The 72089-nt window shown below is 31.9% G+C and overlaps 6 protein-coding genes and 1 long non-coding RNA gene across 22 annotated transcripts in view; 4 read left to right on the forward strand and 3 right to left on the reverse strand.

The window, feature by feature from the left end:
* LOC101210172 (putative 4-hydroxy-4-methyl-2-oxoglutarate aldolase 2) overlaps positions 1-1424 on the forward strand; it is a 3082-nt gene extending 1658 nt beyond the window's left edge. Inside the window, exon 2 of the mRNA XM_004139055.3 lies at positions 633-1424. Coding sequence (XP_004139103.1) covers positions 646-1146 — 501 coding nt within the window. The 5' untranslated portion in view covers positions 633-645 and the 3' untranslated portion in view covers positions 1147-1424. The remainder of the gene's footprint in view (positions 1-632) is intronic.
* A 1679-nt stretch (positions 1425-3103) lies between these two features.
* Positions 3104-4871, forward strand: LOC101206366 (seipin-1). The gene is made up of 2 exons (XM_004139119.3): positions 3104-3875; positions 3998-4871. The coding sequence occupies exons 1-2, from the start codon at positions 3312-3314 to the stop codon at positions 4703-4705; spliced, it is 1272 nt and encodes a 423-aa protein (XP_004139167.1). The 5' UTR covers positions 3104-3311; the 3' UTR covers positions 4706-4871.
* Positions 4872-7610: 2739 nt separating this feature from the next.
* Positions 7611-20563, forward strand: LOC101206605 (WRKY transcription factor SUSIBA2). 8 transcript variants are annotated; one of them, XR_004217514.1, is made up of 9 exons: positions 7763-8163; positions 9962-10144; positions 12149-13032; positions 17705-17863; positions 18186-18934; positions 19332-19439; positions 19587-19620; positions 20198-20259; positions 20374-20563. XR_004217514.1 is itself a non-coding variant. In XM_031887546.1 (6 exons), exons 1-6 carry the CDS (start codon positions 7948-7950, stop codon positions 18768-18770), a joined length of 1908 nt encoding a protein of 635 aa, XP_031743406.1. In that variant the 5' UTR covers positions 7763-7947; the 3' UTR covers positions 18771-18905. The 8 variants fall into 8 exon arrangements, 1 of the variants encoding a protein (XP_031743406.1); XR_004217510.1 differs by adding an exon at positions 7611-7753 and having other exon boundaries at positions 7945-8163; positions 19587-20552; XR_004217513.1 differs by having other exon boundaries at positions 20198-20563.
* Positions 20564-24724: 4161 nt separating this feature from the next.
* On the reverse strand, positions 24725-29206 carry LOC105436352. Of its 5 annotated transcripts, none has more exons than XR_004214167.1 (5): positions 28943-29206; positions 28478-28588; positions 27440-28212; positions 26448-27341; positions 24725-25284 (listed from the first exon to the last, which is right to left on the reverse strand). It is a non-coding gene; the product is annotated as an uncharacterized LOC105436352 (long non-coding RNA). The 5 variants fall into 5 exon arrangements; XR_970229.2 differs by having other exon boundaries at positions 24725-25184; positions 28478-28585; positions 28943-29205; XR_004214168.1 differs by having other exon boundaries at positions 24725-25260; positions 28478-28585; positions 28943-29205.
* Positions 29207-37513: 8307 nt separating this feature from the next.
* LOC101210666 (protein METHYLENE BLUE SENSITIVITY 1) lies at positions 37514-38337 on the forward strand. The gene has a single exon (XM_011661923.2). It carries the CDS (start codon positions 37690-37692, stop codon positions 38005-38007), a length of 318 nt encoding a protein of 105 aa, XP_011660225.1. The 5' UTR covers positions 37514-37689; the 3' UTR covers positions 38008-38337.
* Positions 38338-43487: 5150 nt separating this feature from the next.
* LOC101211082 (tyrosine-protein phosphatase DSP3) lies at positions 43488-45507 on the reverse strand. 2 transcript variants are annotated; one of them, XM_031881068.1, is made up of 6 exons: positions 45158-45507; positions 44790-44883; positions 44621-44678; positions 44459-44502; positions 43934-44123; positions 43488-43886 (listed from the first exon to the last, which is right to left on the reverse strand). In XM_031881068.1, the coding sequence occupies exons 1-6, from the start codon at positions 45304-45306 to the stop codon at positions 43756-43758; spliced, it is 666 nt and encodes a 221-aa protein (XP_031736928.1). In that variant the 5' UTR covers positions 45307-45507; the 3' UTR covers positions 43488-43755. The 2 variants fall into 2 exon arrangements, with proteins under 2 accessions (XP_031736928.1, XP_004139105.1); XM_004139057.3 differs by having other exon boundaries at positions 43488-44123; positions 45158-45505.
* Positions 45508-58017: 12510 nt separating this feature from the next.
* Positions 58018-60382, reverse strand: LOC101211330 (CRIB domain-containing protein RIC4). 4 transcript variants are annotated; one of them, XM_031881879.1, is made up of 3 exons: positions 60014-60382; positions 59586-59744; positions 58018-58491 (listed from the first exon to the last, which is right to left on the reverse strand). In XM_031881879.1, exons 1-3 carry the CDS (start codon positions 60246-60248, stop codon positions 58268-58270), a joined length of 618 nt encoding a protein of 205 aa, XP_031737739.1. In that variant the 5' UTR covers positions 60249-60382; the 3' UTR covers positions 58018-58267. The 4 variants fall into 4 exon arrangements, with proteins under 4 accessions (XP_031737739.1, XP_031737734.1, XP_004139106.1 ...); XM_031881874.1 differs by having other exon boundaries at positions 59586-59747; XM_004139058.3 differs by having other exon boundaries at positions 60116-60374.
* Between the last annotated feature and the right edge of the window lie 11707 nt (positions 60383-72089).

Genomic DNA, 72089 nt, shown 5'->3' on the forward strand with positions numbered 1-72089 from the left:
TCAAATTTTGAATGCTTATCTGGAACTCAAGGAAGTGGATCATCTCCGTTTTGTAAGATTTGAACAACAATTAAAAGAATGACATAGATCGAACCCTTAATCTTGTCAATGACCTTTGTGATCAAGAGCCTTCAAATAATTGAAGTTTTACTCTGAAGTGTCTGAGAAATAAACTACAATCAATATTCATTACCGGCAATGAGATTACTGAACTAAAGCAAAATAATAAACAGAGACGAGGTAGTTTGAGGTAGAAAAAACAACAATTGAGGCACTCTAGGACTTGTTTTCTGCTATTTTCTTCTTGCCTTTCATAGGGATCATACAGATTAGTAATTGAATTTGCTATCTTAACTAAGAGGATATATTTTTCATTATTCGAAGTTGGTTTTGTAGTTGTGCTTGAATGTATTTACTGTTAACTCATTGTATATGGATTTTGAATGCCCTTCAAGATTCACCTGTGTAGAGCTGAAAATTCATTTAAAAAACATCAAAGCTGTTGAGTTTGCTACATGCTTGTGATTGTGTTTTATCTGTAAATTCCCTATGCCTTTTTGTGTATTTTTTTTTTTTTAAATAACCAATTGAGACCAATTTTTATTTTAACTGAAGTCGATATTTTTCTTAAGGTTCTTGGAACAGATGGCCTTGGTTACCACTGCAGAAGTTTGTGATGCTAATCCACAACTCATTGTAAGTGGTGAACTTCGGGCCCTTGAACCAATTTTCCAGATATATGGTCGACGCCAAGTTTTTTCAGGACCAGTGGTCACACTGAAGGTGTTTGAAGACAATGTGTTGATTCGTGAGTTCCTCGAGGAGAAGGGTAACGGCAGAGTTCTTGTGGTGGACGGGGGCGGTAGTAAGAGGTGTGCAATATTGGGTGGCAATCCTGTTGTTCAAGCTCAAAACAATGGTTGGTCTGGTATAGTTGTGAATGGATGTGTTAGAGATGTGGATGAAATAAATGGTTGCGATATTGGGGTAAGGGCTCTTGCGTCACATCCAATGAAAGCCTACAAAAAGCGGGTAGGAGAGAAGCACGTGCCGATAACTGTAGCTGGGACAAGGATCATGGATGGAGAATGGCTGTATGCAGATACTGATGGGATTCTAGTTTCACGAACAGAGTTGTCTGTTTAGAGAAGTGTTGATTAATTCTCTTTCAAAGATTTTGATGGCAGGATAATATTGTTATACGAGGGCAAGAGCATGTCAGTAATGGTGTTGATGTCTTACTTGTGGACCCTAAAATCCAAGTCCTTGTTATATTTATCAGTAAAGTTGTGTTATGCTTGAGCTTAATATGATGGCGTTTTCTGTTGTAAGATGAATTGATGCATTAATCTCTTAATACTGTCAAGTGGCTTTTACTGTTGTGGCCAACATATTGTCTTATCAATAAAAATTACTTCATAGAAGTCTCTATTGTCTCTTCCAACTAACTTTTAGGTATGTGGACAAATCTTACTGTAAACAAAATATTAGGGAACAATTATGAGGTTTTTTCAAAAAAAAAAAGAATAAAGCCCAAAAATATTTATTCAAGCACAAGTCCACAATATGAAATAACTAAAATACCTTTTGAATGCACCAACACCAACATGAAAAAATGATTTGTACTTGGGGTAAACAATCTTGTTAAAAATGTTTTACACTATTTATAAGTTGAGTTAGGTTGAAAATTTTGGTTTATTCCATTTAGATTGAGTCTCGAGTTGGGGTTGAAAAATTATGTTCAACCAAACCCTAACTCGAATTAAATATATATATTATTTAATAAAAGTAAAGTAACGAGTATTTTGTTAAATGATTATGTAGGTAGTTAAATGATCGTATGGAAAGGTAGTGGATCGAGTAAGAAGTAAATGATTGTTTGAGGTAGAAAGTTAATTAAACGATTGTGTAACAGAGTAAACGATGACTTTCAGCAATGATACTAATCATTTCCCTAAAGTTTGACCTTTTTTTATATATGTAAAACCCCTGATAATGAATTATGCGCATATTGGTACGTCGACTTTTCTTTCTTTTGCACATGTAAGTATCGGGTGAAGGCCTCTTATTTTGATTACTGTTTGGTTATTGTTTGATTACCTTTAATAGTCATTTCATTACTTTTCTTTTATCATTCTAATTTTTTATATTGTTTGATTGCCTTTTAATTTTCATTTGATTAATCATTTTCATTCTTCCACGTCGTCTAATTGCTATTTGATCATGTTGATTGTTATCTAATTGACTATCATATTTATATAAGTATCAAAGTTTCATGTTTGCTTATTAGAAAATAAAATGGTTCCATTGTACCTTACTTTTAGTATAATATATAGTCGTTTGATTTTCATCTAATTATTATATGAATTTTTTTTTATTAATTAGTTAGTCATTTGATTGACTTATAATTATCATTACCTTATGTTCTCTTCACATAAATTGTCGTGTTGATCATGACAAACGATCGTGCTGATCATGGAACACGATCCTGTTGATTATGAGGAGTGATCGTGTGTAAATAATTGATAAAAACTTTAGATTTAACGATAGTGTTAGACCATGTTAAACGATCATATTGATTAAGGAAAGCGATCGTTTAGATCATGATACACGCATGTAATTCTTTTTAAATGATGGAAAAAAAGTTTTAAATTTAAACATCATCGTAAACGGTCATGTTGACCATGACAAACAATCGTGTTGATTATGGTAAGCGATCATGTAATTCAATGTAAATGATTGTTGAAACTTCAAATCTAATGATCATGTTAACCATGCCAAATGATCGTGCTCGTGATAAACGATCGTTTAAATTATGATACACGATTGTGTAGTTCTTTTCAAGCGATGAAAAAAGACTTCAAATTTAAATGATCGTGTTGACTATGGTAAGTGATCGTATTGATCATTTAAAATGATATTGGAGTGATCTCAAATCAAATAGATATAAGTTGTGTAAAACTATGAAATTTAATGATGAAATAATTTAAAAATTTAAACAAAACTGAAGTATTAAGATTGGAGTGATCTCAAATCAAATCCTAATGTTAATCGGAGTAAGCAGTAACATTTTTAAACATAAACACCATATAAAAATTAAATTCACATAATTAAGTCAAGTAATTTACCTTAAGCAAACTATGCATGCAGCAACAACAGCACTCCTTATGCCAAATGGTAAATTAGTAATTACACTCTGCCACGTACATTCTCCTATCACATGCACCGTTTACACGTGTTAAACCCCTCCCATTTCATCTCATCAAAGTTCCATTCCCTCTCTCTGTTTCTCCAACTTCCCCCACTCCGCCATGGACTCCGACTACGAACTCGAAGAACCCAACCGCCAAATCCAAATCCGAAAACCCACCGATTTCTTCAACAAACTCGTATTCCTCCAAGCCGATTTGATCTACAACGCCATGGAGTTTGTGATCGCTCCAGCCTACACTCTCCTCTCCTTGTTCGCAGAGTCATTTCAGCGCGCAGAAGAGACGAAACACACAGTGGAGTCGGCCGTCAGAAAATCCCCGTCCGTGGTGGCGCAGCGGGTGAAGGTGGCGGCGAGAAGGATGAGCTACGGGGCTGTGGCGGCGGGGATGATGTGTATGGTGATGGTGTTGCTTCTAGTAGTGGCGATGGGGGTGAGTGGGTTGGGGATTAGGTACTGGATAGAAGAGCCAGTGGATGTTAAGGAGAAATTGAAGTTTGATTATACTGAAGCTCGGCCTAGGGCTTTGTTTGGAACGGGAAATGGAAACACAATGAAAATGAAGAAGAAGAATTTGGGGATTCCGGTTGGGCATACGTTTTATGTATGTGTGGTTCTTTTGATGCCTGAATCTCAATTCAATCGGGAGTTTGGGGTTTTTCAGGTATTTCATTTCATTTCATTTATTTTCAAAATATATATATCAATGGGGTTGTGGGCTTGTCTAAAACCCCGAAAATCAGCATTTGGGGGAATAATATCTAAACTCACCATTTACTCATTCAGTTGAGTGCAGAATTGATATCAACAAATGGAAACGTAATAACAAGTTCAAGTCAACCATGCATGCTCCGGTTCAGAAGCGCGCCGGTTCGGTTGGCTCGGACTATTATTACTAGCTTTCCCGTACTCGTAGGAATCTCAAGCGAAGCTCAAAGGCTAAGTTTCCCCATATTAGAGCACAAGGAAGAAAAGCAGGAACGAAGCGCAGCCATCCAGGTTACTATTAGTCCTCGAATTGGAACTTCAGCCCTCCCCGAGCTTTACGAAGCTGATATTCTAATAAACTCGAAACCACCGAAGATGAAAGAGTTGTTGCGCCGCTGGCAATGGACTTGCTTCGTATGGACGTCTATGTATCTATACCTGATGTTTGTAGTGATGTTTATGTTCTTTTGGAAGCCGGTTATGTTTCGTGCAATGACATTGAGGCCGCATCAGTTGATCAGAGATTTGGATCAAGATCCGAGGAGGAGAGAGGTGGAAGGGGATGAGTCGTCGTTGGATGAGATGGCAGAGATAACGGTGGAGTTGTTGAGGAAATGGCAGGAGATGAGGAGGAAGAGAAAGGCTGCCATGTTTGGGTATGGATCAGGAGAAGAAGACGTAGGTTCCACATCTGCGTCGAGCATTAGTTGTAGTAGAGACTATACAGCTGCTGTTTTCGAGGAAGATGTTGGGGATTCCGAGTCGGTGATTCTAGAAGCTTCCTAGCTGGATTTAACTAATTAATTAGCAAGATCATATTAATTGTATAATTGTATTGTTTCATTTAATTGTTTGTTAACAGATTATATTAGATTATTAACTTTTTAATTGGAAAACTAATCCTATTTTAATGGAGTACCAAAATTCATTAAAAAAGATTCACTTTATTGAAATTTTATTTACTAGGGTAATTTTTTTTAAATGGTAAATATTTTATTTACCTCTGTACCAAATTCTATTAATCAGTATATGAAGACTATATAGCAATTCTATTCTTCTATTCTTCTATACTGATAGAAGACTATATAGCAATTCTATTAATCTATTCTGTATAGATAGAGGACTATATATTATATTATGATAGAAGACTAATAGGAACTATATTTTTATAATATAGTGATAGACTATATATTCTGATAGAACTATAATAGAAGACTAGAATATTATAGGAATATATAGAACTATATTATGATAGAAGATTAGAATATTATAGTATAGTAATAGTCGTGTAGAATATTATAGTATAGTAATAGAAAGACTATACTACTATACTGATAGAACTATATTATGGTAGATGGAACTATATTACTATATAATGATAGAACTATATTAGGGTAGAAACTATATTATATGGTAGAAGACTATAGTTCTACTATACTGAGTATAGTCTTGTGATAGAAGACTACACTGATAGAGCTATATTCTTATAGTAAATATAATAGAAGACTATATTAAATATAATAGAAGACTATATTGATAGAACTATATTTTTATAGTAAAACTATCATAATATTTTTATAGTAAAACTATATTATGATAGGAGACTATACTTCTACTATATTCTACTATATTAGATTATATTTTTAAACTACTACTATATTCTACTATATTAGATTATATTTTTAAACTATATTATAATAGTAAACTATATTATAATAGAAAATTATACTAGAACAATATTTTTATAGTTGAACTATATTATGATAGAAGACTATACTTCTACTACATTCTCCTACTATACTTTTAAATTATATCATATTCTACTATATTAGACTATACTTTTAAACTAATATTATAATAAAAGACCAATATAGTACTATATTCTTATAGTAGAACTATATTATGAGAGAAGACTATACTAGAACTATATTATGATAGAAGACTATAGCAATTCTATTCTTCTATACCGGTAGTCAGACTGTTAGTTTTACTAGACTATTAGTAACATAGATAACAAAGTTAGGAAGTTTGAGGTGAAAGTAGTATTTGTAGGGTTAATTTTTAAAATTAAAAAATGGTGTACCAAACAAAACCTAATTGTTTTTGTTTTTAGAATTTGATTATGATTACAAATGCAACTTTTCTACTTAATTTTCATACAAATCGTTGTCAGTGGATTTTGGAATTAAGGATAAAATGGTCAGCAAACAACCAACAAAGAGGAGAAGGACAAGGTTGAAAGGAAGACGGGCTTGGTCGACCTCAGGGAGCCTACAAAAAATGACTGGCAATTGATAAGCCCAACATAAGCTTAGCAAAAAGGGATAGTTGCAAATTTAGCTATTAGATTCAAAATAATTAAGTATATAGCAACATTTTAAAAAATTTGCAAATATAACAAAATTTGTCAAATTCTATCAATGATATAAGTCTATCACCGATAGACCATGTCGCAAATATTGGTCTATCACTAATAGACCATACAAAGTCTATCAACGATATAAGTCTATCAATGATAGTTTTGTTATATTTGCAGTTTTTTTAAAATGTTGCTATATCCTTAATTATTATTTCTAAAATGGTCATCAATTGCAATTTTCCTAGCAAAAAGGGATGAAACTGTAGACCCTGATCACCTTCAACGCTACACGTTAAGACTGTATGCGATAAGAGTTGTCAAGTGTTCCTCATAATTTGGCGCGTTGGTGCGTTTCAAACAAGCGTTGAGGAAGTTTCTATGCATTCTAGTTAGTTGGTGGCAAAGATATATTCCTTAACAAACAAGTATTTGATGTCATTCTTACGTCTAAAGAGCAATGCTTATTTGGACGAAGAGGTACTACCATAAGAAGTATTTGGACGAAGAGGGCTACGTGGTAGTACGCGGTTTGTTGAAGCTCATCGCTAGACATAGGTAATCATTCCGACATGAAAATTCTCACAGAAATGAAAATTCGAGCAAGTTTTGAAACTTAATTTGAACTTTGAACTAAGTAAGAGCTAAAGGAACTTTAAGGCGTTAAGGAGGTTTCCTCATATTAGTATGGAGTTTGACCAAGTGCTTAGGCCAAAAGGAAACCTTATCTTGACTATAAATGATTTTAAAACGTTTTAAAACCCAAAATGATATTCAATTCATTTTGAAGACTTGAGTATTGATGTTTATTTAATATTGTCATCCGATTTGTAAATGGGTATGTTTTGAAAATGGATTATGATTTAAATATTTTGGTACCCTATGCGTGGAACGACACATATGTGATCTAGTATGAGGAAAGCTTGTGTAATATTATCTTATACATGGTTTGTGTGATATGGTAGGAAGGGAAATGAGGGTAAGGAAAATAAAAAGAAAATAGAGATATTTTTGAAGGAAAGAAAAAAAAGAAGAGTTGAAAGGGTGTGTTTTGGATTTAGGTAAAAGGGAAATTGTTTTGAGTGTGGAAATTAAATTAGGTTGAGAAATAATAGTAAAATGATTAGTGATGGAAAAGTTGAAGGACCAAAGCCTAAAAAGAATGAATCCATATTAGATGGGAAGGAAAGAGATTTGTGTATCACTCGATGGATGAGTGAGATGTGGGTCCCCACGTGGTGTACTTTTAAAAAAGAAAAAGAAAAAGAAGAAGAAGAAAAAGAGAAGAGAAGAAGAAGATCTTGAGAGAACTATTTTAAGAAAAAATAAGAAATTGCAACCTAACAGAATTTACGCTTATTTCTATCTTCCTCCCAATTTCCTTTTTCTCATATTTTTTTTGTACTTTCTTTCTCTTTCCATTTCTAACTTTAATCTTCCTTCAATGTCATTCAAATTATCACATCTTCCACTTCAAGGTACACACACACACCGTACACACACACACACACACACACCTCCATTCTTCTCACTTCAACTCAACCTCCATTCACATTCTTTTCTTTTTCTTCTTCTTCTTCTTCCTCTTCTTCTTCTTCTTCTTCCTCTTCTTTCCTTTTTAATTATTATGTCTTAACTCTCTCTGATAATCAATATTTGGCGTTGTTAGTTTATGGACCACTTTGGCCACCTCACAGATGATGGTGTTCTCGTTGATGCCAATGCTGGAAGCTTTGCCCAATCACGACCTTCCAAGAGACGGAGAAATGGGTGGATCCCTACAAAGGATTCCCATTCCCCCATTCTTTCTTCTCCCTCCCTCACCATTCCTCCTGGAATCAACCCAACTCTGTTGCTTGATTCCCCTGTTATGCTTCTCAATACACAGGTGCCATTACCTATTCTCTTTCTTTCTTGCTTTCTCTAATGCCTCATCTTACTTTTCATATATTTTCTCTTCTCTCTTCTTTTATCATTCCTGTGTATAGGGAGTCAATGTCCTTTTTCAGCTCTTGATCTTTTCATTACCTTCCTTTCCACCTTTTCAATGCTAACTCTGCTAATTTAAAACTTAAAAGGGAATTGATAGTTAACCTTGGAGCAATCCAGGCCTATGTATCGGTGTGTAGGTACAGTCTTCACTCTTCCAAGGTGACGTGGGCCCGATGCATGGATTCACGGGAACAACCTCTCACTCCCTTTACCAAATCTGAATTCCGAATCTTAGGTCTAAGATGGTACATAATTGATTTAGTTCTTTTTTTCCTGTTCTAGCTTGGATTGTCGTGTGATTGTTATCATTGCTACTGATTTTCTGTTCTCCACAGCTTTTCTGGTTTTCCAAATCAATTTTTTTAATTTATTACCTATTAGTTTTTCTCAAATCAAATCATCATGAACCCTTCATTTGTTTTTCTTCTTCTTCTTCTCTTTTTCTCTCTTCTTTCTTATGCCTCCATGGAATAAAATCTCTCTCATTGTTACTGTCGTATTTACATCTTATCTCACCTTTGGATGTCGTAGGATATGCAAGTACGGTTAGAAGTGATAGTTCCACCTTTCTTTTTTATGGCCAAATCTTAAGAACTTCAACGTTAATTCTGCTTGGCTTGGAGCAATTTTATATTGGATAATATCACAGTAAGGTGATTTGGCCAGGCCATAGGAGATTTAAGGAAATGTCTGCCATTTCTATCAGTATCATGCATCTTAGGATAACTTCGATTTTACATAAGGGAATCTTGCATCCAATCTCGTTATTGTGAAAACTCAAGATCTTGGTTTCCAAAATACTTCGTGAGATTTTCCAGTAACTCTTTTGTTTTGGGTACTTCCTTTTCTCTTTTTTAGGGAGCTCCTCGATTTTCCTTGCTTTTGGAAGGTTAAAATTCCTAAAAAAGGGGAAAATTTTGTCTGACAAGTTTTGCATGGGAGAGTAATGCTCAAGAATGCAACTAGAGGCTTTCCACCATGGTATTGTGGCCTTATTGGTGTGTTCTTTGTAGGAGACAAAAAGAAGATCATGACCATTTACGTTAGGATTGTGATTTTTTTGCTTCTTTGTGGAACAGGTTCTTTTGGGCCTTTGGGATTGTACTAGCTCATAACAGAGAATGTTGAGCTCTTGAGTTCTCCTTTTCGTAAAAAAGGAAGGGTTCTGTGGCAGTTTTTTTTTTCTGCTTTGTTATGGGTGTATCTGACTTGAGAAGAATAGTATAATTTTTTGTGGGTTGGAGAGGTCTGCGGTAGGTCTTTTGGGGTAGGATTGGGTTTAATTCCTCCTTGTGGACATTTGTTAATACAACGTTTAATAGTTATCTGCTTAGCTTTATTCTCTCGTGTAACACCCCTTTCTGTAATTGGGCGTGAGTGCTTTGTTGGATTTAGGATTGCTCTTTTGTATACCCTTGTGTGTCCTATTTCATCTATCCCAATGAAAGCTTCGTTTCTTCCTATTTTCAATTTGTTTCCTTTTAATTGTTTTTGATAAAACCAATTTCCATATTTTAGAACGTTAAGGAGGAATTTGTCAATAAAACCGTATATGACAATGGAAATGTATTCGGTTCGTTTCACGTGTGACATTACACATTATCACATGGAACATTTAGGTTGTTGTGAATTTTATCAGTTTTTCTTTGTTTCTTCTGCCTTCTTATTTAAGACGAATGGATGGTTTATGTTAGGATTTGCCATCTCCAACCACTGGTACATTTCCTCCCATACATCAAATAAAGGATGAACAATCATTGTTGAATCCTGTAATGCCAGAAGATGGAATTAGCCACGGTAGTGAGGATTCCTTCTTCAGGTTCGCACCTCAGGGGGAGCTTTGCACTCTTCAAAGTCTTCTGAGGATTGAAAATCAGGTAATTTATGCTATTTCTTTTCTCGTTTGCGTATTTAGTAGTAACTTTGCCCATAATCTTAGTGAATTTATGAGGGAGAATGGATGCTTACTCTTACGTGGCAATAGTACTGTGATTTCCCAGAAATTGGAAAAGAAAAGCTTATTATTATTCGAGTACTGTGATTGCTTTTCTCCTTTTCAGTGTTGTTAATAGTTAGGAACTACAAGCTCATTCAGTCAAATCTTATTTAACTCTAATCTTGAGTATCCTTATTGTATTCAACTGTATCATATGAATTTCAAGTTGTGAAAACACCTAGATCCAGATCAAATGCTGATTCATCAATCTTATTGAACATTCTACTTTGAAAATCAGTAGACCAAATTTTCCTATCACAATCCTTATGAAATGATTAAACGCATTTCTACAATTTGGTGTTATAACTCTATTAGTTTAAATACTAGATAAGGCACTTTATTGGTTAAAACATTTAATTAATCATGTAGAAGATCTGGATTTTCAATTTAGTTGTCATCTAGAGCTAAATGGGTTTGAATAGGGTGGATTTTAGGTTTGTCACTTAATGAGTTTAACCTGCTATCATTAAACATCAAAGATAATTGAGAACAACAAATCAGAAAGTTCCAAACCTAAGATGATAGTGGTACAGTAGAAAAGATAACAATAGTTGTTTTTTCTACCAAAAAGGTAAAAAAAAAAACAGTAGGAAAGATAACAATAGTTGGTGAAAGGGGAAAGGCAATGACACAAGCATTAGTGCACATGTAAACACCATTTTGATTCCTTATAGTTCGTTAAGGTGAGCAAAAAACAAGAATGTGAGATATGGTTTGGCAGCATGGTGAAATTCCATATTGTTGGCAAAAAAGCATAGTTGCTAGTTGGCTTTTTGGTAGACTCCAGTGAACAGGCCATATGGACAGGTGGATCAAATCATTCTTGCATTAGTGATGGTTTTGAGACACACAATGTAGTGTTTATGGGGACCCATGGTAACCTCATTGTGGCAGATAGTTTTCAGTTTGATTCTTTCTTTTTTCTTGATAAACATTTAGCTTTGCCCTTAGCTTAAACCAGGAGACTATATCAGTGCTGAGAAACTGAGAAGGAATAAATTTGGAGAAGTGGGAAGGAAAGAGTGAAGGAAACAAAATATAGAGACTGATACCAGAGGCTCTTAAGTTCATTGATTTCAAATTCTTTTTTCTTTCAGAATTTATTACGTTTCATAATGGTGTGTCAAGATCTATATGACAAAAGAATCCCTAAATGTAGAGTAATCTTGTTAAATTCCCGATGGATCTGATATGCTGAATTCAGATCTGCTGTTTTTCTGCAACAAACATGCTTCTTATAACTCTGTAGCTCCCTCTATCAGAACCCCAAACCTTTTCCTGATCTCTCTGCAGCAAGAAAATTAGGACCCCTTTTGGGTCTTCTCCTTTTCTTTACTTTTTTTCCCCTTCTTGTTCGCCACAATTAGGATTGTGATCAGAAAAGTGACAGTTTTCTAGACAAGTTTATTGGGTTTTCTGTGTTTTGGACATAATATCTCACACCCTCTATCACTTGTCATAATATGGCGGCTCCAGAAAGCCCCAACTGTATTGGCATTTGAAGCAATCCTCTGAAAGTCATCATTAACTTTAACATCGTTCATATTTGATTTGGAACACAGCGTTACAATCTCATACTAATGTCAATTTTTCTGGTGGTAAGTGGGTATTAAGGTGTTAAGAATGTTGATTTGTGACTATGGAGTGCAGAAAAGTAAATATGGAATCTTAACTTGAGGTAACAGGTGAGCGTTAGGTAGGGCCATATCTTGGAAAATATATTTTCATCTGTGACTTTTATCTAGGCGTTGGTTAGTTTAGAGTGTTGCAGATTGGGTAGATTTATCTTGCATATTCTTCACGACTAATTGTTGTAGACATTAAACTGTTTAATGCTTAAAAAAATGGTTCTTATCATTTTGATTTTATTGTAATTGTTACCCAGGAAGCTGAAATTGATCATCAAGCCCTTGAATCGGAGAAAACGCTGATGGATTTTGAATTCGTACCTGATATTCCAAAAGAGGCTGCTGTATTGAAATATGAAATTGCACCATCCACTGACAATAGTTATTTTGATGGCAAGATTGTTAATGGCAACTGTGAGAATATGGAAAGTTGTCTTTCTTCTATAACTACTAATCAACCATGTATACATGAAGAATCAACACAAGGAGATGACATTGACACGCAGCATCCTTTAGAAGATGAACAAAAAGGGTCTTACATTCCTATGGGAATGTTAAGGACATCAGAAGATGGATACAACTGGAGGAAATATGGACAGAAACAGGTCAAAGGTAGCGAATATCCAAGAAGCTACTATAAATGTACGCATCCAAATTGTCTAGTAAAGAAAAAGGTGGAGCGATCTCTTGATGGTCAAATAACTGAAATCATCTATAAGGGTGCTCATAATCATGCAAAACCTGATCCCAATCGTCGAGCCATGGCTGGATCTGTGCCAATTTCAGGGGATAATCCAGAAATTGGTGAAGGTGGTGGAAACCATTCCAAACTTGAAGCTGGGCTGACGTGGAGAAACTCTCAATATGGGGTGAAGGATATCAAACCTATCTCAAATTGTAGTGTTGATGGTCTAGAGAGGACGCCCTCCGTGTCAGTTTTGAGTGAACTTTCTGATCCATTGTTAAATCCCCAAGAGAAAACTGTTGGGGTTCTTGAACCGGTAGGAACACCTGAGCTTTCATCCACACTTGCCAGTCATGATGATGATAATGGTGGTGGTGGTGACGATGATCTTACAACTCAGGGAAGCATTTCAGTTTGCACAGAAGCTGATGATGCCGAACCTGAATTGAAAAGAAGGTGATGATCCTACTATTCATAGGATATTATAATAAAAGAAATAACCAAAAATATGTTCGTTATGGACTACAAATTGGTTAGAATAACTCTATGTATCTACGAGGGGAGGGGATTTGATAAAAGATTGACTGTAAATGCATGGAACTGATGAAGTGTTATCTACAGCATTATTTTCATGTTCTTTTCTGGTGAGCAGTATCTACAGTTTTTGACGCCATAATGTGGATGAATTTCATAACTTCCTGGTTCCTACCACTTAAGAGAGCGCATGTTTGTGGATCTACTTAGGTTTAAACATATTATGAATTACAGAGCTTATATTTCTCAAAAGGTATTGGTAAGTTAACGACCTAACCCTTCTTAATTTGATTATTTTCATCATTTTAATTGATGTTCTTTCTCTATCGGATTTACCTCAAGTTGTTCATGTTTGTTAAAAACTGCTGACAAAATTCATGATGAGTTGAAAAGTGTTAGGACTCCTCCACCTGCCACTCAGAAAATCCCAACAAGCCTAGAGAAACAGAGACAGTTCTCTGTAACAATATATTGAAATGGAAATAAAGCTAGTCTTCACAGTGCTTATTCAAGAACAGAGAAAATAAGAACAGTGAACAAATAGCAAAGAAAAGCAAAGAAAAAGATCCCTAGCAAATTCGAGAAGGCTGGTTCTTCTCCAAAAAGCATTCAACAGTTTTTCCCCCAAAATGTAACCTAACTTTTAGCAATCCCAAAACATTCCTTAAGTACTCCAATTTCCCCTGGTGGGTCCCTCAACGGTTATTCTCCTCACTTATCACCACTGGCTATGTTGTCACCTGACGATACCCCTTTTTACCCCGCGTTTGTAAGTATGAATAATAGGGGGCCTACAATACGGCCGGGCTCGAAGCTCACCTTGTCGTCAAGGTGGAATGAAGGATATTGCTGGTTAATGGAGTAGACAGATTACCACATTGCTTCCCTGTCATGTAGCCCTTTCCATTTCACCAATCATTCATTAGCCCTATCTCACTGTTCCAACGGATCCCGAAAACTATCTCGGGTTCAACTTGCAATTCAAATTCCTCAGTCAAATCTGGTGGCAAGCGCTGTACCTGTTGAGTTTGCCCCAACTTTAGTTTCAGTTGGGAGATATGGAACACGTTATGAATCATTACTTCGGGAGGGAGGTCCAACCGGTAAGCTACTTCCCCAATCTCTTGTATCATGCGGTATGGGCCATAGAATTTTAGGGCTAGCTTCTCACTCCACTTTCTGGCTAATGACCTTTGTTTGTAGGGCTTGAATTTTAAATATAATTCATCTCCAGTTTTGAATTTTAGCTCCCAGCGGTGTAAATCAGTTTGCTGCTTCATCCGATTCTGAGCCACTACTAAATACTCCTTCAAAGCACCAATCACCAGATCTCTCTCCTTGACCAACTGCTCTGAACTGTTATGGGTCGTTTTCCTGTCTCCATATGAAACCAGCAGGGGTGGGGGTCTTCCATAGACCACTTGGAATGAGTCATCCTCGCAGATAAGTGGAAAGTGGTGTAATATACCATAACTCAGCCCACAATATACACTTGTGCCACTTGGTTGGCTGCTCGTTGCAAAAGCATCGCAGATAGGTCTCAAGACAAAAATTCACCCTCTCGGTCTGGCCATTCGTTTGGGGATGGGAACGCAGTACTTCTCTTTAGTGATGTTGTTAGGATACTAACAATAATTTAGACTGAAAGGACTGTATAAATGGCTTAAACAGAGGCGGTACTCTGGTTTACTTTATTTATATATAAAGCCAAATGATCCAGATTCACAAGATGAAAAGAAATAACAAGAAACAACAAGGAAAAATGCAGAAAAGATCATACCAGCCTCTTGGTTTTAAGAGACCCTGGTGGCTGCTGTAGCCCTACCTCCTAAAAGTTAAAAATACCCTAGCTACTCCAACCTAATAATCCTATTTATAGACTCACATATTCCTCAGCCCAGTGGGCCCTACCACTCAGAACGTCCTTCCAATCATTTCTCCATAATAATTCCCTGTGCAGTTACTTTTCTACCCTTCCTCCTATAAGTATGGATAATTGGGGGTCTTACAGATGTCTCCATAGCTGAAAACAGTTCTCTCCAGAAATGACTCAAAAAAATCTTATCACGGTCTGTGATAATCGACTTCGGGATTTCATGCTTGCTAATGACTTCTTCAATGAATTTTTACGCAACCTGTTTAGCTGTGAATGGGTGCTTAAGGGTGATAAAATGAGCCATCTTACTTAGGCAGTCTACCACCACCATAATGGCATCAAATCCCCCTGCCTTTGGTAGCCCTTCTATGAAATTCATTTTCCAATATTTGAGGATTAAGTTTGGTAGAGGTAAGGGTTGTAGAAGTCCCACCGGCGAGAGAGCATTCGTTTTGTTCCTTTGACAAACTTCATACTGCTCAACATATTGCTTCACATCATTTTTCATGCCCACCCAATGTATCTCTCCATTCATTCTTTTGTAGATTCTGCGAAATCTCGAATGTCCTCCTAAAATCGAGTCATGGAAGGTATGGAGTAAGGCTAGAATTGAGGATGAAGTTTTAGATTGTTCCCCTTCTATAGCAACCTGCCTGGCACCAATTGATAGTTTGTTTTTCACTCAGGATCCTGTGTCAAAATACTGATTATTTTTTGGAGCTCGTCATCATTTTCCATTTCTCTCATAACCATGTCCACATCTACTATCCCTGGGGATGTCAATGTATTTAATTCCACCGTGTGGTTCATTCGGATAGGGTGTCTGACTTTGTTTTGAAAACTGGTTGGTATAAAATCTCAAAGTCACAGCCCAGCAACTTGGTCAACCATCTCTGAAATTGGGGTTGTACTTCCCTTTGTTCGATCAAAAACTTCAATGCCTTTTGGTCTGAGAGTACTGTAAATCTTCTTCCCAACAAATAGTGTCTCCATTTTCTGCATTGCCATCACCACTTCCATTAGTTCTCTCTCGTATATTGGCCTGTGCACGAGGAGATAGTTTCTGACTAAAATAGGCAATGGGTCGTGCGTTTTGAGACAAGACTGCTCCCAGCCCAACCCCCAACGTGTCTGTTTCAATAGTGAAGGGTAAAGAAAAATCCGGAAGATCTAAAACGGGGATTGATATCATTGCTTGCTCTAACGGTTCGAATACTTCAGCGGGACCCTTCGTCCTATTTAAACCCATTCTTCTGCAACAACTTGGTAAGAGGCGGGGCAATATTCCCAGAACCTTTTACAATTCTTCTATAGTAGTTTGTAAGGCCCAAAAATCTCCTCAATTCAGATATGTCTCTTGGTTGTGGTCAATTTACCATCGTTTTCACTTTTTTGCCGTTATCCTCTACTCCTTTACTAGAGATCCAATGTCCCAAATATTGAATTTAGGAATGCCCAATGACACATTTCTTCTCATTTGCAAACAATTTGTTGTCTCTCAAAATACTAAACACCACTCCCAAATGTTTTTCATGTTCAGTGATGTCAGTGCTGTAGACTAGGATGTTGTCAATAAACACTAGCACAAAATGCCTCAGGAAGGGTATGAAAACTTGATTCATTAGTGACTAAAAGGGTTGATGGTGCATTGGTCAATCCAAAGGGCATAACATTGAACTCATGTCCTTTGTGGGTGCAAAAAGTTGTCTTCTCAATGTCCTCCCTCATCCGAATTTGGTGATACCCTGAACGCAATTTCAACTTAGAAAAAACTGCCTCACCATGTAGTTCATCAAGAAGTTCTTCAATCACAGGAATGGAAAATTTGTCCGCAATATCACCTGATTTAATTTACGGTAGTCCACACAAAAACACCACCCTCCATCTCTTTTTTTCACGAGCAATACGGGGCTTGAATAGGGTCTGATGATTCCCGTTTGCAACATTTCAGAAACTAATCTTTCAATCTCTTCCTTTTGGATGTACCCATACTTGTAAGGCCTAACGTTGATGGGTTTCTATCCATCCACTGTCAGCATTCGATGATCTACTGCTCTTCTAGGAGGTAACTTCTTTGGCATCCCAAACACCTCCTTATATCTCTTTAACAAATTCCGAATCATGGGCAAGTGAGACTCCTCCCCTGTTTCTTCACTATCACATTCATCCCTGTTGCCTTCCTCAATTTCCACATTATGAAATTCCAGCAGGAACCCTTGATCTTCTACCTCCCAGGTCTTGGATAGTCTTCAATAAGCATTCAGCCTTCTTGTTTGGACTCCTCCACTTGCCACTCAGAAAATCTCAACAAGGCTAGAGAAACAGAGACGGTACTCTGACAATACATTGAAATGGAAATGAAGCTAGTCTTCACAGTGTTTACACAAGAACAGAGAAAATAAGAACAGTAAACAAATAGCAAAGGAAAGCAAAGGAAAGCAAAGAAAAAGATCACCCCAGCAAATTCAAGAAGGCTGGTTCTTCTCCCAAAAGAATTCAACAGCTTTTCCCCAAAATGTAACCTAACCTTCGGCAGTCCCAAAACATTCCTTTAGTACTCCAATTCCCTCTGGTCGGTCCCTCCACGGTTATTCTCCTCACTTATCATCACTGACTGTGCTGTCACCTAACCATTCCCCTTCTTATCCCTGTGTTTGTAATTATGAATAATAGGGGCCTAACACAAAGATTGCTAATCTTCGGAATGAATTGTTGCAGGCGGAAAGAGGATAGTTCAATTGAGACAAACTTGGCTTCAAGATCTGTACGTGAACCAAGAGTAGTTGTCCAAATTGAAACTGAAGTTGACATACTTGAAGATGGGTATCGGTGGCGGAAATATGGTCAAAAAGTTGTCAAAGGAAATCCAAATCCAAGGTACCAGCATTAAAGTTTATGCTAGTGTGTTTATGAATATGGATTTTTGTTGCATTCTATGTGTTTTCTGATAACTGAAGGGACAAGGAATACGTTTAGTCGTTTACTGTAAAATTGATGGATTTTACTCCCAGATTCTTATTTTTGCTCACATAAAATTCTCAGAGTTGAAATAGTATTTGTTCCTAGACTTTTGATATGATCATGATTTTTGAATTTGAAAATCAAAAAGATGCGTAAGCATCGACATGGATTACTGTTTGAGGATTACTCAAATTGATTATGTCTCCTATCGTTTGAGGATTACTGTTTCTGTGTACAGGAGCTACTACAAATGCACGAGTGCAGGCTGCTTAGTAAGGAAACATGTTGAGAGAGCATCACATGATCTGAAATGTGTCATTACAACATACGAAGGGAAACACAATCATGAAGTGCCAGCAGCAAGAAACAGCAGTCAAGTAAACTCGGGTAATGGCAATGCCCAACCGCCTGCTTCTCATGTGCAACCAAACATGGGTTTGTCCAGAAACTCAAACGTCCCAAAGTCCGAAACAGAAATTCAAGATCTTGCCACCCATTTTTATCCAAAACCGGAATTTAACAATGACTATCAAAGGTCTGGTTTTGACACTTTTACAAACGATATGAAACTTGGAGCTCCTCCATTCTGTCAAATGAAGTTCCCTCCACTCCGGAACACCTTGCCATACAGTACCTTTGGATTAAGTTCAAAGCATACTGCAACAGGTATCTCTGGGTCTTTGGCATCTGTGGTCTCGGACTTTCCGATTTCTTTGCCATTGAACCAAAAACTCTCGGCCGCTGGTTACGATTATACCAATGGAAGACCAATACTACCATTTCAGGTTTTCTTGGCTGGTCAGCAGCTGAGGGAGACAGATAGATTCCTCACACCCAAACAGGAGCACGACGACGATAACATCTGTGCTTCATTCCAACCAGTTGTCGATAGTTCGAGTGGATCTTCATCGTCATCGATCTCATCAGTTTATCAACAAATCATGGGAAATTTTACATAGCTTTTTCATTCTTGACACAACAGTATAGGTGTAGTAATGAAGCTTTTTTTCTTGCCTTAATTCATTGTAATTACTCATTTATTCATAATTCAATTCCTACAAATCCATATAGTTTCCACAGTAACTCTGCCTCAATGCTCTTCAAGGTAATTCCAAAGTGGCAAAAAATGCTTAAGTACAAGTAGTTATGTTAAGTTAACTGAGAACAGCAGTATCCCAGACTGATGCTTGATCAACTCCTGTGTAGGCTCCTAAATAAGTTTCTCATAGGCATCTTACGATCAACCATGACCCTCACTCAGTAGAGCTCAATGTTCATTTTTGTTTTTACTGCATATTACTCATGTTAAAAACCTTGTTTTTTTTTTTTCAAAAAAATACTATTGTAGATTACTCACTTGTAATCACTTTCTGCATTCTTTCAGTTACTGATGACCATTACAGAACAGAAAATTCAGGTGGTGAAGAATGCCCATAGGAGATCATATCACTTCTCAGTTGGCTATTTTGCTCAATACTGCCTTCCACATCAGGTTAGATTCTTGAACTGACTAATTAAAGAAAACATCAGCGGTGTCTTGACTCAACTAAAACTGCCTTAACTAAATACTAACAGGCTATCTAAAATTGGATGAGGATCTTTATCTAATGAACAACTGTATCTAATTTAAATGTTGCAGGTGAACAAATAAGGCCCAAGATCCCTCATTTCCAGTGAGTTAGTTGTCAAGCTCAGGGGTCGTTTTATAGCATTCTTATTTTTTTTGTTTGGTTCTTCTTGTTTCCAATTTCTTGAGAAACGTAAGCGTTTGGTAATTGTTCCTATTCCTTGTTTCTCATTTTTCATAAACGTTTTCAAAATTTTGTTGGAATTTTGGCAACAATCTCAGGTGAACTAAACGTTTTACTTATAAATATATTATACCAAAAATATCTACAAATGAATTATAACGCTAGTTTTAAAATGGTTAGTTTTCATAAATATAACAAAACACCTGAATATTTACAACCCGTGTAACAAAATAAAAAAACTCATGATATTTTCATAAATTCCAAGTTTGCGCTTGAATAAGAAATTCCAGGATTTTGGAAAAGAAAAAAAAAAGAAATAAGAAATGATTTTCAAACATGATTTTGTTATGTTTTCAAAAAGAGAAAAAGTAAAAAGGAGGGAGAAACAATTACCAAACTTAAAATGATCGTATGTAATTTGATCTTCGTTTTGATTAAACTATGAACTCCTACAGTGTTTTTTATTAACATCAGTCTCTTTAATGTTTGGTGCATATAGATAGATAAGAAGTATAAGCATAATATGATAGATGAAGTTGAGCCATTTCTACATTTTGAAAGGTAAATGAGTAATTGCTTATTCAACTTGCTGTGATGCACTAAATCATGAATATATTGAAGAGTAAATGGCAGTTGAAAGGATGAATGACCTCTTGACTGATCTCAACCATTTAGGGCTTATATTGAAGAGTATGGATAAAACGTCAACACCTGGATCCAACATAAGCAGAATTTAGGGCTTACTAGCATGCACATTTTTTTCTCAAATGTATTGGAACAATTTAATAAACAGCTAAAACTAGTGGTATAGCTACATTGTGGTTGCAACATTTTTAATATGTCTTTTGCAACAATTCTTGTCAAATACTTTTCCCTCATGCTTTTAAATATATAATTGTTTTGTTTCAATCGTTCTTTAGGCATTACTATTTAGATAGATACATAAGAAATTAGAGTATACACAATTGATTCTAAATTGAATTTAGAGCACAATAGGGGTAAACTTTTAAAAAATTGAACAACTAATAATAATGATAAACATTCAACTAAAAAGTATTCAAAAGCAAAATAATATTTCTGCATGATGCTTCATAACAAAAAAAAAAACAAAAAATTATGAAGAAAAAGTGCATAACATAAACTAAATGGAACTGACTTGTCACTTAATTGAGATACTATAAGTATCATGTGAAATAAATAATTGTCAATTTGACATCTAGAATTTGGCTTATTTTGTCCAATCTAAAATTTAACTCTAACGATATCCATTCCATTGAAGCACTTTGGTCTGTAGTCACCTATTTTTATACTATCAATAATTTTCTTTAAAAATAATGTTAGTAGTAATGGCTAAACTTTTATTTATTTATTTTTGAAAAAAAGGTAAAAAAATTAGTAATAACATAATATCAATATTTTAATATCACCTTTATCTTATTTGTATTAGGAAAAAATAAATGAATTTGTTTTAAATAAAATATTCTAATATCAACTTCAACTTATTTTATATCATTTTAGGAAAAAAAATCAATTTCAAACAAATATATATATATATATATATATATATATATATATATATATATATATATATATATATATATATATATATATAATTTATTTTATTTTATTTATTTTAGGAAAATAAAATTATCTTATTAATATAATATCAAATTTTGATTATCTTTTTTCCTAATTTGTGGTACACATTCTTATTTTTTTCCTAAGTCATTTGGAAAAAGGGAGAAAGTTTTTTTAAACAAAGAATTCTTTGAAGGAGAATTTCTTAAACAAAGAATTCTTCGGGGGAGAAAAATCTATTGCGAAAAAGAAAAACTCTTTAGAGGAAATTTGTTAGAGAAAAGTTTTTTTTAGAAAATCTCTTCGAATTGGAAGAGAAGTTTCGGTAAAAGGTAGGTCTCTTTCTTTCAAACCCATTACATCTACGTGCAAAACCACGTTTATCTTATATTATGTATCAAACAACTAATTATTCATGATGCACAAACAATGTATGGTTGTGTGAATGCTTCTACAGATCCTTGTTTATTGCAAAAGATATATATGTAATGTTATGTATGTTGTGAGTCTCAAATACTTGTTGAGGTCAGTTAGATAATGTGTGAGCAATTTAGCAATAAATAATTTAATTAGGAGAATGTTTAGTGTGATGAACTTTGATATGCATTTTAAACGACCCTGTTATTTTTAAACATACTTATGTAATGTAATGTTACCAACTTTTATATGCATTTTTCATTTGTTTTCCATTTGTAGCTCAATAAATAAATAATTTATTTAGTTTAAGACCGTGTTATTTTCTTTTCAAATCATTATTTGGTTTTTTAAAATGGCGTGCCACATATAAATAATCGTAAAAAAAACCGTTGAGATTTAAACGATCACCTACCAAAAAATCTTGAATAAAATCGTTTAGATTTGACTACCCAAATTTAAACGATCATGTGCTAAATCTAGATGATTGCGTACGTGAAAAAATCTACCAAAATCTAAACGACCAAACAAGAATAGTCAAATCTAGACAATCGCTATCCAAATATATTACACGTGTGAATGTTAATTAATCACGGGCTGTTTTTTGTATTTTCCGTTGTGGGCTTGTAGGCTTTTTAGATTTTCAAAATTATTTTATACCATGTAAATATTTTGTAGCTTTCTTATATTTTTTAAAAGATTTCAATAAATTATGTATTTTTTACAAACGTGTAATAGAGATTTTATTATGAAGATATAAAAAAATTGATTTTTCTTTAGATTATGTTATTTTGAGGGGCATTTTCAAATAAGTAAATTTTCATAAATATAACAAAACACCAAAATATATGTTTACGACTCGTGTAACAAAATTAAAAAATTCAGAAAGTCGACCATATTTTTAAAAAACATTTCAGATTTGTCCCTTCCTTTCCATTTTCTTTCTTCTCTTCTTCTTCTGCAATTTTTTTTTATATTTTTTTGAAATCATGATTTTTGTTTTCAATCAATCATAAATCTTGTCTTATTTTTTTCAGAGTGTTATTTAGTTCAAGATCGTGTATCAAATATAAAAGATCTTGGTACACAATCTTAAACAATAGATTTTACTATGAAGGGACAAAGAATATGTGCAAAACAAAAAATGTATTGATAAGGTCACTTATGCAATAATATGCTCCCAATAATACAAGAAAATGAATGAAAGTTGCTATTGAAATAAAGGTAGAATGTTTGCCAATTTTTACCTTGTCAAAAGTAATTTGTAAAACTATTACTTACTAATATGGTAGTGTATCGACAAGTCGGGGTATCAAACTCAAGGGAATGGAATGGAATGGAATGGAAGAATCAATCTTGAAAGAAATTGTTAAAATCATTCAACAAACCATTAAAAAAATTAAAGAGATGTAAGAGATTAGAAATTTAGGGATTTCTTTATCATATGGAAAAGTAAATGAAAATTGCAAAGCAAAGACTGATCAAGATTCAAGCAAGGATTGAGATAACTTAATTGCTGTTGATCTATTTAATTTTGAGAATTAAATTGCTTAATCAACAAAATTAAATTAATCAAGATTTATGCCACTTTGGAAATGAATGGAGAAATTGCTTTAATTACGCATTACATCAAAAAGTGAGTATTTGGTTAAATAAATTTTGAAACTCAAATATACAAATTAGACAAAAGTGAGGTTAATCTCTCGAATATAAGAGATTTTACTACTAGACCTTCAAAAATAAAATTAAGAGCATGCATGTATTTTCATTATGTATTTGTGTAGCTAAGATGCATAATGTGACTGATATGATATGAGTGATATGTTATGATTGATATGTATTATGATGCATGAAATAGTAATCACATGATAAGGACGTTGTGATTAATATTCATGCTAGATTATGATGTTTATGATATGTTACATGCTATGGATGAGAGTTTTGTGTTTTGTTTATTAGGGTCGTACCCATATGGGTGTTCCTCGTGATCACTACCTTTTTATGACTAATGTGAGTTCGATGAGACCACTAGCCTGTCATGTTATTTTTCTTTTTATGGCTGGTGTGAGTTCGACGGGACCACTAACCTGTCATGTTATATTTCTTTTTATTACTTATGTGAGTTAGACAGGATCACTAGTCAGTCATGTTATATTTCTTTTTATGACTGAGTGAGTTCGAAGATACTACTAATTTGTCATGTGTTATGTTTTATGATTGGTCCGACGAGATCACTTACAGCTCAATTCTCTTAGGTGTTTCTGTCGAGTTTACGAAGAGCCCAATTGTACATGATTACTAAATAGCGTGCATTCAAGAGCAAGATAATTTTGGGGTACTTTCGTATGAAACCCTAATGGAAAGTTAACAGACACCTAGCATAACTAGTAGTGGGTCCCTTACTATGTATACTTTGATACTCATCCTTTTCTATTTTTAATATTTTAGGCAAAAGTAAGAGTAGAGGAAAGTTGAGACTCAGTTTTGCTTTTGCTTTTCATTGCTCGTTTTTAGTGTTTTGATCTTAAATATTTTTATTTATTTATTTAAATTTTGTAAAATCAACTACAACATGTTTTTATGGTATTTTAATGAAAATTTAGTTTTCCTATTTTCAACAAATTGTCAAAATTGTTGCTTATTTTTAAGGTAATGACCTCAGCTCAGTATAAAGAGTTGGGTCGTTACAGTACTGGTATTGAGAGTTGTGACTAGATTCCATGTTCTATCAAATAGTCTTGGAATCGTAAGTTCATATACTCTCCACTTTGATCTTATTGAAGTATCTTTATTATTTTATCTAAATCATTCTCAACTTCAGTCTTATATTCTTTAAATTTTTCAAGAGAATCATACTTGTGATGCATTAGGTAAACATGATCATATCTCAAATAATCATCAATGAAACTAACGTCAGCCAAGTAATGCAAATAGCTCAGCTAACGCGATAAGATTTAAGCAACTCTTCTTATCAAGAACTTATCATCTACCTAAGCTATGAATAACACGCTGACTAATGGAAAGAAAATGAATATTGAATTGAAAAGTTGTATACGCGTCACAAATACAAATAATATAGGTCGTAGGCCAATGCATACTATATACAATACAAACTACAAAGAATAATGTAGGTCATAGGTCAATGCACACTATATACAATACAAACTACAAAGAATACAAAATTGGAAGACAAGACAATGAAAGAGTGTTACAAGTTATGGGATGGAAGGGAATAGCCTTATTCTCCACTCTAGCTACATGCTCTCTTTATCATCTATTTAGACCTCTTGTGGCCCATTCAGGCACTTTTTGGTCCATTCAAGCCTCTTTCTTTTTGTTTGGGAATGGAGTGCTTTTATAGGCAGCTTTTCGACGATAAACTTCTATTCTTTTGAGATTGTTAATGCTGACACCAATCCTATGAAGTCACGTCACTCCAACTATCATTCTTGTCTTCTAATGTGCATTCCTCGCGTGATGACGTGGTTCCTCTCCTGGAGATGTTTAACCATCCAATGAGTTCTCATCGCGTGGCTCTAGGGTTGCATGTAGTTCAGGCACTACGATTCACTAGTTCATTTTTTATTCGTTATCCTGTGTTTAGACATGATACTTGCGTAAAACAAGCATGATACCTATGTAATCTATATTTCTAAATATTTATGAATTTACAATGTAAGTCACAAGCTTTGATCATATTTTTATACGTTTTGACCTCATTATTCTAATAAAAGAGGTTATAATAACCGATATTTATACACATTATCACTTGGCCTATTAGTACCCATCCCGATCTCAGTCAAAACCATTTATCAACCAAACAAGTTGATAAGATCGATAAAATGGCTTTTCTTGATAAAATGACTTTTATTGAAGGCTGGTTATCAATAACTCAAATTAATAGGAGCAGTGAATGATATGTGTGAGTGCATATAATCTTGAAAATTATTTTAAAGTACTAGTGGGTCTCATCCAATTTGAATTGAGCACCCTTACATCTACAAACACAGATTGTGTTTTACAATTAATTAAGATTTGGTATAAAATTTAAAAAGATTATATATATTGATAAATAAAAAAACTAGTAGAATGTCATATGTTAATACTACCCAAGATTTGATCAACAAAGCCAAAAACAATTGATAACATTGAAAAAGTTGAGTTTTTGAGATAATATCAGTGGTTGGCTTGGAGCAAGAAGCACCGAGAAAAACTAGTTTGACGACTTTTCAAGAAAAGCCTTATTTTGATAATGTGAACTTTGAGAGAGTAGTTTGGGGAATTTGCCTTCATGTTAGATAACTTGGGTATGTTTAGGTAGATAAATTAATGTTAGAATTAAATTCAGCATTGATGAATAAAGGGCCAAAATAGCTTTTTTATTATAGGCGAAGCATATGAATGCTTTGCAAACGACTTTCTATTTTAATTCACGCATCAGCATGTCAGCTCGTCTCCTAGGGGGAAATACAAGAAATGTCCAATCACAATGTTGTTCTAATAGACCACACACCATACACAAAATGATATCATTAAACAATCATCTGCCTATAACATGCAAATAAATAAATAAATAGTTCTCCAACCACTTCACTTCACTTCTTTCGAGCTTTTCTAACAATGTTTACTTATATCCAATTGAATTCTCTTATGGGCAGCCAAAATGGAAAAGACAGAAGACATACAATGAAGCCAAAGTCCATATCTTCGCAAATCTAAAAGTACGTACTGTGAGCATAAATGTAGGATGAACCAACCTGCAACAGACGATCTGAAACGCTGTGGGTTGTAGATCTCTGATCAAATTCATCACCAGACTGCCTTCAATACCTTACTGATAAACTGGGCTGTTCGTCAAAACACTAAATGCAATACAAAAGTTAGAACTAATAGAATATCAGTAATAAGGTTGAGTTCTAGTACTGAGTGTAATTGCCTAAAATGTTTGTTAAGTTGCTAGATTAATCTTTCATACCACTCCATAACGAACATGAGTAAGTTTTTGAAGTGAAATCATTATGCATCAATAAGCCCTCCAAAGCTTATACTACTTTTCATCTCACTAGGAAGAGACCGGAAACAAGTTTGGCTTATTCAATGATATTGCCTCACTAACCAGTTTATAATGCCTAAACTCTACGATCTTTTTTTTTAGTATATCATTTTTTTAATTTTCCGCATAAGATTTTGAATGGCCAACTCCAATTGCAATCGAAAAGAAGAGGTAAAGATCAACTGATGCAACACCAAAATGTGCAAACCAAAGCAAACAAGGAGTACAGAAAGAAACAACCGTATAACATGGTAATTTCATAACCATAACTAACAGTTTGTTGCACCCTCCATAAAATGTTATTTGTGAATCATTTTTCTGACGACTTCATTAATCTGTCTTTGTAATTAATCTAGAATTATAAGACAACCCCAGAACAGAAAAAGTGGATCTAAAATTCGCATCTTTTGTACGATGATGATGTAAATCAAATAAATGCAAGTGCAACATTAAGTTAGTAGCAAATCTCTCAGAAACATATATGAAAGAATAGAGATTGAGACAAGATTCAATGTATAAGAAAATGGATATAAACTTCAAGGATAATATGGAGGATACAGGTGAGGATAAAATTTCTGAAGCCAGATAAAACTTCATTCTGCAAGGTTGTGTGGATAAGAAATGTTAAAGAAAAAACCGTAATAGAAGAACGCACAGCTAAAGATTCTTGGGATGTAGTATAAAAGAAAAACTTACCACAAGGTAGAAATTTGTTAGGTTAAAAAGTATGGCACGGCATGCAGCACACCTTCTCATCGTTCAATGATCATAAAATTAAAGTTCATCTGGACTTGGATAATCTGCTGACAGTGAAGTACTCATCTTCCAATTCGCCACGACAATCAGATGGGGTATACCTATCATTAAATGAATTAAACACCAAATGCTCTGAACTGTGATTATCACCCGTGTGACTGGCTATCACTGGCTCTCAATTTATGGCTATCTTTCCTTGCACTTGAACCACCCCCAGATCTTGAGGATGAAGATGATCTTCCATGGGAGCTGCTAGAAGCCAGCTTTTTAGTTTCATGATGCCTGGTTTCTGCTGTCACCTCATCATCTCGATCATTAGGATATCTCTTCCATATGTGTGACTGGCTAGGCTAACTGCTTTGATCTAAGAACCTATGATCGTGATCTCGATCATATTTGTACTTACTGGAAATTTTCCTTTAATCTTCCGGAGAGCCATAGTACCCATAATGACTTTTTTGTGGCTTCTCAGAAGCCAAGTATCTACTATCATAATTAGACTGCTTCTTGGAGTGACCTGAGCTATGTCTGGCATCTCCATATGAGCCGTTGCTTCCTCTTGTGTGCACGTCAGCAATAATATTTCTTGTAAGGTTATGATCACTTGGTTGTTCAGATTTTATTCCTCTCTCTTCAGGTCCCTTCACAAAAGCGTCCAATTCCTCCAGCTTTCATAATCTCCTCCACGTATTCCTCAATATATCTCTTGTAACCTTCCACGGAAAGTAAAATTAGCAAAAACTTGAGTGAGGATATCACCTAACATAAAAACTTCTGGTGGCAAAAGTTGATGCAGGAGCTAGAAAACATATATAATTTTACATCTTTCCATAAAAGATCATAAGAAAAGGAATTGTCATGCCATAGTTAGACCCTATGCCGATAACTATTACAGAATAGAGAGATAACAAAAGCTATGTTGGAAGCAGCATATGAATAAGAATCATCCTACAAGAGATAAATCTAACAAGCTGATACCTGTAAAGTTGATCGCTTTGCCTTCTTTCCACGGTATGACATTCTTCGACGTTTATAATCCCTTTCTTCAGCCAACAATTCCTCCCTTGTTTTCGTCTTGTTTGCATCCTGCTTTTTATAAACAAACAGACAGGAAACATCATGGGCCACTGAACATTAAGCAGTCTACCAGCTGCTGCTGCTTCATCATTTATTGCTACAGGAGGTTTATTCTTTTTTATATAAAATAATATGCAAGGACTAAGGAGGTGCACAAAATGCAGGAAAAGAATGACAAAACAGCCATCTCATAAGCTCCTATTGGAATTAGAGAATCTACAAATTTTTATGTTCTATTCCAATGGTATCCCAATTTCAGAGCAGTCAATCGGAAGAATTCATGAGATTTAAAATCATTAATAAATGAACAGAAAAAATTAACAGCTGCTAGATTAATAACAAGAATAGTAAAGAGCTCAGAACTACCTCATTATGAGACTGCTTCTTTGGGAGTCCATCATGCTCAATTATAGGTCTATAGTTGCAACATCTCTTGCGCTCTTCACAAGCTCTTTGAGAGATATAATTATACTCCGAAACCCTAAAATAGTTAAGAATGGATTAGTCTGATTCCAAAAGTTGCCTACCTGAATAGTGAGATCCTCATTTCTTTTTACAGAAATCCTTTTGATAAAATCAAAGGCATGGAGTAAATAACTGAGACTCTACAAATTCAGGTAAACTACTCTAATCTTTATTAATTTGATTGAAGTTAAATTCAATACCTCAATCAATAGTTTTGTTTACTTTGTTTTCTTTTTTTTTTTTTTTCTTTTGTTTTTATTGGATAGAAAAGGCTTAGTTTAATAACTAAGAAAGTCGAGACAAACTTCCATGCATTTCACAGGAACCCTTGTCAAAATTTTACTATCGTAGGTAGGAGACAACAATGGACTTAGACCCTTACCTTTGAAGTCTTCTAACAACTATTTTTCTTCCCAAAATAGAAAACAAGCATAAATTTGTTGTACACATGATATCAGAATGAGTGAATTTTCTTTTAAAATATTTCTCAATTTTTATTTCAAATTAAATCTACAATAACATATTACAATGGAAATAAATCAAAAAGTTATTGACATATAACAAAAATATAACTTAAACAACCTAACAAGAATTAATAAAATAAGTATAAAACAAATAAATTAAGACAAAAAAAAAAGAATGATTTGAAATATGAAAAGCAAACGCATATAAAAATAATGAAATTGAATCGCTTTGATTTAGACGCGGAGGTGGGGAAGAGTGTATAATTATCATTTCTTAGTCAAATCCAGGGAGTGGAATTTGAACTCGAGTTGGAAAGGGGCCAACAAACGAGTAAACACTAAGTAAAACATCAATCAAAACTAGTACCTACATGAAAAACAGGACTAGTAATTGTAGAAGTAACATACCGCTCATATTTAGTTTGCAGATGAGCTTTTTCTTCAAGTAGGAGACGCTCATGCAACGCTGCAGCAACTTGGGACACAAGAATCACCCTACAATTGACCGTTTGATCTTCTCCAGTAACATGGCCATTATTCACAACTTTCTGATCCAATTCGTTCATCTTCACACTTTGTGTGTCACTACAACTAATTTCCGGATCATGACAACCCTCTCCTAAACTCAGACTCTCCGTAGATTTTTGTTCGGATTGTAAAAGCAACAACCTCAATGCAACATTGTATACATTATCTAACCATGTTAACAGCAAAGAAGTTCCCGTTTGTTTCCCCGTACAACATGGAAAGCTGCGATGCGAGCCACATCAATACTTTGAATCAAAATCGGACACTTAAAACAGCTATTCCCTGATCCACCCTCATTTCCGTTACCTTTTATGCTTTTCTGGCATTCACACCCACTTTATGCTTTCACTTGTATTTTATTTCTACATTGTATTTGAAATTTGAACCTTGTGGTCGAAAGGCCTAGAATTTTATTTATAAATGCAAATTTCCATTACTTTCGTTCTCCCATTTCTTTCTCTTGATAATGTTAGTTCTTTTGTAAAAATGATAAGAAATAAGGTGTAATTAGTTCTAGACAATCTAGATATTTGTATTATTATATTTGGTTCGGTAAGTGTTTCAATCAAAACATCATTTTGTTTGAGAGAAAGAATGAAGTATTGAAAGTTTTCACTTAAAAGAGTGATGACAAAAACATGCTTGTTGGTTTCTTTGCATGCTGATTTGTTATTGTTTTATTATGTTATACAAAATTCATTCATAAATATATCATGTTGGGTTTTAATTATGCGACGACTAACAATAGGCGTGTAGGCTAGAAATATGTAATAAAAGATGCATTTTCTACCTATGTGTTACTTCATGCATGGTTAACGTTTAATACAAGTTTTCCTAACGCTTGCCCAAGTGTAAGCGAACTGAGAGCTTTCCTAGGTAAGCTCAGTGAAACGACCCAATGTTTTATACTAAGCTAAGGTACCTTAAAAATAAATAACAATTTTGACAATTTCTTGAAAACAGAAAAACTAAATTTTCATTAAAAAAATCCATAAAAACATGTTACAATTGATTTTACAGATTTTTAAGATAATAAAAATAAATAAATAAAATGTTTAAGATCAAAATACTAAAAACGAACAATGAAAAGTGGAAGCAAAACTGAGTTCCCATATGGCATATCACGAATCCTTCATGTCGCTCCCCAGCTTTCCTCTACCTTTACCTTTACTTGAAATATTAAACATAGAAAATGAGAAAATGATGAGTATAAGCATATACTCAGTAAGGGACCCATTACTAGTCTCCCTAGATGTATGTTAACTTTCTATTAGAGTTCGCAAGGAACTACCTCAAAACTATCGTGCTTCTGACTATTTAGTAATCACGTAGGGACATAAATGGACTCTCGATGAACCCGAAGGAAACACCTAAGAGAATCGGGTTGTAAGTGACCTTGTCGAACTAGTCCCGTCGAACTCACTTAGTCATAAGAAGTAACGTAACATGACAGGTTAGTGGTCTCGTCGAACTCACATAGGACTCACATTAATCATAAGGTGGTGATCCCAACGGACACCCACATGGGTACGACCCTAATAGACAAAGTTAACATTCATAGCACGTAGCATATCATAAATATCATAAATCTAACATGAATATAAATCATATCATGTGATTAATATTTCATGCATCATAACATAGTAATATCGACCATAACATATCGGCGACCATAACATATGACGGCCATAACATATATCTTAGCTATATTCGGTCACATTATATATCTTAGCTACATCAATGCATAATGAAAAATACATGCAAACTCTTAATTTTATTTTCAAATGTATAGTAGTAGAATCTTTTACCTCCAGATTAGCTAACAAATATTTTCTTACAATCACATTCAAAGTTTTTCCAACGAATTGGTTCCAAAGTTGAGATTGAAACCAACCTTGGTTAATTACAAAATTTAATTGTTCCATAAATTACCCTTGACTAGGATGACCTCCATGATAAAACTCCAAATTAATTAATTTTAGCACCAACAATTACCACTTGATGGGTGTACCAAAAACCTGAATTAAAAGCTCACAAAAACTATCAAACTTGCTCAAATAAGATAGCGGAAGGCTTAGGCGGCTCAGCTAGAAGAAGATTTGGCTCAAACGGCTGATTAGAAAACAACTCAGTTTTGGGGAAGCTCGGTTGTGAAGGGGAACTACACAGCTAGTGAACAAACGGAGAAGAACTTGGTCGGACTTCACGTGGAAGACTGAACGCGACCCGAATCTTCAACGACGATGGTTCATGGGAGAGCTTCGCAAACAAAATAAACAGAGTAGACCCGAAACAAAGAACGAAAAATGACCGAAGATGATGGAAGGGCGACGGCGACACTAGAATTTTCTAAGGTTTTTTTGTGTGAAGATAGAAGATGGAGTGCCCACATATCGAGGAGGACCTATTTAAATTAATAATAATAATAACTATATTATTATTTTTCTTTTTTCCTTTTCCTTTTCCAAAACAAATTAAATAAATTTTGTTCTCTCTCATCGTTAAATTTTTCCATTACATCATCTCTTTTATCTTCCCAAAATTCATAATATAATATTCTTAATAATTCTATTGTCTTTAATATAAAGTCGGTCAAAGTTTGACTTTTTAAAGTCAAAAGTCAACATCTTGACTTTTCACAACTTTGACCATTGTCATCAATTTTGAGCTTCCGAATATAATTCATATTTATATTTTTAATATTTAAATCACATTTAAAGATGAAGCTCTATCTTAAGCTTGTATCCGATGACTATATCAAATATATTCATCAGTTTTTCTCTTTTTACCTAATTTGAACAATTCGAATTATTCCATCATAATGTTCTAAGTTGACTCCTTGTGAGCTAACAGGGGAACCTAATTAACCTATAGATCATGGACTCCAACGATCCGAGATTAACTGGCTAAACTCTTTTAGACCAAGTTAATCAACCTTCATTAACTAATGGGTCATTCCACTAAAATTTCGTAGTTGCACTCCCCTCACTATAGATATGTTTGTGTTCATGTGATATAACCATGATAAGTAAGTTGATCATTCACATATTGTTCTTAATCTCTGGTGGATCAAAGTACCGTTTTACCCCGATACTAACTCTTTGCTCCTTAAGTCCCACTGATCTATTATTGAACAATTGGTTTAAGGTCCAACCTTTAAACAGAATCCCTCTAGGGCCAATGAGAGGGTGGGGCCTCTTGTTCAAGACTTGGATTTAGTCCTCGAGGAAAAACCTATCTACTATCCCTAGAGCGGGTAGAAGTGAATTTCGTCTTGCACCCTATGTCCCTAGCTATCCACTCAGTCTTACCCCGAAATGGAAGGCTTATTAGGCTAGCGCCATTGAGCTGCCCTCACCTATGCAGATCTAAGAATAATTCTGTGTGAACAGAAATTCATAATTAGCTCAAGATTAAGATTGAGTTACACTAGATATCTATAAACGAAATAGTCGGTTTTATTAAAGTCAACAGTGTTATAACCTAAAAGCGACTATTTCTATGGTTTCAATCTTATGTAAACTCTATACACAGGATGGCCCCACTTCCATGTTTTTACATAAACGATTCAGGATCACATCGTTTATACTAACTATGAAGCAGACCGCATCTATAGTGTCTCCACAATAAGGTGTCCAATCGTATTGATATACTATAGACTATTTAGGCTATATACTTGAACTTGATTCACGTTTATGTATCTACATAAAGTTCAAGTTTACTAAATAATAGTCTCGGGACCTTTGTTTATTGGCTTTAAGATTATAGTATCAATAACAACTTTATTGAATAGAATATGATTACAAACCACAAGTTTTAGGACATAAATTCCAACAAACTCTCATTTGGACTAAAACTCCTAGTGTGAGAAAACAATGTTAAATTGAATCATGAAAGTTCATATGAATACAATAAACATATGAATACAGTAAACTGGAGTATACACCTAGATTTTCTCCCATTTATGTCCTAGTGCACAAACTTAAACTCTTTTAGGTGGCCTTCATAAACATTAGCCGTGAAGGACTTTGTCAACTAAAACAGTCATACTTTGCTCAACAAGTATCAAGGTTACTACAACATCACTATGATGCACAATCACCCAAATAAGGTAGTACAATTTTAATTTACGATTCTTAACACTACTACTCTTCCACTTAGAGTGAATGTTGATTATGATGTAGACTTTCTAGCATTTTTATAAATTAGGTTGATGAACAAACGTCTCACTACTTTGAGGCACTCTCAACTCTTGAGAAGGATGTAACTAACCAAGTTTCTTAGTTTTATCAACTACTCTAGTGGATGAACCAGGTTTATCTGTAACATCTTTGGAAATCCTATTCAATACTAATTTACTACATGGGGTTTGATGATTCTTGATGATGTTTTCCTTAAGAATGTGATATTTGTCGATACAAATTCTTTATTCCTTGAAGATCATAGAGTGAAGCTCATCATAAAGCGAATCATGTCGAACAAGGCTCAGTTTCTTCTTTCTGATACACCACTCTGATATAAACTAATTTAAAATGCATATCTCAATCAAATCTTTAAAAAATACAAATTATATTTAAAAATAAGATGTAGGATTTGTAATTCTATATATTATAGATTTTTGTATCGACTCAAATTTTTTTCATTTTTATGAAAGAAATAAGTATAAACAACCCATGAACAAAATCAAATGTTTAGAGAAATAAATTAAAGATAAAATTACCAAAGAAACAATTTATTTAGGCCCTAAGTAAAACATACAAGAAATCATGGGTTTAAAATAAAACTATCTATCAATAGGCATATCGTTTTAAAACATCAAAAAATGATAGGTAGTCAACATTGTCAAAATAGTTCCAATGGCACGGTCAAGAGTCCTTGTTACTCGCTGACATTCATTTGTCTTTGCCCTTGCCTGAAAATTAAACATAAAAATGGTGAGTAATAAAATACTTAGTAACAAACCCACTAGATGAAGTGTTAATGTACCGTAAGAGTCTAGTGATCTTGTAGAATCGTATATTAGTTATAAAAGTGAACTTAAGAGTACATTTATTAGTCAATTCAGTCTAAATCTTAACGTGGTGATCTCAAAAGAACATCCTACTTATACTAGCCTAATAGGCAAAGTTAACTTATACCATTGATTTAAAGCATACCATTTCAATCAGTCTCAGTCCAATTCAATCATAAGCAAAAACTTACAAAATTAATTCAATATTCTCAATCAAATCTATCATGGTTCAAGAATTTTTGTAATGAACCCGAATTTAGAATAGTCATACTATCAATGCACATTAAATCACTGAAAACATAGTCACATAATCAATTTTAATCTTACTCACGTTGAGGTTGAGGATCTAGTAGCAAACCCTTTGCCTCAAGATCATAGTTAAATCCTTAGCTTGAAATTTACTTCTCAAATCAGCTCTAAGTATAACACATTTGATTAGTAGTTTTATCCATTAAAATCATATTTAAAATTCATCTGTAATCTTCTAATACTTACCAAATTATCGTCAGAATTCCGATCTCCACTTGTTGAGAAAATCCACGAATTAATTCCAAATAAACCCTCAAATTTACTTTTAATAGGTATCCAAAACTCATAATAAAACACCCAAAACTTACCCACTTAACTAAGTCCAATCACCGGCCACGAAGCGATGGCCTAACATTGACTAGTGACATAAATCTAGAGTGACGTCATGTAACGATCAAACTTTTCAAACTAAGTTGAGATCATTACTTTAATAAATAACAAATTTTCATTTTCTTGAAAAGAGAAAATAAATTCTTTATTAGATAACTATCAACTTCAAAATAAATGCTAATAGTCAAATCTTGAAAACATGTGACGAGCGTAAGAAAAGTTGTATAGTCCTCATATGACATGTCACGGACCCTTCCTGTCACTTGACAGATTTCCATTTCCTCTACTTTTTTTTGAAATATTAAATATAGAAAATGATGAGTATAAGAATATATCGGACCTACTACTGGTTCTGCTAGGTGAACTGTTAACTTTCCATTAGGCAATACTCTCTATCTCGTGATCTCGAAGGAACACACATGGTCTAGTGATTCCATAGGAGTATACATCAGGCTAGGCAGTTTAGTGATCTCGTCGAACCACATATGAATCATGACATACTAGTGGTCCCGCTGAACGCACACAGTTTTTTCTCTTCCCCAAATAATTATATTTCAACAAATATAATTATTTTTATTTTTTTTTCTATTAATTATTTCCATATATACATATAATTAACAACATTTCTACCAAAATTTCAATTAAATTAAATATACACTCAAATTTATGGATGTCACATGACATGACAAAGGCATAGAGTAGATCAACGAGCGATAGTCGAATAGAGCATTTGTGGCTTACAGTAACACATCACACAATAGGAAATGACTCCAAGGATGCAACTCGACTTATAGGACGTCAGTGACGTGCTCGGCTCATCAGACAGAGGCGTAAGGATGGCTGGCCGAGGAAGGAAACAAGAGAAGGGGCGTACAGACATAAAGAAGAAGATGAGAAACTTTTCTTCTTTTTTACTTTACTTTCACGTTTTTCCATAACCCTAATATATATAAATAAAAAATATTATTACTACTTTCCTTTAAAAAAAACCAAAAAACGCATATAATTATGGGGACTTTTCTAAAAGGATAATTGTAATGGATGATCATTTGAGAAATAATAATTAAGGATATAGCAACATTTTAAAAAAATTGCAAATATAGCAAAACTATCGTTGATAGACTCGATGATTTATCGGTGATAGGCCAATTTTTATAACATGGTCTATCAGTGATAGACTCTATCATGGATATAATTTGACAAATTTTGCTATATTTGCAATTTTTAAAAAATATTGTTATATACTTAATTATTTTGAATTTAATTGCTAAATTTACAACTATCCCTTTCTAAAATAGAACAAAATGACAAAATATTTACACTGTATATAACAATTTCGAAAAATGAAAAAGTCCAGGGCGGCAATATATTTAAAAAACAACTGTTTAGATTTGACTTAGATTTTTTTTCAATATATTTTGGTATTTATATTTAGGAGATGACGATTTAGATTTGGGTATTTTTTGTATGTGATAGAAGATGAGTTATAATAAAAAGATATTAAAAGTTGTTTAAGAATGAAATCATGTAGATATAATTAAAAGATATAGAATAAGTAGTGTTTAAAATGGTGTTTAGGGTTTAATTGTGAAAGTTAATTAAGATATATATAAATGGATATTTGTTTTGGGTTCCTTATGAAGTGAGTATTAGGCATTGAAGTCTACCACTTATCCCTTTAGACTACTCTTCAACATCAGATTACAATACTCTACTCCCACATACATCTTTATCATCCTTCCACCAACCGTGAACCTCCACGTAATCCGACCTCACATAAACCCTACCGCACCCGATCGTCAATGATACCAAAATAGTCTCTATAAATGAACCAAACGCTATTAATGGATTCACCGGAGCTAGGGTTTCTCCCCCAATCCTCTCTGTCTATCAACAATTTCCCCCTCCCATTCGCCTTCTATTCTCTATCAACAAATTCAAAGAACCCCCCATCGATTTCCTTTCTTTGTTTTTAGACACCAAAAACAAGCAACCTTCAATCAGCCATGACGGGTAAGGCGAAGCCCAAGAAGCACACAGCGAAGGAGATCGCAGCTAAGATCGACGCAGCCACCACCAACAGAGGCGGCGGTAAGGCTGGCCTCGCCGACCGCTCTGGCCATGAGAAAGGCGGCCACGCCAAGTTTGAATGCCCCTACTGCAAGATTACGGCGCCTGATGTAAAGTCTATGCAGATTCATCACGAATCCAAGCATCCCAAAGTCCCTTTTGAGGAGGAAAAGGTTATAAATCTCCATGCTGTTCGTGTTGCTGCCGAGGCGTCCAAGACAAAACCGGGTGTCAGAGGCAGCTATAAAAAGTGAAGATAATCCGGATTCATGAGGAGATGGATGGTGGGTGGGCTCAATTTTATGGTATTGGGTACTTTTGTTTTCGTCTTTTTTTTTAAAAAAAAAAAAAATCTTGGTTCTACGTCTTCTCTCTGGTGCTGATGGAAAGTGGCTTTAACTTGTAAGGTGTTTGAGTAAAACATATTCGGTGTCCTTGGAGCTGAGGTCTTTGCAATTATGTATATTACATAAAAACATGATCATTGTTGTTATGGTAACCATGGAGGTGTTCATGTTCTTATTGTCTCTGTTTATCATGTCATGTTTCATTTTTATTTAAGAATTAGAGTGAGCTTAATATGTTTTTGGATTGCTTTTCTGTGCTTAAGATGTTTATTGCTTGAGAATATTGTGTGATTTTTATTGGTACTTTCATGTTTAGAAAGTAGATTAATGGGGAATGATTGATGGTTGACCCAGCTATGAAAGGAGGAAATTCGTAATTCTCGATGTCTCTGTGGTCGTCATGGCTTTACTTGTATAAGTTCAATGTTTTATATTTATATGGTAGTTACTTGGGGTTTACATAAATTTTTAAAATCTACCATGTTTCAGGAGATAAAGTAGTTATCTGGCATGGCATCTCAGGAGTTTTACCTTTTTGTGGTAGTTGTGTTTACTTTTACAGAATTGAATTATGTTGGCTGTTATAAGAGCTTAACCGTTTGGGATAGCTGTTGGAAATCAGATGACGACACAAGTATCTTTATTTCTTTGTTGGTTTAGTTCAGTGGTTGCATAGATGGACCGAATCATCAATTCTTGGGATTGATAGTTTGTGTCGGCTTGCATTGGTATGTGCAAGTATGTTGTCATGGTTGTTCTTTAACCAAGTCTTTGCAATAAGTTAATGGCTCATCTTTTTGTCCTACCTCATGAGTGTCTTTGAGTTTTTTTTTTGGGTTGGCATTTTTCTTAGCTTTATTAATGAGATCTTTCATTCCAATCTATGGATATCTATGTACTTATATGAATGTATCTGTGTTCTCTTAACTTAGGCTCCTAGTTTACCTTTTTGTTTTTAACTTGCATTTGGTCTCCAAGGAGCTACTGCACCGTAATCACTCTTTTTTTTTTGCAGCATTCATCCTTAGTGAATTTCAATCCTCTTGGTATCAGACTCGGTTTATAAGGCTTGGTTTTGGTTCTTATGTAAATATATTGTCTAAACTCCTTTTCCTATCCACTTGTACATTCTCTTAAATTCAAAACATCTCCTTGATATTGAGCCAGATCATGTTCTGATGATAGAGCTTTATTATTAGGCCAGGTTTTAGTTGGCCTGGTAAGCTAGATTCTGCTAGTCTATTCGAGAGAAATCCTTCAAAATTTGTTCAAGTCGGTGGTGCATTAAATTGGGAATGATAGAAACGGCATGTTGCTACACTGTTTGGTTTCTTGTGTTCTGTGGTGCTAGTTGTTATTTATGTGGTGTTTCTGCTTTATGCCTTTGTTAGCTGTGTTTACGTTATGGGTTGACATAGTGCTAGAAAAGCTTGTGAGTCATTAAATTGCATCTAAGTTGGCCTAGATACTCAAGGTTTATGTCTCATTTTGGGTTTATGAAATTCAAAGCATAGGTCACGATTGTTGTTCAAGAATTATTTGTGTTTAATGGATGTGGATGAATGTTGTGTGGGGAGACTTTGACGAATGGATTTATGTACATTTTTTATTGGTGTTGTCCGTAGAACTATTGGGTAACACCTATTTCAGGAAAGGTAACAAATGGTACATGACAATTAGTAGTATTTGTGGGGTTGAAATTTTTTGTATAATTTCTTTGGAAAAGGTAACTGAGTTGGAAAATATTGTCCATCTCTCCTTTAAGCCCTCGAATTCCAAGTAAGAACTAAACATTTGTGTCTGTCTACTTTTAGCTTATCCTCTAGTGGTTTTGAATCCAGCAAATACCTTCAAAGCCCAACAAAATACTCAAGTTGTGTGTAGGTCTTGATAGAGATATTTTTGGTATTTCACATTGTTGACATGTAGACTTTTTTTGCTTTTTTTATTTTCAAAATTGAGGAGAAATCTCTCAACGATTCGATCATTACGCAACATTTCCTTCTCACACCAAAGATCTTAATCGTCGTAGTTATTTGAATCGATGACTTCATATGATCAACTAGTCTTACCAAACACCAAAGGGCCATTAGGGCACGTTGATTTGCTGCACTCGAGAATGCAGGCTCCTTACTCAAACTTGCAGTGTCTTTGTACCACAAAGATTACAACTAATGTTAGCATAAATTGATGTATGGAATAGCAACGCAAGAAGATAACCTTCTCATTCCCAGAAACAACAAGATGGACTTCCTGTGACATTTTGATGAGTACATAAATTCCAATAAATTGTTGACTGTATCGACTAACAAGTGTGCCCTACAGTTCACTTTTACGATGGATGTGTGATTGTATGGGATCACTAGACTTTATGACACCAAGAAGTGAAATGTTTACCGTGTGAGTCCCTAACTTGGTGTTTTTATATTCATCATTTCCGATGTTTAACTTTCTAGGCAGAGGCAAGGGTAAAAGAAAGTTGGCTAGTGACAAGAACCTGTGACCATGTCATTTAGGACCATTATGATGATGCTTTCGCGGTTTATTTTGATTTAATGATTTAGAATGACATCACTATTGATAGATGATTTTTTATTTATTTTAAACTTATGAACATTTTTTTATATTTTTACTTGGGAGCCTAGTGAAATAATTTCTTTGATTTTCTTTATTTTGCTTTGCTATGCATTTAGTTTTGTACGTGGATTGTTTTCTATCTTTCTTTCCTTCTTTGTTTAATGAAATAAAATAAACTTTGCATTGTTTTTATTTTGAAAACGCAATTGTTAATAAAACATCGACCTTGTTGGATCGTTACATTTATAATTATAATTAATGAAATATATTTTAATTAAATAATATAATATATAATAATTAATTAATAAAACTTTTTAATCAATTAAAATCTAATATCAAATATTAAATTATTATTTTAATCACCTATCCTAATCAACTCGAATCCATATTTGAATTGTCGATATTTAAATCTTACTTCAATATTGTTTTCTCTATAAAACTACAGGTATATTGACTATAATAAGAATAAAAATAAAATGTGAATATTGGTTTTCAAGTTCACTCCTAACTAAACTTCATCACTTTGTCGTTAAGTTTAAAAATTGGTCATTAGGTTGTTGGGTTTTGGGTTGTATTGTTCCCCTTCAACACCTAAAATGGCTCGAGCCTTTGATGATTGGACAATTGGTGTTATCCTCAAATACTCTTCTTGGGTCAACATTAAAAGTTGTTATCCTATTAAATATAGGAAATTTTTTATAAATATAACAAATCTATAAAATATTTACAGTCCGTATAACAAAATGAAAAAATTCATGAAACTGACCATTTTTTTAATATTTCAGGTTTATTTTCCTTTATCATCGTTTTTCTTCTCGATTTTTTTCTTTCTAGTGTTATTTTCTCTTCTTTTCCAATTTTTTTCTTTCTGATCGTCCTTTTCTCTTCTTCTGCATTTTAAAAAAAAAAATTTGTTTGTCATTCCTTTCCATATTCTTAGCTTTCTTCAACAATTTTCATTTTCTTTTCCGTCGTTTTTTTCTCTCTTTTTGCAATTTTTATTTTTATTTTTTTACAAATCTATTAGTGATTCAAGTCTATCAACGATAGTTTTGCTATATTCGCAATTTTTTGCAAATGTTGCTATATCCTTAATTATTATTCATAAATGGTCATCAATTATAATTACTAAAAAAATAATCAAATCTAAACAATCATTTTCTAAATAGATTAAGCTTGTGTTTGCCAAATATATTAGGCAATTAATCACAAACAATTTTGGTATTTTTCATTGTGAGCCTGTGATCTTTTTTCGTTTTCAAAATTGTTCTTACACTATAGTTTAGTTATATTTTTGAAAAGTCCCCTTAAATGTTTTTTTTCAAGGCAGGTGTTAAAACAAATTTTACAAATTCATTATCAAAACTGACAAAAAAAGAAAAAAAAAAGAAAGGGTTGATGGATAGTAAAAAAGCAAAATAGTTTTGAAGATTATCAACTAATTATAAAAAAAAAAAGGAAGTATACGATGGAGACCAAACACCCCTTCATCATATTGAATCTTATGAGAAGATGTAGTAAGAAATCTAAATTTTGGAAGAACACAATAAAGATTTTATTAAGCATTAAGAAGTTCGAATGTTTTGAAATTAATTCACCAAGAACAATTAATATCCACATCACACACCATCAACATTACAAACAAATAGCTTCTTTGTATTCATCAACGAATTCATATGTAATTTCAACAACGAATTCCAAGCAACGAAACACCCAACTCCAATTTCATCAACCAAAACCCAAAATCCTTTGTATTCATCAAAACTACTACTGAGCTAACACACACACACACACACACATATATATAATGTGTGTTTCGTCTCTTCAACTCCTCCTCTCCGGCTTCTTCCTCTCCCTTTGCAGGCATACTCTCCAATCCCAAAAACCTTCAACTGCTACTGGAATGTATCATATTCTTTGCTCTTAATTACCCCTTCCAATCTCAAAAACAAATTTCATCCAATTCACTAATTAATAACAAGATTTAATTAAAAACAGGCTCTATAAAATCCAAACCTTTCACCATACTCAAACCATTATCATATATAAATATTATCACAACAAAACCCATGAGTTGAGTACATGGACCATTTAGAATGATTTCTCGAACACAATACACATGCAACCAACTAAAATTGTTTCAAATTCCAAGTTGATTGACACATTGTGACGACTTTTCCATGTTTAAGGGTACTTTGAATATTAACAATTTCGAATTGAGTAGGTCTCCAATTTCGTTTTACCATTTTTACAAAAGGGGGTCTTTCGTTATCTTTCCAAAAGATAACAAAATAAGTCTTCTAACTTAGTTTTAATTTCGTTTTATTGTGACCGATATAGCATCGAATGAATACATGAACCAAACACAGTTGGCCTAGTCAAACTTGGACTTGGGGTTGAGGGGTTGAATTGAGTTGCGTGTTAGGGTGGTGGAATTGAATTGCGTGGAGGGTGGCTTCCAAGTTTGATGAGGCTGAATTATCAGTTGGTCAAAGAAAATAAAAAAAATTGAATATGACTGTTAGTTTGGACTTTTTAGTGATTCAACCCCAAAGCTTACAAACTATAAAGTTCTTAATTTAATTTAATGTTTCATCACATGGATCCATTCTTGTTTTTACTTTGTCTTTCCCCTTCCATGTCCTGTTTCAATGTGCTCAATAACAAAGTAATATATTTATGTTTCTCCCCCAAATGAGACTCTGATTAGACAACAGACCCACATTATTTAATTCTCAAACAAACTTGCAACATAAATTTTGTTTGATAATTGTTATAAAATAAGATTGTATAAGAACTATTTACAATTATTAGTCAATTCAAAACCACCCCTGTTTATAAAATTGAAAGAAAAAAAATATCCTAAATATATAGTTATCATCAAATAATAGGAAGTATCCAATGAAACTATACATTTGAAAGAAGAAAAAAAACAATCAATCAGATGAAGCTATTCTTGAACTTCTACTACTCAGGAAATAATAGTTTCCATGAACTTTGTTTTACTTTTCCTTTTTCCTTCTTTTTTCTTATGATAATAATTTGGCTAAAAGAAAAAAAAAAAAAAAAAAAAAGCAATCAATGGGACCCTAAAAATGGGGAGCCATAGACTCGATTGTTTGACAAGAACTTCAAATTATGTGCAATGAAGGAGGGTTGAGTTCTTGTGTGGATTGAAAATTTTGGTTCTAAACTTTTGTTGTTTGAGGCTTTTGCAAGTTTTCTTCTCTATACAACAGCCTCCTCTTGTTTGAGCTATAACCTTGGTACTGATATATGATGCTGTAAACACATTGCCTCAGAGACCCGGCGTCGAATGTCTCGATGAATTGTAGATCCGTTGCCCTCGATTTTATCCCTGCAAATCGCTGGTACTCCTCGAACACCGATGTCAAGCACCAGTTCTGAAACTTCCTCAGGCAACCAACGAGCGAGCCTGTGCGATGCTGTACAAATGAGTGCTTTATTAGCTTTAGATTACATAAAACAAGGAAACAAACTTACTTCTTTCTATAAGGCAATCTCAATGCAACATTTTCCTAGTTTCCTTCTAATTCTCCCCTTGGGGGTCCCGTTTGATAAGTTTCTTGTTCTAAGTTTTTTTCTTACAAAAGTATATGCAAAACCGTCATTCGAATCAGAGCTAAGGAAGATCGTTTTCAAATTTTCATAGTTGAGAATTGTTACTAAAAATTTAATCCTCAGATGTCGTTATCAAATGGGTTCTAAGAGGATTCATTCACAATTTGCAAATATAATTAGATTAGGATCAATTAAATACCTTTCCACGCTTGCAGTGGATCAAGATGGGATGATTCCTAACATCTGAAAACCAGATATAAAATAACAAAAAAAATTAGGAATCCAGATAATAATAAACAAGAACAAAGAACACAAAAACAAAAACAGAAATCCAGATACTATGTGATGAAATTGTCAGTACCAATTAGGACTTTTAGTGCTTCAAGAATAGCATCCTTCGGAATTGAAACGAAAGGCTCCTACAATAATCCAAGTAATCACTTGATTATAACCAGCTAATCCATATGTAATTCACACAAATGAGTCATTAATAGAACAACTTTGCAATATTGATATCGCAATATATATACCTTTTTTCCTTCAATTTTGAATTGAAAAAGCTTGATATTATTAGCTTTAAGAAACTTCAAATTCTCCTCAGGGTAGGGCTCAGGACACAAATATCTGATTAAACAATCAAAAGAGAACACAAATAAGAATCCGAATCAAAATTTCTTATAAACACAATCACAACCCCCCACCAATCTTGATGAGAGAAACCAACAAAACCCAATACAAATTGGTTATTGATAACCAATTCCCACATCCCCAAAAATCAATCCCCAATCTTTAAAGAAGCAAATAGAATCAGTTAAGAACAAGCCCATCCTTCCCCCAAAAGAAAAAAAAAATAAAAAAAGAGATGAAGAATGAGAAATCAAGAAAAGAATAAGCATACATGATTGAGCGGAGGTTGAGGCTGCGGAGGAAGGAGAAATTGGAGGGCTGAGGGAAGCCGGACCGGAAAATGCCGTCTTCAACCATGGAGAAGTTAGTGGGAGGAAGAAGAAGGGCGTTGAGATCGTGGTCGGCGACTTGGAGGTTCATTGTTCTTTGGGTGAAGAATTTTGCAAAAGCAAAATAAATTGGGAGAGAATCGGAAAGAGGGAAGAGATATATGAGCGAAAAGTTAGCGATGAATTAAAAATCTAATGTATATATAGCAAAATCTCGAAGGTTTAGGACTCCCTTTCTTCAAGAACTCCAAACCCAAAACGGAGGCCATCCCCGGTTTTTACTTTTTACAGAACGTACAAAAACACACCCCCTCCACATTCCCTACGCTGTCGTTTTACTCTTTTTCATCTTTTCCAAAATATATTAATTTTCTCCACCCCCCCTTTTTCTTTCTTTTCAATTCCTCACTTTATCTATTTTTCAGTACAAATTAATCAAAATTAACTTATTATGATTAATTGTTAATAAATTATTTGATAGGAACCTACTTAATCATATTGGACGTGTTTGTTTAATTTATTTATCTAATCAATAGACATTAGGTTTGTAAATCGCAAGCATCCGAAATCATATATATTAAGGAGGTGATATGTAAATATTAATTCTAATTTATATTTTTAAAAATAATATCTTCTTTTTAATCAAAATAATCTATTCGGATAGTTTACCTTTTAAATTGAATTATCTCAATGCATTCTTTATTTGATTAACATATATATTTTATTAAAAGATTTCCTTAAGATTCAATTTCTTCTAAACTAAAGCTTTATTTATAAAATTACAACAACAATAAAATATTATACGATGGTCATTATAAAACATTCATAATTAATCTTCAAAACAAGTTTTAATATTTTACTATTTTTGAAAATGATTTTATTATACTTTATTGTATTTCAATTAAATAATTAAATCATTATGAAGAGCTTATTTTTATTTTAAAAGAATGGAATTTTAAAATGAATAATAAAAATTAAGGAGGGAAAAAAAAACGGATAACGTGTCAACAAAGATTCAAAAAAGTGAAAGAAATGTGGAATTTATGTCGTTTTTGCCTTTTTATATTTATTATTCAAAATTAAAATTAGGATTTTCATTGGGCCATCTTGTGGACTTTTCTAACCATTTGATTTCAATCAATTTTATTTGATTTTATTTTATTATTATCATCCCTCCAAAATTTCTCTTTCTTTATATTTAATAATTTCAACTACTTTTTCACGTTGTAGTTCAATATCCTCGTGTGTGATGAAAAATCAAAAGTAATTTCTTTTCTCCCACTATATTATTCGTTTCAATTTGATTGAGTTCTAGAAACAATGTTTAAATTTATCTTTAAATTTTGTTTGCTTTTTAACAATATAAGTCGAATCTTAATTCTTTAGTTGAAGATACATGCATTAGGCCTAAAACAATAGAAACTGTTCCAAAATTTTCTAAAAGAAAAAAAAAATAGGAATATATAAAATTCTATATAATCTATTTAATGTTATCTTTTGATTTATTTATTTCTAACTTGTAAGAGAGTTGTTTTACACTTATTGAGAGAGATGATGGAAGTATGATAGTTGTGTTCTTTGTGCAGTTAATGAAAACCTAAGATTGGATCCTCGGTTTTGATCTATAAAGATAATGAAGTACTAATTATACATTGAAATTAGGTAATTAAGGAAATTAGATTGAATTACACAACGTTTAATTAGCTTAGAAAAAATGATTAAGAATTGAAAAGGGAAGAGTTTGAAGTGGTTGAGAGTCAAATATGGATAAGTAATTAAGAAATGAGAAAAGAAAAGTTAAGTGGAAAATAATTTAGGAGGCTTAGATTGAAAATGTCCAAAAATTGAAAGGTCATCATGTGATGTGTTATGATGTTGACTGTGTGATTGTGTGTTTGTAATTTGTGATTAGAACAATTTGGGATGTGAAGCTTCCCATCAACCATTTAATTACCTAACTATATTTTATATATTTTTAGCCATCATTTTGGATTCCTTCTATTTTTATACCTTTTTTTTTTTTTCTCTCTTTAATTTAGTTAAAATTTGCCTTATTCAACCTTAAATTTTGAAGATGTCTTTCAACTTTTATTTATTTAAAATAATATTTGTATTTACTTTTCTTGGTGCATGAAGGTTAATGGTTAATTAATGTGTAAACAAATATAGAGAGAGGAGTGTTAGTGGGTCGGTTTGATTTACCTTTTCTCTTTAACATTGTTTATATACATTATCTAACTTCCTGTCAATCCGATCAAATTCACAAACCCAAAATTAAACTTGTATTCACAACTCTATTTTTACTTTTTATTCTCTTCTAATTAAATTGATGAATATCTTTTTATTATATGTCTTTAATAATGTTCTAAGAAATCACTAAAAAAAACTTTTAATTTTGCCATGCACGATACATAGCTAGTCAGGGAAACAATATCTCATCTCTCGAGGAGCATAGAATTGCGTTGTCAGGAGTTAGTCACAACTCTCAACAATGTAAAGAGGTATCGAGAATTTGTTGGGAAAAAAGTTTGTACACAATGAACTTATGATGCACTTGCAATCGACGTCAAGAGTTTAAACTTAAAACATGGGAGTTTGGCACGATCTCCCAACTCCTATTGCAAGTGCGTTGGGGGATTCTCCGTAAAAATACATCTTTGAGTCCTCATTTATTATTCTGCCTCTCGCTCTTAAAAAATCTTTATGTCAAGCTCAATTTTGTTTGCTACTCTGTCGCCTTCAAATCCTACTGTTGTTTCTTTGTCGTTGTTGCCGTCTTTTCCCCTGTCTACCTTCTTCTCTGTTTTGAATATAATCTTCAAAAATCAAAAACTGTTTACTCTAATCCCAATCTTTGTTTTATGATGAATTGCTAACTTGAATTTTCTTTCACTTTAGTTTTGTGAGAGAAAAATAGAAATATATTGTGTATAAAATTGAATGATTTTGAGATAAATTTGCTTTTAGGGGTTTGCTAAAAGTGTTTTCTTGTATTTGTATGATTGAATGGATGAGTTTATTTGAATTATAACATACTTTGTTAGTTTGCTTTTAGGATTAATGCAAAGGTGAATGAGGTTTCTTTTTTAACAACTTATTTTTAAAATTAATCATTCAATCTAAACACATAGAACCAAAGTTAAATTTTTACATCTAATTTCTACAATATTGTGTTAGTTTATTTATCTAAATACAATTGCTGTTAGTTTATTTATCTAGTTATACAATATTGTGTGTTGTAGTTACAATTATACTTTAAACTTTCAATTGTACAAATTGTGCTTCATACTTGTTTTCATGTTAAAATTGAACATTCAAACTTACATAGTCGTAGACGTTGTAACAAGTTTGTAAGTTTAAGTTAAATAATATATAGTTTATAAATTTAAAGATTCAATTTCGACAACCGTTGCAAATCAAGTATAAGAAGATGGCAAAATTTCTTGTAGAGTTGGTTCCTAGGGACCCACCCCATTCGGTGAATCCTCAATTTGACCAATGTCGAGGTCAAACCGAGGACACCAATTGGGTCCTCGAATTGGGGAGGGTATTCCCGCTCCATCCCTGATTCTATACACATATATGTATATTTATTTATTTTTATACCATATTTTTTAATTAAATTTAAAAACAAAATTTTTGTTCCCACATAACCTGATCTTCGAACGAGGAATCTCGACCCCCGACTCCAACCTTCCAAAACAGGAAATGGGGTAGAAGACTCCCCATGAAATAGGGATGACGATCCCTTGTTACCAAAACGATAATTAGGTTCGATAATTTCACTTTTGTAACAATTTAATCTTCAACCTAATCAAAATTTGATATCAATTTTTATTATTATTTTTTATGTATCTTAAAATTATCCGTCTTTAATTAGTTTATTGATTTATTTACCCAAGTACTTTTATTAAATTTTGACATCTAATTTCTACCATAAAAATTAAATCATAATCAAATTTAAAATACAAATACTAAAATATTACATAATAACTTCCTAAGTTAAATTGTTAAAGAAACGAAAGGTGAAGGTCTAATTAAATTGTTATAAACAAAAGTTATAGGGTTGAGTTATTGTTTAGTAAAGTTTAATAATTAAAAAAATACTTGCAAATATAACCATTAGATTTAAAACAATTAAACGGTGATATCAATTACGTTGTACATTAGAATAGTACAAAATAATAATAAAGAGAAAAGAGAAAAGTTTGACGTGATTGTATTTATTAAAGAAATAAACTCGTCGAAAGAAGAAAGAGAAGGATTAACGAGAATAAATTTATTCCTTTCCCCGCGTTAATATTTGTCCCCAACATGGAAAGGTCCTTTCCTTCCCTTTTCCTTTCCCCTTCCAAACACTCCTTAGGAAATTCATAATTTCTTTCTATTGAGCAAAAAATTATACTCTCTTTTAATATATGCAATCTTATCTTTCTCTCTTTTTTTTTTTTCATATCATATAGAGTCGATTCAAAAGCTTACAACTATCATATATTCACACTATTTATTCAAAAAGAAAAAATAAATGGTATATTGACTAAAAAATAAAAATTCTATTTACCCTCTAAAATCATATTCAAACTTAAATATATACTAAAATTTTCTATTTCCAATTTCAAATCAAATGTGTCTAATTAAAACTACAAAATTAAATTCTTAAAACTATATTTATATATTAGTAAGATATGGACCCATTAAAGAAACAATTATAAACGTGTATACTGGTTAGAAGTTGAAAAGCTACAAATAGAACCGAAGAAAAATTCAAGTCTATACATTAGAAAAAGAAACCCTAGAGTCCATATTTGAGTATCCTAGGTCATGCAATAATTCAATTAAACCATGTTAGCGAAATGAGAAAAGTGTATTACTTGGGTTGAACTTCTTATTTTTTCTATGTTTTACGTGAATAACCTACTCAGCTATTATTTTACACAAAAGCGTAATTTAATTTACTTTTTCAACTTTATTTACCACACATTAATTTAAAATAATAATTAGTAGCAGCAGCAACAACAACAGTAGGAACAATGTCAATAGGAGTGGTAGTAGTAGCAGCAAGCTTGTCATATAAACTCGATTTGCACTTGATACATCTTAAATAGTTTATTTATATAATAAAACAAGGTGACATTTTTATAAATAAGTTGATCTTTATCAACTTTAGGGCCAAGACATCGTGAAACACTTTTTCGAGGGAGTTCGGAAAGAATAATGGATTACTATTGTCCTATGTTATTGTGTTTGGATTTAAAGTGTTGATTATTTTATTTTGGGTAGTAATTATATGTTTGTGATTTATATTTTTACAATAAATATATATATTTTTTCCAATCCTTTAGCAATAGTTCAAAATATTTGATCATAATCCAAATAGTTGGTACATCAAGTGTGTACCAAATGTATATATCACGTGTTTTCAAGTGTGTATCAAATGTATCTCAAGTGTATTAAGAATTCAAGTATGTATTAAAAAAGTATCAAGTGGGACGTATATTATAATATTATATTTTTCTAGTATATTTGTAAACACTAAAAAACAAATCTCATAGTATATGCTATATGTATTTACATTTGTCAATACATTATGAGTATATTCGATATAGTTGAGATCTCAATGAAAAAATGTTCGATTGTTATCATGAATATTGAAGAAAATACACAAAGTTTCCTACAACAAAAACAAAAAGATAGATTGAAATAATTCTACACCCAATTAATATCAAACAAAATTAATAAATGACAAAAAGAAAAAAAAAAGGTCAGAATTGGAAAATTGTGTTAACAAGGAAAGAATAAAACATTTCAAATATTAATGGATGAATATTTAAAAATTAAAACCATTATATAAAATATTTTCTTGTATAAAAATAAAAACGGTTGAAAATATAGTAATTAGATTCAAAATAATTAATTACATAGCAACATTTTAACAAATTTGAAAATATAACAAAATTTATCAAAATCTGTCAATGATAGAATTTTATCACTGATAAACCATGTTACAAATATTGAACTTTTACTAATAGACCATAAGAGTCTATAAGTGATGGAAGTCTATATAGATTTTGATATATTTGCATTTCTTTTTTTTAAAATGTTGTTATATACTTAATTATTGTTATTAAAATTGCTTCTAATTATAGTTACCTTAAAAATATTATGAAACTTAAGGATGGGAGAGAATATCAAAACACTAGTAGAAAAGTGGTCTACGACGACAGTTATTTACTGTCGTAAACAAATTTCACGACAGTTATTTTCAGTCATAGAAGCGGGAGTCATGGAAAGTCCTTCGACGACATTTTTTAAAAACTGTCGCAATATGTTATTTTATGACATGAAATAAATGTCGTTAATCAACATTTAACGACTTCAAATAACTGTCATATTTTATTTTATGACAACAAATAACTATCATCATTTGTGTATTAACGGCGGTTAAATAAATGTCACGAATTCATTTATTGTGACATTTTTTAATTGTCATGAATATGTTATTCGCAACAGTTTTTTTTTAAAAAAATGTCATTGTTTTGCTATTGACGACATTTTTTTGCAGTCAAATATATTGCAATCGTGACAGTTCTTTTTTTAAAAAAATTGTCATTGTTTATCTATTGACGACATTTTATTCCTGTCACATATAGGGCAATCGTGACAATTTATTTTGTTAAATATCATCGTTCTCCAATTTACAACAAGTAATAACTGTCACAAATTCATTTATTACGTCATTTATTTCATGTTGCACATTTCTCAATTTACTACCGTTTTTTCCTGTTGTCCTTGCCGCTCCACCATAAAGGTTAAAAATGTATCCAAATATTTTTAAAAGCTTATTATATAATATTACGAAACTCGACATTTATGAAAATATAAAAGGCTAATTCTATAAATTTTCTGTTTTTTAAAACAAATGATAAGACAAAATATAACCAAAAAAAAAAAAAACTTAAATGGATTAGTAAGAATTAGATGAGTTTTGGTGTACGTTGTAAATAGTTTCAATATTTTACTATATTTGAGAACATAATATTATTTTTGTCGACAAGTTGATATTTTCACATTTTCATGAGTTTGAAATTGATTTATAAGATGAATCTATATTTCCATACATGTACGGTAAAATATAAGAAAAAAAAAAGTAACAAAAGGTCACTATATAAATAATATTATAAAAATCATAAAATATTCATTTACTAACTTAATTTTCTTTTGAATTTATTATCTTTATAATTCGAAGAGAAATATATTATGAAATCGATATATTGTTGATATTTTTATCAATTCTTTTCGTAAGATTAAGACCTTAATATTTTCGTTTGACATCGAACACACTGAAACATACGTCACAAATATGTTGATGGGAAATAAAGTTAAGATAAAATTAATACCCATTTAATAATCATTGGTTAGTGTCCCAAAATGAGATTCTATTATAAAAAAACGTATGGACGTGACTCATCATATGCTCATGTATGCCATAAGAAAAACGCATACAACAACTGAAACAAGTAAAAGTAAAAAAGACATAGAAGTTGGTAATCTAGTATGATGATATGTTGTGGTGGTAGTTTGTGTCCAGTAAAGATAATTCATTAATAATTGAAAGTTAAGCAGTTTACAATGTATTACTTATCTGCAATACTTCTACTACAATGACTCATGTAGAGTTTAAGTTAATGATACTTAAGTTGATCTCCCTAGATGTGAGACTCTCTCTAAAGTATACATAGACTCCACTTAAGTGTGAGCTCCCCTGAGTCTCCATGTGCTTTGGCCCCCCTAAAAGTGGTAATATCATTAATGTCTTCACTTCTCCCTCTCATGGTGATATCTTCCCTTCTGATCAACGAACTCTTTTCGCTGAATGAATCTTAAGCTCCCCTTAAGATAGAGAATCCCTTCTTGTCGTTGCATCTTAAGTTCTCCCTAAGATCGAGAAACCCTTCTCAACAATTGAAGTATATGTCTTCAGAGTGTTGCAATCAACAGATGAAGCAGGTGCAGTAGAACACAGTGAACAATGAACTAGCAAGAACATAATGACCATACGAAGAACAACTCTTACTCAAAGAACAAATACAACTTGGCATGAAGAACATTACTTTTCTTGCACAATAAACGTAACAAATTCAATAACTCTGAATGAGTTCCATCAACTTCTTTAAATAATCTAATTCATACAGGAAAAAACACGCATAGAGAAAAGATAAGCCATAAAAGAGCATGTATTTTGTAGATTATTATGGATTATAATAAAGTAAAGTGGAAGAAGAATGATGTATAGAAAAAGATTTGGTTTTGAAGTATTGAAAAAGAAAAAGAAGAGTTGAGAATTCATAGGATGGCCATTGATTTTTCTTTCACAACGTATAGTGCAATGCACTTGGTCTACCAATATGTGCTTTTCCTATTTCCTCTCATTCTCTTTTATACAATCAAGTTATAATTTCCAAACTTCCTACCTATTTTCATGCAAAGCAAATGAGTGTTTAACTGACCATTGCCCTATACATTTTTCCGTTTTTAAATTTACTACTTTTGTACTTTAAAAAGTGTAGTGATATGAATTCTATTACCCTACATTTGTTTTAGCTATTTTTGAAAACGCCCCTTGATTGTTTATAAAATTTGAAAAGGAATTAAATTCAGACAAAATGATAAACTCATTAAATGGTTTAATTACAAGTATAATAAAACTTTAGAATATGAGTGATAGATATTCATAGATTTTGATGGAGCTTTATTAGATTAATCTATCAATGTCACTAAAGTTTATCGATGCTTATCGTTGATAGATTTGAATTAATTTAACAAACTAATAAAAAGAATAGATCGTACGATAAGTGGTATGATCTCAACTAAAAGTAAAAAGTTAATAACGTGTAAGGGAATAGTGTTATATTAATAAACTTTTAGTAAAGAAATTCACAAACATATTAGAATAAATAAAACAAAAAAGGAGGGTTCACAGCTCTCTACCTTCTAGAGTCCAATCCTACTTTAGTTGTAGAGAGTATAGTGGAAGTAAATTGAAAAGTTTGATATAAAATAAAGAAATGAATGTTAGATTTGGACCAAATATTAGAAGAGCATAGCTTTTCATTTGAAAAGGACAAAAACATTAGGAAAATTGTGGCCAATAGCTAAACGAAAAAGACTTCAAAATTCTTTAGGATTTGGAATAACAACAATATCTTTTTGGGGGATGGGTGTCAATTTTTTCCAAGTCCATTATGCACTTCATATATCTATACATTTACTGTCAACACATTGGCATTTTCTTGATTTTTGTTTTCTTTTGGAAAAAGAAACTCCCACTTGGACAATAAGAATTAATTTGGATAGCAAACAATTGAAAAAACTAAAACATATATGAGAAGAAGCAAAGCTATTATATATTAATATCTCTTTTCACTCCAAATTACAAACCAAAAAGTTTCTGTATCACTTATGCCATTGCCTTACCTTACTTGTTTGAATATTTTGAATGTGTGACTACAACACTTATTCTTCTGTTATCTTGTATTATAATTTCAAAAACATCTTAGCTTATCTGTGCCTTTGAATTCAAATAATAATAGATGTTTTGTATCATAAAAGAGTGGTCAATTCAAACAGAAAGAAGTATGATGATGATGATGATTATTATTGTAGATGGAAAGAAGAATGATATTGAGATAAAGTGAGTGAGATTTGCAGCAAAACCTTTGTCTCTCTCAATGAACTTACCAAACACACAAGTTGATGGAAAATTAAGGTTTTGGAGATGAGTCAACAAAACTTCTCTTATTATCCTTTTCTTTTCTCTCTCTTTTTGAGAAAATTCTTTGTTTTTTTCTTCCCATTATTTCTTTCAATTCTTTATTACTCAATTTATGTCTTTTGATTTCATTTTCTAATTCCCTCCTCTCTCTCTTTCTTTTTCTAATTTTGTTTCTTTGTGGACTCTTCAATTTAAATTTCCCTCTTGCAACCAATATACTAACATGCGTTTCATTCATTTCTTCATTGTATTTCTTTTTAAATAAGTCATTTACTACTATTTTTTTTAGGTTTCCCTTGTGGAATCCTTCTTTGGTAATTGATAATTAAATCATTTGTTATTTTTATTTTTATTTGTGTTAAGGTTACTTATAACTCTAATAAATTTTTATAAAACATATAGAAACTCTCCCTCCTCTTCAAAAGAGTTACGTAGTCGAATAACACATTTAAAGAGAGAAAGTGAAATTTTAATGCAAATGTGGTAGGAGAAACATTGGATTTTTCATTCGGTGAGTGTACCCGACATGGCACAAAAAAGGTGAAGACCCAACTAGGTGATAACTTTTTTTTTCTTTCAATAAACACGTACACCTTAAGTGGAATATGATATTTGGGTGATTTAGAGTAACGTTGCATATATAGTTTAAATATAAGTAATGGAAGGACATGTATGGTCCTACGTATTGGAAAAAAGTTTGTGGTGATGATTGGACCCATTTTTATTATATCAAACATTGTGTACTAAAATGATAGGACTCGAAAAGCAAGAAAAGTCGTAAAAGAAGGGCCAAATTTGGTCATTGTTTAGTCAAGTGGTCATTGCATGGGCGGCGCAAATATATACCCACGAGGATGTTTACCCATCTACTTTATATTATTATCCATCCAAAGTATCTTTTTATCTTACATTTTGAGTCTAATCTTCCTCTCTTTTTTCAAAATAAATTTAATATTATATCTATAAGGAAATAAATACTTTTTTTTTGTTTTATTTTCAATTTTTGCATGAATATTTATTAATTAATTTTAAAAAGTAAAATAACTATAATTTAATTATATTTTTATAAAATTTAAACAATATTTAAAGTTGGTTGATTCCAGAAACTCACACACACTTGTCATAGTTGCTTGTGGGCATGTTCCCTTAGCTTATGATATCATGTAGACATAGTACAAGTTATTTAAAGGTTTTAACTCGGAGATATTGTAACAAACACAAAGAGACACTTCGGAATAATCTTCAATGTTAGGCTTCTTCTAACTTGTACAAATCTTACAAGTGACTCACAATACCATCAACAAAGTGTTCAACACCAAATACCATACTTTTCCTAGAAGACTTTTCTCAACAAACAATTTTGTTGCACATTTACTACGCTTATGTCTTTTAACCAAGACATTATCATATGACCACAAACTCTTATATTTTCTAAGACAAACGTCGTAACAAAATTGAATCCAACTTCATTAATTTATTAATAAATATTAACCAACTTAAAAGTATAGAAACAACACAATGAACGGAAATAAATATTAACCAATATAACAAGCGAACTGCGTGTCAATATTAACCATACTTGAAATTAACTAGAATTTATGCTTTTGATAAACCTTAGTAACAATAACCTACTTTCTAATCATTTGTAGATTAAGACTATGCAATTAATTTGGACCCACAATTTGATGATAGTTTGTGACTTTTGTCCTCACCTAAGCCGAATACATTTTATTTGGAACTTTGGTGAAAGAACCTACCAAGTAGTTCTTATTATAATAACTATAGACTATAGACTATAAACTATAGTTATTATAATTAATCTTAACACACACATTATTAGTAGTTTGTTATCAGAAATGTGTTAAGATCAGTGTAAAGTTGAGATCTATTTTTACAATGTTCTACTTTCAGCTATCAAACGAAAAACATGTTAACCAATTTTCACTATATGTTCGTCATGCAGTATAAGAAGACAAACGTCAGTTTGTTGAAACTACATTCTTGGCACAACCCTTGCACACCTGATGATATATAAAGATGATAAAGAGGTCTTTCTTCACAAAATTTTGATTACCTTTATGATATACTTAGCCTAGGTGTTGGCTATTGTTGAGTCAAATTGTCAAAAATGTCTTTCCTGGAAGCAACTTCATATGATCATTAACGCAGTTTTGAGTTCCATTTGTTACTTATTTACCATGTAACTTGAGTTATATATTAACTTCTTGATTGGTAACCTCTCTTCAATCTTTGGATAATTCCACTAGCCCAAAGACCCAATGCATGACCCTTACGAATGCCCCACTAATTCACCCACTCAACACATTAGTCTGCAGAATGGTGAAAATACTAAACAGTTTCTTCATTATATATCCATTTTTACACTTGCAAATGAAAATTATTGAAGAACTCTCTCTGTGATTCCTCTCTCTTTTTCTCATTTCAATTAGTTGCAGAGATTTAAGTTTTCATCAATTTAGTTAAGACGAAGATTTAGAAGAAGAGAAAGAGCAGGGAGAAGAATACAGCAGTGGTTTGATAAAAATACCTACATCCATTTTGAAGATCATCAAAGATTACAATAGTAAAGATAAAGAGGCCTCTCAGAAAAGTAAAGTAAAAAACTCTTAAACTCTCTCTCTAATCTTATACAAGTTTATCATAGACTATTGAAGAAGTTTCTTCTGTTAGATTTTGTGTTTAGTAAGCAATTAAGTACTGTGTTTTCTTGTTTTAGGTCCAGTTGCGAAGAGAAATTTGGTTCAACCACTTTATGAGCTTTATTTGTCACTACATTTGCATTGGCTCTAGTTAGTGATTGGGTTAGAGGGTTTGTATAAGTCCTATTTTAATAGAACAGCCTACTTTCATGTGTCTTTTTCATTCAAATGTATTCATGTGAATGTATATCACTATATCATCAAAAAAGAAAATCTTTATTAAAATTGTTTGGAGAGGAGTTTTGAATCATAATGTCTGTTTTATGTTGTTCTTATTGGAAAAACAAATTAAACATATACATAGGAGTTATGCCACGCAAATCATGGAATACCATTTATACATAAATTAGCAAAATTAAAAAAAAAAAAATGTTGTAGAGAGATTAAATATACATATATCTCCATATGAATGCCATGATCATCAAACACATGCATTAAAAAGAAAAAGAAAAAGAAAATGAAAACAAGAACACCATACATTTGTTTGCACATAAGTAGTGATGAAATACTATATATATATATGGAGAGATTATTGTTATATTATTAGTATTAGTATTATTTCAAATGGAGTGACCAAGAATATTAGGTAAATGCTTAGGGTTTGAAAGTTGATCATCAAATTGCCTCCAAGAAGAAGAAGCTAGAAGAGTTTCCCAAGCAATGAAAGAATTGGCAGCATCTTCTCTTGTTGTGGCATCACATCCTATGTGTGTCACATGCTTCACATCTGTTGGAGATCCTATTTCCATTTCCATCTCCATTTCTTCCATCTCTTCTTTGTACACTTTTTTCAAAAATAATATCATTACCCACAAAAAGAAAAAGAAAAACAGTTAGGGATTTTGATTCATAATGTTCATTGGGAGCTTTTTAATTATTTTGGTAAAAACTTTGTATTTACTTTGTTATCTTTTGGTTTTGTTGATTGAAGTTTTTTCTATTTGACTTTTCTCTAACTTTTAAAATGCAATGGTTATAAAAGGTATTATAAAGTAAATTATCATTCTCTATCTCGGTGTTCATGAATGTTGATCGGATTGACAATAACATTTTGCTATTATAAATAAATTCTCATTTTAGTATATTTGAAAGTAATTAACTCTAAATAAAGTGAAAACGTAAAAATATCAAATTTGATAAAACATTTACAACATACAACAAATTTTCAAATTCTATCAATAATAAACTTCAACAAACGCCGATATGTTTCTATCATTGACAGTGATAGAAATCTAATCGATAGAATTCAAAAAATTTCTATAGCTTGTAAATATTTTAATTTATATATTTTTGAAAATGCTTCCAAAATAAGCCTATCATATTTAAAAATAATATAGTTTCTTCCTCATTGCTTTCCTTTATTTTATTTTTTTCAAGACACTTGGAATTTTAATCCAAATTTAGAAGGAAATACAAAATCTTGAAAACTACCCCTTTAATTTTAAAATTTAATTAAGATTTCATAATATGTTTTGAAATTATATTTGAATAAGGAAGGGAAGAAAATGCTGTAAATAGGAATTTTTATTTTCTTTTTTTAAAAAAAACGGAAGAACTCAAACCAAAATGTTATCTATTTTTTCCCCTTAACTATATTTTCATAATTTTTATCTTTTATTTTTTAAAGTAAAAAGTTGAATTTTTAATCAAAATTAAAAAACAAAGCACAAGTTTTATATAAAAGAAAATATCAAAGTTTGGGTGGGTTTTTTTTAAAACATTGATGGAAGCTAGGTAAATTAAAATATATATATATATAAACTAATTAGGTGGCAAGTGATTATAAACTTAGTTTTCAAAAACAAGAAATCACCAAAATTTAAATACATGCTCCAAAGAAAAAAAATTGTTATTTAGGGAAAGAAAAATAAAACTCACCAAATAATTGAGAGATGTTCTTGAAACCTTTGTAAAGCCTATGAAAGCCAACTCCAATATTAGGCTTTGCAAGTGCTGTGAACCTTTGAGAATTCTTCAAGCTTTCCTCTAATAAACTTTCACAACCAATTTCTTCTTTCCCATCTTCATCTTTCTCACCTTCTTCCAATAAAAAAACAAAAACAAAAATCCATGTAAGTTCAAACAAAAAGCCATCCTTCATTCATCGTAATTAATTCCAAAAAATACATACACATATATACAATAATACCTAAAAAATCTTATCATTTTTCTTTCAATTTTGCCCCCAAGTCTTTTAGAATCAAACTATAAATCTAGCTAGAACCTCATGAGATAGGAGTAAATTTCTACTTTTCTATTTCAATATGAAACCGAAATTAAACTGAACAACTCTAAAAACTTTTTACTTCTTCTAAGAAAAATATCCTTAACTCTGACTGTGATGGAGACGACATGCATGGATAGCAAAGAAAGAAAAGAAATTAAGGAGAAATAGATAGAAGAAAGACTTGATGTGGGAGAAGAGATAGGATGGGGTTTTGAAGTTGTTGAATTGTGTTGAATTCCCACAGCAACACTTGTTTCAGAGATACATCCCACAGAGAAAGGAAGAAGAACCAATCTCTCCATTTTACGCCTCATTCTTCTTCTTTTTCACAAAATGAAACAAATAATGGATTTAATTTTTCAGAGGGAAAAAAAGAAATCAAAAGCCATTTTGGGGAAGTGGAATTGGTTTGTTATAATAATGGAATAATAATGTTTGGAAATGGGCAGTAGCTTTGAAATAAAGCTACAATCATTTTTACGTATACAATCTCAATGGCTTTTTAGCTACAACTAAAGTGGGGTTTGGTACCCAATAAATAAATAAAAATAAGTAAATAAATAAATAAGTTATTGTTGTTATTATTATTATTATTATTATTTTTGAGTCCAAGCGTTTGTTAATTCTACTTGATGGGTATGTTTGGACGTGAAGATTTATAAGAAAATCTAGCATTAGCAAGCTTTCTATTCCATACCTAAATAACAAACTCAATATCTCTAATAATTTCATTCTTCCCTATTGGGTTAGTTGGATGCCTAAGAGGTTTAATAGATAGGTTAATATATGTATAGCCTTTTTACTCCACCATAAATTTTAAAGAATAAACTTAAAGGAAGTTACTCTATACAAAATCAAATGTTTAGTATTCTTAATTAGCCATGTAACTAGTTTTTATATATCAACTGAATTTGTTAACTTTTAGAAAGTTTCAATTATTGAACATAAAATTAAAACTTTAATTTTACAGGGTTATAGTGCATATATTACATATGAAATTGAATTTTATTACCTTTTTTAGATAGATTTTAAAGTTAATAGTAAATGGTTAGCTAGGAACAAACTTCTAATTAACTATTGACTCAAGATTGGTATATGAATATTCACTTTTAGAATTTGTTGTATGTGTTTAATATAGCCTAATTAAGGAATTGACTCATAAGCTAAAACTTATGTGACTTAAATTTAATAGACTTAAATATTTGATAATAGTGGGTTTGTAAGGTATTACGGATTAGATTCAAACCCTGTCTGGAGATTATTCAATAATTGTTATGCAAACCACAAATCCTTCATATATCATATATATATATAATGATGAATCAACTAAATGATTATGACAAAGTGGTAGGGCACTATTGTTATCCCTTTATCTAAACTAATATAGTATTAGTTATTCAACTTTAGACAGAAACACAACTATAACACAATTGATTAAAGCATTACAAACTTTCTAAGTTCAATTTGTTTTGTACAAAGTTAATTATTCAAACATCATGGGTTAGTCTAGACTCTTTAGTGATAAATATGAATTTGAAAGGGGTAGAGAGGAAACGAGTTTGATTATATATTAGTTTATTTGACCTCCAAATATTATAAGATAAGATGTGTTATCTAGTGAAGTTGTTTGTGGAAGCGTAGATAACCTAATCTAGACACCACAAGAATAAAAAAAATTCATATTTAAATTAAAAGATGTAAATGTTTATCGTTTTTAGTTATAAATTAGTAATCGTGGTCTTTACTTCTAATACGAACATATATGTTCTACTTCTATGCTTGTGCATATATAGTCTCCCTTATAAGCATGTGAGTTCTTTCACTTACCTCTCTTATGAAACAAGTCACCAATTCTTTAAGAAACTCATTGCATAATCTTGTAGCTTAGGTGTTCCCTTTTTCTTTTTTTAAGGTTTCTCCTTTGAGCATTTTCCCCTTATCTCTCTTTACTTAATTTGGACTCTAACTTTGGAAAGTAGTGCATCCCAAGCAATGTTTTGTTGAAAGAATCTAAACCCTTTGGAGAAGAAGATTTTGAATATCTTTAACATAAAAGAAACTAAAGACAATATGATTGAGATTGTGATCAAAACTAATTTGGTTTTGAGGAAAATTGAAGAGGTTGCAAAATCCTTCTCAAAAATGATGCTAAACATGACCTTAATTCACTATCTTTGTCTTTATGTAGTTTTGATAAAGTGGGTAACATTTATTATTTGGTAAAACTTGTTAACATCACTTTGGTGTAAGGATTATTTCTTTGCTAAGCAAGGTTATTAAGTCTTAATTAATTAACTAATTAAACCTCCACTTCCTAACTTGACAACTTTAGCTGCAAATCAAGCAATTAATTAGTCTTCTTTCTTTAAACTTTTATACAAAATTTTAAACAATAAATCACAAAAGTATGGTCAGACTCTATTAGGGGCTTCTGACCACATTCTCCATAGGGCCATCCCATCTCTTCCTTCTTCAACCTTAGTTTTTCATTGACAATCGCAGGTTTACAGATTAACTAAATTAAGCAAATAATAGTAATTTATGTTTGAATCACAATTTGAATTTTCTTTTTTCTAAAACTGTTTTTGAAATTTTGTCATCTAATAAGTGCTATTTTCTAAAACTATACTTTTAATTTGTCAAGGTTATGAATTTGAAATTTTAAAGTCAAAATTTATATTCTAAAGAAATCAAAACTAAAAATGTTGGGATTCATGTCACATATCTACAAACATGGAAAAACAACTTTATTTTCTTACCCTCTAATCTATATATTTTGTTTTTGTTTTTAGTTTCTTTTTTAAATTAAGCATATAGATACCCTTTCACCTTTAGATTTCTTACTTTTTAAATACCAAATAGTCATCTTAATAGGGTTTTGGTTTCTTATATTTTGTTTTCCATTTTTAAAAAACAAAAACAATACATCTTTGATTACTGATTTTCCTTATATGTTTTTTTAGAAACAAACCCAAAACCTAAGATTTCATTTTTAGTTTTTTTAAAATTAAGTCTATATTTTCTTTCACACTTATAAAATGATTTGCAAAATTCTTAAGTAGAAGAGTTAAATTATCAATCACATCCCAAAAACAAAAAACAAGTTTTATTAAAAACTATACTTTTCCTACTCTTCGAAATTTGACAAACATCGACATACTTCCCATTTTATTTCAATCATAAACTTTGCTTAACAGGTCCAAGTAATGTAGGATTAAGTTTATTAAGGCACCAACCAACAAGGATTTGAGTTGTTTAGTGATAGGGTCCAAGAGTTGATATATCTTTCTCCTTTTAAATTCTTGGTCGTTCCCTGTTAATATGTTTAAGTGTCTTATTTACAAATATTTGGTGGCTAAGAGGTAGAATAATGGAGCTAGAGGGAAAAAATGCTAAATCGGATCAATTAGGTGGACAATAATGCCTTTGAGAAAGTGCACTAACAAAAAGTTGAGAGCTCAACTTGAAGGGAAGCATTGTGTCGAAGCTTCATGGTACAGTGCATTACGCAACACTACGCTTTGACAAAAATCACTAAGCTTCTCAATGTTGCTTGCAGGCTGTCGCAGTGCTCTGTCATTTTCAATAAATATAAGATTGCTGAATGAGGGTTGACTCATCTGATAAAGGAATCCAAATCATCGCATCAAGTTTTCGAGGGAGGAGACACACAAGGTGGGTAGTTTATCTCGAGCAAATGCCTCTAAAGACTATGAAAAAGTAATATGATCAAAAATTGTCTTCAGCTATATCTAAATTAGTTATCAGCTCAAGAAATAGCTACGGTAAAAATTGAACGAACATAATAAAATGAATAAATAGCACATAAGACTTTGATAACCTAATTCTAATTCGACAAATACAATTTACATTTGGGAAGCTTATTTGCTCATATAAAAAACATTATTGAGATTAAAAAATTTGTAACTTCACCCTAAAATTACATTAACAAGTTATGATCATAACTTAAATATATAAACTCAGGCTCCCCGTGACGGTAAACTTAAATCTCCTCGAAGATGAATTCAGGTTTCCGCTGATTTCATTGAATGCAGTACAATTATCTTAGCATTCATTCATATTTCTTATCAATCGATACTTCTGTCAAATCCCTTGACGATCTTTAATGCAGAAGGTAAACCAGTTTACCTTTGTACAGATTCTTCACTACAAATATAAACGTACAAACAATTGCTATGAAGAATATGTTTTACATTCATAACTTCTCCTTTTTAAAAAACCAAGAAAGAAGAACTTCTTTACAATAAAATATTTCTAAATACGAGGAATATCTTTTATCTTCTTTTTTAAAGGAGATATTTAAATAGACTTTTTAACTCTAAATGATCCTAAATATAAGGAATATATTTTATCTTTCTTTAAAAAAAAAAAAAACTAATTTCATATTTGTCAAATAATCTAACAGAGTAATTAAGGTATACAAAGGTAGGCTCAAGCTAAGATTTCTCGTGAATGTAATGGTATAAGCATCCCTGACTGTGAGACCAATTGGTCGAACAGAGACAAAAGTTGGCCACCATGATCAGAGAGTCTGTTTGTAAAGCCTCTCGCACAACAGATCAAAAGTACGGTTGATGACTTCCAAGAGCTCTTAATGACGAAGTTACACTACTACAAAACTGACAATACTTGACGCATGCAAAGTTGATATTCTTGACAGTTTGAATAACCAAAAGTGAAAAATGCATAATTTTTTATTTTCAATACTTGACAAATTAAAGCGTCAATAGCAATTTTAATTATTTGACATTTTTTTTATGTCAAGTAAGGTGGTTTTTTCTGTATTTTCTAAAAACAAAAGATTTTCCTTATTTTTTCTCAAATTTCTAAAAATATGAAAATATATTCAACAATTTTTTTTGTCAAATATAAAAATATAAAAATACATTTTATTTCTCTCATTTCATTAAATAAATTTATTAAAATAAACTTATCAAAATAAATTTATTAAAAATTACTTTATTAAAATAAACTTATTAAAAAAATTTCCTACTTTACCAAATGATCAATTTTCCCTTCATTTTTAATTTCCCTCTAACCCATTTTTAACTACTCTCTTCAGTTTTTTTTTTCCAAATTTCTTTCTCTTTCTATATTTTTCTTTTTCCCTCTTTTCATCCAAATTTCCTTTCCTTCTCTCCTTACCTACGATTTCCCCCTTCTTCCCCTTCCCCACCATTTCTCTATTCCTTCCAAAGTTAACCACTCCTAACCCTGTCGCCACACCCTAGTCACTGTCTCATCAGTCGCCAACGCTGACTCCAATCGCAGCTCAACAAAATCCTACTCCCGTTCTGACGCTAATTCCAGTTGTGGTGCAACTTCTGACGCCGCCCAAATCTGACTCTAACCGCCTCCTTCTCGGTTCACGTTATTTTTAGAAACAGATCAACAGAACAACAACACTCTCTTTGGACTGGCAAAATTTCAAGTTTTCCCAACTGCTTTCCAAATAAGAAAGCCCACAAGTAACCAAGTCAGAAAATAAATCCTATTTAACTAATACAACCTAAAAAAGTACAAATTGAATGTAAAATTGTATTTCATTTCTCCCTACTTTACCGAGTAGGAGAGCTTAGTTCCAATGAACAAGAAGAGACTCACTTTAGTAGTAGGCATAGAAAAGAACTCCGAACTCCCAATGTTTCTAAAAGAGATTATATGGAAACACAATAGCCAGAAACTGATTTCATGTATTAACAACCAAACTATTATTCAACTGCACCAATTGATGTTTCAAACTTGAGCTTTCATTTGCGCTTTAACCATAATAAGCCATGCATAGAGTAATGAAAACGAATTTATTAGTTTCTATGTCTATTAGTTATATTATTTATATAAGAGTCATAAATGTCAAACAATGAAGCACTCTAAACCTGTGTACTAGTTAAATATTCTGGAAAGATAAGAAAACAGAAAAAGGAATAAATCTAACAGCGGCCTAGATATATAGCATTAAGCAAAGTACTTGGGTATTTGAGAAAAGAAATGGCAGTTCGAGTTCCCTAAATAAAGAGAGAGATTGACCAAGTAGCTATGTGCAAAAATAGGAAGGATAGTTTCTCAAAATGAATAGTTATTCTTATTGAGGTGGCGATGGAGAGAACATAGGGCGTAAGTTCGCAACCTACCATAGGAATATCAGAAGGCAGGTGCCCGCCTACCACGCTCAACATATTTTACTCTCATCAATCGACACAAAACGAAATAGAAGAGAAATAAAAAACTCTGGCAGCTTCAGCAAAACCAGAAAAGGTATGAAGAAAGCAAATTTCTGATGGATCCGCCACGTGCAATTTAAAACCTACCAAAAAGGGAAAGGAAGAGAAAAGGTAGAAAACTTCAGATGTTTCTGACATTTAATAACCATCTATTCTTCACATTTTATTAACTATCACGAACTTCAACTCTCGTCATATTGGCTTCAATGACTATTTTAAAATCGTCAAGAGAGTCTGTTTTGTAGTAATGTCTAAATTGCAAAGGTTTAAGCTTTTCCTAAATATAGAAATAATTTTCAGTATGTTGTAGTAGAACAAAATGAGCAACGAATAATTATTCAATAAAGAATGCAATCATTGTGTGAAGAATAAAGCTTTCTAAAGAACAAATGTGACTTGCATAAACAACACATCTTTTCTTGCACAATAAACAATTCCACCAACCTTAATAAGCTTAAACGAGTTTCATAACTTACTTTCAATAAGCTAATCTATTAAAGAAAATAACGTCTGATAAGAGAAGATAAGCTAGAAAATAGCATCTGATAGGAAAAGATAAGCTACAATCCCAAAATGAAGAAGGTATTGGATAAAATAATATATAATTGTATATTTTTCAAATAAGGAAAATATTCATCGAAAAATCTTTAGATGTTAAAACTTTGTGCGAGATAACTAAGCAAACCACTACCTTTGAAAAAAATGAAGTGCCAACAGTTGGAATTTATATCATAAAACTCGTAGATTGTAAATATAATCAATTGACTGTTATTAATAAAGTGTTATTATAATTTAATAAATGTTATTGATTATATTATTAGTTTTGTCTTACTAACCTAAATCCAATAAACTAACATTCTAAGCTGTTTGATGAGTCTTGACAAGTATATAGAGACATACATGGATCAATGTTCGAGATCAGCTTAAAGGGTCTATAGTATATGGATAAGGTTGGGTACCTTATCCTGGTAACACTATGGATACAACTCACTTTCTAGTTGATACAAACACAATGATCCAACACATTCATGTAGTTAATATGTGAGTGAAGGTATCATATACAATGAGTTTACATAAGACTGGACCAAGAAATAGTAACCACTAGACGTAACTCTGTTAACTAGTTTGGTTTCTATTTCATTAAGATTACCTAGGTAACTTAGTTTTAATCCTGAGTGTATTATGAACTCTTAAGCGTAAGGGGTTGTCCTTTGATTTGTATGGACGAAAGCTGACAGATCGTTTGGGGACAAGACCGAGTGAGCAGATGGAAACATAATTACACAAGATGAAATTCACTCCTTTCCTACTATAGAGTAAGTAGATGAGTGTTTCCTTAAATGGTGTCTCCGTGACTTGAACAAAGGGTCCTACTCTCTCTATGGCACGAGAGGGGTTTTGTTTATTAGTTGGACCATAAACAAGTTGTTCATTAGAGGAGCACTAGTATTTAAGGACTAGAGGTAACCTAGGGGTAAAATGATAATTTGACTCAGCTAGTGTTAGAACACTCTTATAGGACTAACTTACTCCTATTGGTCTATATCCGTGGACATAAAAATATATCTAAATAGTGAGAAGATTTCAGCTATGAGTCTCTAGTGGAGTGTACACATAATTAATGAATATTGATTAATGTGGTTAATGAGTTTAGCCAATTAATATCATATCGTTGTAGCTTCTGATTTGTAAGTTCATTAGGTCCCCTTCCTAGCTTGTGAAAGGTAATGAGATTTATTTATATTGGTTGTAATTTGAACATTTCAAATTTACTTTGGAAATTAGTATAATGTATGGTGATTCATTATAATATAAAGTTTGTATTTTAATTAAACTTTATTATATAAATTTAATTTGAATATGATTCAAAATTAATTTATGAGAGATAAAATATTTGAATGAGTTCAAATATTAATTTAATATGGATTGGATTCATATTAAAATTATTAGTTTAAATTTATAGGGGCATTTTTAAAAATAGCAAAATAAATTAAAATATTTACAAGCTATAACAAAATTTTTTATTCTATCAATTATAGTCTTTTATCATATAACATATCAATGACTATCTTATAGAATTTGCTATAGTTTGTAAGTATTTTGTAAAATTTGTTATTTTTGAAAATTTTCTAAATTTATATTTGAATATTATTTAAATTTAGTTTAAGTTAAATATAAGATATTTAATTTAGCTATTAATTAATTTAGGCATTGTTAAAAATAGTAAAATAAATTAAAATATTTACAAGTTATAGCAAAATTTTGGATTCGCTATCACTAATAGTATTCTATCACTATATCATATCAATGACTATCCATGATAGAATTTGCTATAGGTCGTAAATATTTTGTAAAATCTACTATTTTTAAAAGTTTTTCTAATTAATTAATAATTTAGTTTAATTTTATTTAATTAAATTCATCTAAAGCAATGAGATATTAGAGATATTCATTTAATATTATTTAAATGAAATATTAATTAAATATAATTTAATTAATTATTAATTGATAATTAATTGGTTGATTTTAAATTTATATTAACTTAATATTTTTTAAACTAATAGATTCTCATGATTCTCTTCTACTTCTTATCTTACTCTAGGAAGGAAAGAGAGTTATAAATATGCAAAAGAAAAACAGTGTTTCTTACCCAATAGAGAACTAACGATTTGGCTTTTATGCAAAATAGTTTCTCTCTAAAAAGCGTGAGAAGTATGCGATAGATGAATAACTAGTGAATTATAATTAGCAAGGTTTCAACCATAGAATCCATATTGAATAATCACCTTCTAGGGTCTCTACTAGGGTAAATTTTATCTACTTCTTAATTTTAATCAAAATATATATTAATTGTTTAAGAAAAGCATAAAAAAGTCTTAAAAGCATAAACAAAATACACATATACACTCTTTCTTTTAATGTGCCATTTTTGGCTTTTTCTTCATAATCTCACTTTTGGCATAGTTAGGGTTCATAATATTTTATTTTAACAAGGCAATTCATCAAATGAAAAGCCATTCAAAAACAATGATAATACTAATTAATTATAAAAGAGGGTTTGGGTTCCCATCATAGTAATCATAATTAATATATATATGATATTGTAGAATTGACATTATCATTGTATATGTAATATTTCTCCGTCGGATTGCTTTGGCATACAAACTATAAAAGTCAAGAAGTTGATTATAAAAAGAAACCTATATGGTCCCATGCATCGAAAACTATTCCTTTTCAAAAGAAAATTTAATTATCTTCATTATTATTCTTTCTTTCTCTTTTTCTTTTGGAAATCACCAACAAAAGTTGAGATTAAATGTTTGGTAGGTTTGGAAAACATTCATTGAAACAATTACATTTTTAATTATATATGTTTACATAAATATTTAATGTATGTAAATATTTTATACTATTGGAAAAACTTCTCTAATATCACATAGTACGCTTTGTTTTTATTTTCTTAAGTTCATATCTTAGACTTTCATAACAATGTATTATTGTTTTAAGTAGGATTTGAAATTTTAACCTAATTATGTAGTGATCTTGATATTTTGATTCATGGAGAAGAAAAATTATATTAATTGTATTGATTATTGGTTTTGAATATATAGAAGAAAAAAAAACACAAAAGTATTTACGGCTCGTGTAACAAAAAGCAAAAGCCCATGTAGTTGGTATAATATTTTTATAATTTCCAGATTTTTCATTTATTCATCTCTTCTTTCAGATTTTCTTTCTACTACACTTTTAAACGATTTATTTTTCTGTTTAAATCTCATATTTCATTTTCATCGTTTTTTGCATGATTTTTTTAAGCTACTTCATCCTCCTCATATTCGAAAATATCAAGATCGTTTAAATATTATTTTAACATGATCTAAACGATTGTTTACCATTGTCAACACAATCGTTTACCATGATCAACACGATCATTTAAATTTGAAGCCATTTTTTCATTGTTTAAAAAGAACTACACAATCGTCCCATCTTTACTTTTTCCTGGTATATTAAGCAATGTTCCTACTATGTTCATGCATACATTCTTTTCAATATACATTACGTCTAGAAAGTGTCATAGATGCGAGTTTTTCCAAGATGTTAGTTCAAAAAATTATGATTTTTTTTTTTCAATAGTCATTTCCACCTTCATTATGTAATGTCTTGCCACACGTCTTTCCACATGAAAATATCATGTCTTTGAGTTTCCATGTTGTATTCTTATTGAAGTAGTCTCCTCTCCACATATTGGACAAGCCTAATATCCTTTGACACTATAACCACATAGATTATTATCGATGCAGAAAAATTATTGATAGTCCACAATGTGAAATATTCTTCTTTGTATGTATCAAAACACTGAACTCCATCTTCCCACAAAATTGTTAGGTCATCAATTGAGGGTGTTACATATTGATATTGTATCTCGGTTGCTTTGGACCTAATATTATCATTGTCAACATCAAATACTTCCTTCTCATACACAACCCTGGTGGAAGGTTATATATTGTAGTAATAACTTACCAACAATTGTAGGTCATCGATAAATTTTCAAATGAGTTAATTCCAACAATGGAAGAATCCAAATAGAGATTTCTTGGTTCTGACCTAAAGGTTGGCCACATGTGATCTACCAACCTCCATGATGGAGTGTCAACTGAGTGTCTCAAAATACCATCGACTTTTGTACCAATCGCATGCCAACACAAGTTCTTAGCATTCTCAAAGCTCTTAAACATTTTTATAAATCTTGGAACTATTGGAAAGCATCACACTGCTTGGCAGCCACTCCACTTTTTTCATTTATTGAGTTTTTAGCAATCTTCCACCTTGACAAACCACACTTTGTCATGTTTGCATACACTCCTATACAAACAACAATCATTAGGAAATGCATTAAATTTTTGGTAACCCATTCCTAAGACACCTATTATTTTCTTTGCTTCAAATAAGGAACTTGGTATTTCGTTGTTTCCTGGTAGGAGATCGCTTATTATAGACAATAATTCAAAGAACCTAGTGTTACTCTAACCATACCTAACCTTTAAGTTGTACAATCTCATGATGGATGACAATTTGGTAAATTTCTTACATCCTGGATATAAGGGTTTCTTTGCATAATAGAACATAGTATCAAAGTTGTTGGATGTATTAGAAGATTGGTCATGAACGGAGTGAACCATATTCACTGTATTAAATAAATTATTATGTTCATAGTTTTTATCCTCTATATTTTCCATTCTACTGGTAACATTCTCTGAGTTCAAATATTCACCATGTCATAACCATACCTTGTAACTATTATCAATTCCATTGGCATACAAATGATAACGACTTGTTGTGACATCCTTAATTAAACGATTCTCGCAATTCAAACATGGACATCTAATTGAATTATATAACCTCTCGCATGACACAAACCAAATTGAATAAACCTTTTGACTCCTAAATTATATTCTCTAAACATCATGTTTTCCATCATCCATAATTTGTCCATTGCGTAGTTGTATAAAACTTGAATCTTCTAAATTGACCTCTAAACTTGAAAAAAATGTACACAACCAAGTTAAAATGATTTTTTTCAACTATTGTGAATAACATCTAGTGTATCCAATAATTGATTCTCCTAATAGTTTTAGTTTTGTAGAAAAAAAAAAAAAGAGAGTGTATGCATGTTTTGAAATTGAATATGAAAGAAAACTTATACCTTAAATAATAGAGAAATTGATAGAGTATTTAATTTAATAGTCACAATGTATTAGCTACGTTCACAAGTGGATGGAGAGGACACTATTATTATTATAGAGAAATACAAAATTGCAACTTACATATATGTGTGTTTGGTTCTCTCATGATATCGTATTTTGTCCTGCATTTTTTATTTTTTTCATTTATTTATTTTATTTTATTATAAAA

The sequence above is a fragment of the Cucumis sativus genome, chromosome 1 (genome assembly GCF_000004075.3).
Source record: "Cucumis sativus cultivar 9930 chromosome 1, Cucumber_9930_V3, whole genome shotgun sequence".
NCBI classification, from domain to species: Eukaryota; Viridiplantae; Streptophyta; class Magnoliopsida; order Cucurbitales; family Cucurbitaceae; genus Cucumis; species Cucumis sativus.

Excerpts from the sequence above, each read along its gene's own strand:
- LOC101211330 (XM_031881874.1), bottom strand. The coding sequence starts at position 60,248 with ATGAGGCGTAAAATGGAGAGATTGGTTCTTCTTCCTTTCTCTGTGGGA. Across the intron at positions 59,748-60,013 it reads GGATATTTTTCTTAGAAGAA|AAGGTGAGAAAGATGAAGAT; the intron begins GTAAAAAGTTTT and ends TTTTATTGGAAG. Across the intron at positions 58,492-59,585 it reads GAACATCTCTCAATTATTTG|TGTACAAAGAAGAGATGGAA; the intron begins GTGAGTTTTATT and ends TTTTGAAAAAAG.
- LOC101211082 (XM_031881068.1), bottom strand. The coding sequence starts at position 45,306 with ATGAACCTCCAAGTCGCCGACCACGATCTCAACGCCCTTCTTCTTCCT. Across the intron at positions 44,679-44,789 it reads TCAAAATTGAAGGAAAAAAG|GAGCCTTTCGTTTCAATTCC; the intron begins GTATATATATTG and ends GGATTATTGTAG. Across the intron at positions 44,503-44,620 it reads AGCACTAAAAGTCCTAATTG|ATGTTAGGAATCATCCCATC; the intron begins GTACTGACAATT and ends TCTGGTTTTCAG.
- LOC101210666 (XM_011661923.2), top strand. The coding sequence starts at position 37,690 with ATGACGGGTAAGGCGAAGCCCAAGAAGCACACAGCGAAGGAGATCGCA.
- LOC101206605 (XM_031887546.1), top strand. The coding sequence starts at position 7,948 with ATGGACCACTTTGGCCACCTCACAGATGATGGTGTTCTCGTTGATGCC. Across the intron at positions 13,033-17,704 it reads GAACCTGAATTGAAAAGAAG|GCGGAAAGAGGATAGTTCAA; the intron begins GTGATGATCCTA and ends GAATTGTTGCAG. Across the intron at positions 17,864-18,185 it reads AAAGGAAATCCAAATCCAAG|GAGCTACTACAAATGCACGA; the intron begins GTACCAGCATTA and ends TTCTGTGTACAG.
- LOC101206366 (XM_004139119.3), top strand. The coding sequence starts at position 3,312 with ATGGACTCCGACTACGAACTCGAAGAACCCAACCGCCAAATCCAAATC. Across the intron at positions 3,876-3,997 it reads GGGAGTTTGGGGTTTTTCAG|TTGAGTGCAGAATTGATATC; the intron begins GTATTTCATTTC and ends TTACTCATTCAG.